The following is a 61,237-nucleotide window of genomic DNA, read 5'->3' on the forward strand; positions in this document are numbered from 1 at the left end:
CTCAGAGGATAAAGGGAAATGTTGTAAGTGCAGTTTAATATAATGCGAGTATGTGAATATTTTCCTCTTAAATCAATGAAAATAGTTGTTTTAAATGTTTGTCAGATATATGACAGGTAATGTTTTATTTAAAAGGTTTTATCTGTCCCTGTGAAAATGGGTTTGGCTGACATCTAAGGCTAGGTTCACACTGCAGGCCTTGATGCTCAATTCAGATTTTTTTGTGAAATCCGATTTTTTTTTTTGCGTTGCTGTTCACATTTCCAAATATATGCGACTTGTATGTGATCTCCTGTGTGAACTGAAGTCATACAACGCAAGTGTCCCGCATGCGCAGTAGAGGACGCAATGATGTCACAGGCCAGCGTGCTCTATGTTTATGGAAGTAAACATGGATGGCAGTACCAGCACGCATCTAGCGGTCTTTTCCAACCATGAAAAGTCAGTCTTTTCAAGCTGGTTAAACATAAATACTGCTCTCCGCATCATCATCTGCCATTGTTGTTTTTCTTGCCGCTTCTGCGTAGCAAGACGCAGAATAGTGACCTTTGTCGGGTATTAATGGCGTTCAGGTTGGATGAATCCGACCTGGCCGTTCAGACACAGGTCGCATTTGAAAAGATTAGATTCGTATCGGATTCAGGACCAATTAACCAAGTGGCCTGGGTGGGATTGGAAAGAATTGGATCTGTGTTGTTCAGATAGCCATGAAAAGATCAGATCCAGGTCGCATATTGGCAAAAAAATTGGATTTGGGTCACTTCAGGCTGCAGTGTGAACGTAGCCAAAGTGTCATGACCATGGCCTAATTGCTCATTTCATCCACCTGCCTAACTCTGCCCTGGTTCAGATTACTACTCACTAATCCACCTGCTTCTGTTTATTTATATAAAACTCAGTCCAAGCTATCAGGGCCAGATTATTGATGTGAGATTATCACCGATGTTATAGTTAATGTTCACGTTCTCGGGGGCCAGTGGTGAGACAGGTTTTTAGCGTTTCATAGTGTTCCTGATCCACATAGCCTGCCCGTTCCCACCTGAACGTTCTGCCTGAACTCTCTGTGGACTCCTGGAACAGTGAACCAGCCTGTTCCTGTTCTGATCGGGCTTCAGACTCCTGGACTTCTGAGCCTTCCGGTTTTGATCGGATTCCCTAACCCAGCTCGGACTCCTGCTTGTTCTCTGGGCATGCAGCATCTTTTTCACTTTGACCGTTATAGAGGTATGTGTCTGAGTGAGTTGTTTTTTTCAACCCAAAGGCGAGGCTATAGTGACAAATGCCTGTAGGCTACCAGTACTGTAATCATTTATTAGCATGTATCATTAAAACCAATAAGAAACTGCCTTAGCCTCTCTACTACCTCTTGGGCAGTACTAATATTGCAAGAATAAGAAAAAAATCACATGAAAATGTAGAAAAAGGCAGAGTAATATTAAAATGTAATCCAATATTCTTAGTTTAAATGCGTGAAAATTAGATCTTGGGGTAAGAAACACAAACCATGCAGGGTTTTTTTTTATGTTCTCTGATCTGTCATTTACAGATCCTCATTATTATGGACCCCAGAACTCTAATTGAGAGTGTTACTATCTAAATAAAACAACATGCCAGAGAGAAAGAAAAACAACAAAGAGACACTGTTGATCACTTTGAACTGCTTTGGGGCTGCATTAGAAAAAAAAAATGTAAGTGGGACTGACAGACGCTCAGCACAGGTCACAGGTTTTTTATTCTCAATTCAACAAAGAGCAGAGACAAGGTGGCACACTGAGAAATTACACCAGGTATCAATACATTTGATGACATTACAATATCTTACTGAAGTGCTTTGATAACATATCCAGTTTAAAAATAAGGAGTGGAAAAAAGGCAATACAGAAAATATAGCTGCAGTTGAAGCTCATCTATAAACATAATGCTACAAAGTTGAAGAATCTTGGTGAGGGACAGTGATGTACAGAAAATTTCCTTTTTAAAACACTATGTTCCCAAAGGCTACAAGGCTGGCAACACCAGAAAAATGTTCAAAGATCTAATCAAAATCTCTAAAGAGAAACCTGCTACTACGGCGCGTAAACACAAAGCTAATCTCAATGCTAAATTTTATGTACAGCTTAACTAAACAGGGGAATTTATGGCACAGTACACTGAAAATTAACGTTTTGTATATGTTATAAAATGGCATCGTCAGACTCATAAATGGCCTTCAGTTGGAAACGATATAGGTGTTATGGGTGAAGGTGGAAGTGCTGGAGAGATTCATTAAAAAACACTTAAAATCTATGAAAGAAAAGAAGGAAAAAAGATATTATGTGAGGAAATATATGCACACTTACATACTTATATGTAACACTTAAAGGATGACAGCATCTGAACTAAAGGAAATATAACATTTCCCTGCAACTGGTGTTTTTTATTTTTATTTTTTACAAATAATGGCAATCACTTACAAAAGCATTGATAAGTTACAGTAAAAAGAAGCAGACAACGAGTAACAAATTAGAAGAAAGGGTAGTGAACAAAATGTGCCTTTGTATGAATTGAACTAAGCATGTCTCTGCATGTCTGAATGTCCACAGAGCTGAAATGAAAGACAACTGAACTCCCAGTACTTTATTTAAATAAAGAAGCAAAATCTTTAAGAACCAAGAGAGGAAGTTCAGTTATCTTTGTTCACTAGCAGCTGTTGCAATGATCAGGATGACCTAAATCTACGCTGACTCAATGTCTGCATGCATGATTTTATTCTATACTTGTTGTTTCTTTTGCCTAGACTTCTAAATATTTACCAACATGTGTTTCTGGATCCTAATCTACCTTCATTTTGTTTCACATAGTTGTATCTTTATGTTCGTGTGTTTTCTTTACACCAGCAACCATTTGGTGAACTCAGTGGCCCTCACCACTCGGCGGTTTAGCTTCGTGCCCCGCCGCCCCTCCGGGCAGCCAGGGGGAGACAGAGTGGGAGGTGGTTTGCTTAGCCATACTGTAGTGGCTGATCACCGTGTAGAAACGACCCCTTGAATTGGCATCTTGAGCGGCATAGTAAGCCTCGAGTGAAGCAGGGATGCACCGCTTGTGCTGTAAGAAAAGGTGGGAAAATTTAAGGGTTAATTGTTTTAATCTTACACTTTTGCATGGAACACAGGGGCGGCTTTACCATTAGGCAAAACTAGACAGTTTCCCAGGGAACCAAGTTCCTGGGGGCCAAATAAAACTCCTTTTACATGTATGATTAATCCAGCTATTACTTATTTGTGCACATTAATTATGCTTTTGATAAAGATCCTTTCACTAAAATGCCCTGTTTGGTGACAACATATAAAAGCCCAAAATCTGCTCTCCAAAGCAAGTACATTTGTAATTAATGCAGCTATTATCTCATTCAAATTTAAATGGAGAACAGATAAGCAGATTATGGCTTACAATGAAAAGGACTGAGGAATCAGCTAAGTAATGATCGGAAAAAAAATCTTTCATTCTTTTTGAGATAGCACGAAATGTCAGCTGAGCACATTGTCAATATGAAAAGAAAAAGGGACAAAAGAAAATATAGAGAGGAAAACGACAAGAAAAGGGACAAGTAGAGAGGGACAAAACGTAGAACAAAACATTTTTGTCTATTCCATTAAAATTTCTGTATCTGTATAGTGGGTCTGTTTTATGAGTTGTCTTCTTAGTTCAGAGGGCCCCCTGCCTGTCTTTGACTAGGGCCCCAAATTTCCTTAATCCGCCCCTGACTGTACATTGTACGTAAGTCAGTATACTCTTGCTGCCTATTATAATATTAGCTGGTTATTTACAAGGTATCGAAGAAAATAGGTTTATTATACAGCCACCAACTCTAAACAGTCAGATAGATGAGGTGTTTATGTATTATGTTATTTTTGCTTCAAACGTTGAGTACTTTAAAGAGAAAGTGCACCAAAGAAAGGGAACTGATAAGAAATGCTGCCTTCACAACCAAGATCTACGAACAACTTTGAACATGAAAAATAGCAATAATAGCTGATCAACTAAATGCCAAAGCAGCTTAAAATATATACTTCCTAGCCACTTCCCTTAACTGAAAATGTCATAATTCAAGGCGTTAGTTGTCGTTTTTCTCAAATAACCAAGACTCAACTTGAAAAGGAGAGTGGACGCTAATATTTTCAACTGCAAATCTTGAAGTTGATAGATTTATATTTCTTTTTTGTCCTGAACTGAATCTGTGAGACGCCAGAGTACATCAAATCCTGGGTACACCATGAATGGCATCAGGGATAACATTTGTTAAGTTGCAGATTTGCTTAATCACTTTTTCTTTTACATATCCTGTCAATATTTATACATAACTAATATGATTGGTATACAGAGGACCTACAACAGGGTAAAGATTAAAAATAAGCACATTTTGAAGACTGCTAGTATCTGGATAAAATGTTGACGACAATAAACCAATGACTTGCACTAATGACTTAGAATGTGCATGAACACATATTTGATCCTCTTATTTATTTTAGGTGTTTATAAAAGGATTAAATTGTCTGGTGGTGGTCCAGTATCCCCAGAATTCACACCAGCAGGAAAGTTAGTCTTAAAGAAAATGGAGGTATATTTTAGAAAGGATCCAGGGAGAGGTTTAACAGTCATAGACTGAGCCAAACCACTTTGCCTCAATGTTGGTCACGATACAGTCAGCATCAGAGATCATTTGAGGCAATAAGATGTCTTCAGGTTATCTAAAGGACAAAATAACATGTATGTAGTTGAGAGTGTGTCTAAACATAACTGGCTCTTACTGTAACTTAATGTTGGGATTTTCTGTTAACTAAATCTCCTTCATGTGCTCCAAAAAAGGTGTTATATATTTATATGTGAGCAATCCAGCTCACCAATAACAATAAGGAATCCTGGATCTAAGAAATAAAAAAGTAGTCCACCTGTTCAATTAAGATTGTTTTGTAATGTGTAGTTGTCATGATTGTGCCCATTGTTGACTTCTGTTTCAGTTTATCTTTAAGTTTTTTAGTTTCACTTTGAGTTATTTTATTCTGTGTTTTCTTGTTCATTGGTTTCTATTTCCAATCTGTGTTATATTTAAGCAGTCTTGTATCTTTTGAGTTACTCTGTGTTGCCCCCTTGTGCAAGTCTCCTTTTCCATAGCTAACTTCTAGTTACTTCTGTCTACACCTGCTCCCTATCACCTAATTAGTCCTCCCATTGTATCTGTTTGCCATATATCCCTAATCTTTATTTTTTATTTTTTAAGTAGGCCTTAAAAAAAGTTTCTAATCATATGTTGGATTTAGAGATTGGAGTGGGTAAAAAAAATCAATCTTTCATTATTTGGAAGACTATAACAGAAGCCTTTCAATTGACAGGGCAATTCTGTTTTTAATTAGGACTTGGTATTGGTTAACTATTCAGTGCAAATGGAGAAGAGCATTGTTTTTGTATCTTTTCTGCAGTAACAAAACAAACAAACAAAAAATCCTTATGCAATTAAGAGTATTTGGTTGAGGAAAAGTAACAATCAAATAAATGAGTGAGAAGAGAAAAACATGTGTGAAAAAGTACGTGTTTGTATTTACCATCTTTGTCTCTGACACATGTACGGTAGTCATACATGTTTAATCTGGATATGGAGGTGTGGTGGATGATCCTCCCACCACCACATCGTGTTAGTATTTTCTTTTCTTGCTTTATATTATATTACAATTTATGTTTAAGTTGGTTATTTTAGACAGGTATTTTCTAATGGGTGCACACTTTAGTTAATGTCTGTCTGAATGGTTTATTTACACTTGTTCTTTTGTTTGAGGTGCTGCTGATGCAAACCAGCTGGAGAAGGAAACCTGCAGCGTACCATTTTTGAAAGACTGACGGAAGAGACTTGCTTCAAGAAGTTTTCAATTAGTTTGTCACTTAAATATTCACTAATTGTTTCTGCTAAGTAAAAGTTAGTTTTGCTTTATTTGTTTCACAGAATGGTTAATTTTGTATTTATTGGTTCTTTTGTTATGTTGTGCTTCCCTCATTTTGTCGACTTGGGTTACTCCATCCCTTTTTAAGCAGCCTTTAGTTCTTTGTTTGCAGGTCAGTTTTTTGTTTGATTTGGATCCTCAGTTGAGTTGGGCCCAGATTCATGTTATTTTGTATTTAAGTTATTTTGTATTGCTTTTGAGCCTTTGTTAACCATTTTTACACAATTAAATGAAAGCACTTTTCAAATTTTGAACACCTTTTGTCCTTATTTAAGTTTGGTCCCTAACAGGAGGTCTATAACCCGATATTTTCCACTTCAAAGCCAGGGTTTGATGAGCAACTCTCAAGGTGACCTCTTCAATGGCAAAGTAACTTTAACATTAAGAGAAGCCAAGAGAGGGGGACGTTGTACATGCATTTATGTGCAGTACTAAACATTTTGGCAATTTGCTTTATGACCTTAGCCACTGAAAAAGAAAAAAAAGTATATGACGGTTATCATGAAACAGCTACAAGGCCTTATCTTTTTTCTTTCTCTCCATAATTAACATAGCTGATAAAATTTTACAGCAGATTTATTTGGCTTTAAGCAAATTATGCTTGATTACACAAACCCACAAGAACATTTGTGATTGATTGATGATTGCCAATAAAATAAGAAGAGCCTCCTGTAATTTTGAATCTGAAAATATAAGTGGGCCAGCAGCTTTTCTCTCTGCTCCCATAAGGGACTTAACTCACCATTTTTTCTTTATTTAGATAGGTGACAAGGAAAAGATGGAGAAGTCAAGTGCACAGAGAATAGAGGGCCTTGTTCAGGGACAATTCTGCAGGCTAAATGTACAGTGTGACAAATTAACATCACGAAAATGACTATTAGGGTAATTTACTCACAAAGGTCGTTTTTGAGTATGTGGTTTTTATTTTACCAGGATGTTTTTATTTTAAAATCTTCCGAGCATATTTTCCAAAGTTTATATCTTGTAGATCAGGGGTCTTCAACGTTTTTTAGGCCAAGAAGCCCCAAACTGATGGCGAGATGGAGCGGGGACCCTTAATTATATATTTGTATGAAATTGTGTTATATCAAACTGGTTCTATTGTCACTCTTTTACAGCTGGGGTCATGTAATGAAAGTAATTTTGTCCTGGGATTATTAAAGTATTTCTGATTCGGATTCCTGGTTGATGGGACAGGTGTTGTGTATGAAACGGTGCCCAGCTTGAAAGAGCTCCTGTGTGTCGCTGAATGTGTGCATTGATGACTGAACAACATCTTCTGCCTCCATTTATCTGTTTACTACAGTGTGTTGAATTCATGTTAATGTATATTTAAAGGCATTTCAATTAGTGGAAAAAATTGCAGGGGGAATATAAAAAGAGTCTAATCAACCAAAACTTTTGTGAGCCCCATGCAGTACCTCAGTGGACCCCTATGGGTCGCGGACCCTGTTGAAGACCTCCTTTGTAGATCATAATGCTCCTCTTCATACTACTTTTTATCTCTACTTAAAGGCGAAGTTCGGTTTTTAACAATTTTAGCCCATTTTCTGTAGTGTCCAGGATGAAATCGAATGATCGACACCAAAATTTTGACAATTGGTCCTGTCTCTGCTATTTGGCTCATGCAGAATCCCCCCCTGGCTGCTTTAGAATGGCTTCCATAGAGCATGTCCGATAATGTCCTTAAAACAACCTTAAACGTTCTTTTTTTAAAATATGCTACTCACCGGGTCGTCAGCGCTGTTCAATGACGTTCCAAAAAAAGTTTCGTGAAGAAAAAACGTTTCCGACGTCGAGGTGCTAACGTCTCTGTTAAACACTTTAAAAAACTCTGAAAATGGAATACGAAAGGTGGATTCTTGATTCTCGACGTCGGAGTACACAGAGTGAAGCGAAAAGACTACAACTGTGTAAACAGGCCCCATTTCCGTTTCCGGTGGCAGGGGAATATTGACTATTCCAACAGAACTCAATGGGATTTACAAAATGCTAAATAAAACACTACAGGAACGTTTTTTCTTTACGAAACTTTTTTTGGAACGTCATTGAACAGCGCTGACGACCTGGTGAGTAGCATATTAAAAAAAAAGAACGTTTAAGGTTGTTTTAAGGACATTATCGGACATGCTCTATGGAAGCCATTCTAAAGCAGCCAGGGGTGGATTCTAAATGAGCCAAAAAGCAGAGAAAGGACCAATTGTCAAAATTTTGGTGTCGATCATTCGATTTCATCCTGGACACTACAGAAAATGGGCTAAAAGTGTTAAAAACCGAACTTCTCCTTTAACAATCATTTTTGCACTCAGACATTTACACTTTTCACTATAGCCTTTTCAAGTTTTACATTAGAAGAGGATTACTAGAACAGAACTGGACAAAACAAATAAAGCAAGTTCTCTCCAGGGTATCAATAAAGTGTTTTTCCTAGTTCAATTATCCCCTGTGAGTTAACAGGAGATCTCTCCTTACCGAATTTATTTTATGGAAGCTTTGTTTTTCTACTAAAATATCTTACTGTATTTTTCTTGATCTGTTAAGAGATTGGTGCCCCATTTCACACTTTGTTTGTGTTTGTTCCTGTAAACACAGAAAGAAAAAGAAGACAGAAAAATACAGTACATTGCCCAGCCAAAAATAAAAGTCACAAACTAAGTGGACAACCTTTAGCTTTGATTACAGCAAGCATTCACTATTGCAGTGTTTTGATAAGCTTCTGCTTAATTCAGATGTATTACTTCCATTCTGTGTTGCATTTATCTTACACCAAGATTAACAATGGAAGAGTCTAATCAAATGCTAAGTTCGAGGTCTGGAGTTGCTGGTGGTCGAGTCATGTATTAATGTAATGTCTCAAGTTCCATAAACCAATCTTTGACAATTTGAACCAGGTGAATCTAGGTATTGCCATCCTAAAATACGCCGGTACCATTAGGGAAGAGAAAACCTATTGACAGCTAGAATAAGGTCAATCAGTATATTCAGTTACTCAGGTGACCTAATTCTTTCTGTATAATGTTGCTTTCCTGTACAGTGTGTATGAGTGCATCAATCCACCTGCCTCTCTCCTGACCCTGTTGTGCACCTCACTCTGCAAGAAGGTTAATCTTGACCCATCAGACAACGTGAACCTCCACCAGTCCTCCAGAGTTCACTCTTTATGCTCCCTATTGATCTATTCTTTTTTACCCTCAGTAAAACTTACTGATTGGTGGGTGAAAGTGGAATTGGATGCTGGAGTTGGCCTTGCAACCTACAGGTTGACTGTTCAAGTTCAAGTTCCTGCTTTCAGTGTTGTTATTTCCTTGGGCAAGACACTTAACCCTCATTGCCTACTGACGGTGGTCAGTGGCCTGGTGGCACCTGTGTATGGAAGTCTTGCTTCTGTCAGTGAGCCCCAGGTAGCTGTGACTACAATGAGGCCTGCCACCTTCAGTGTGTGCATTAATTGATGAATGACTGAATGTAGTCTAAAGTGCTTTGGTCAAGACTCCTTACTTGAAAAAGCTCTATAGAAATACAGGCGATTTATCATTTACCACAGTGGTTTCTGACTGATACACAGCTGTTCAGTCCCAGTCCCTTGATGTTCCCTTAAAATCGTGTGTGTTAAAAACTTCTCAGTTTAGTTCTTAGTTTTAACTGTTACACTTGGTTTTTGGTTTTCTTTAATTCAATTTGACCAAACTTATAAGTATCCGCTAATAACAGCATAAATTCATTCAGAATATGACCACATTTCTTCCTGAAAAACAACGATTCAAATGGGTACTGCGTCTGCAATATAAGGAGAAAGGGCCATTCCACCAGAAGTAAAACTGACCAATATCGCTACAAATGTTTTCCATGATAAGACCAACTTGTACATTTGTTGGTACTCAAAGGTCACTGTGTCTGATATTTCTTGACGTTTTTCAATTTTTTCCCCTAAAAATGTTTAATAGTTGAGGTATTTTATCATACTATAATCCAGTTCAAAAGTATTCAACTACCACATACTTTAAAAAAAAAAGATTTTAATGGAAAAAAAGTTTGATTTTATGATGAAAAATAAAACACAAGCAGCTGATCTTTGACATACTGTCCATTCTGGTTAATTGCTTTATTGCCTGACTTGCGTCCCCCCAAACCACCAGATGTCATATTGACGCTGGTTTTTAGGCTAAATCTGGTCGGTCCGTCATAGTCTTGATTTGGTCCAAAATAGATGTTAAGTATTTGGCTATATCTGGTTGATCAATTTTTTTCCAATTTAGTCCAATAATAGATGCTGAAAAGACTTTGCAAACCCAGTTTTTAAAGTCTTTTCAACAATCTGAAATTTACAGCTTTTTATCTCACTTTTCAACCAAATTTAAACATTTGGACGTAGATCATGTTGTCTTTGCTATGTCTTTTCAACCAATTTTTGCTTGGTGGGTCAGGTTTGGACAAATGTAATGACAAGATATAAACTGAAGTATGGGCCAAATAAATCTCTTACCTTATATATGAATCCATCTGGGCAAGCATGGTCGTAAGTGAAAGCTTTATAAACCACCAGGAACACGATGCAGGCAAGGAAGGCCAAGGCCAGGATGATCAGAATTGTCACCTGGAGGAGAGACAAACACATGGTCATTGTGTCTGTCAGAGTGGAATGGAAGGTTTGGTGTTTATACAGTATGCGGTTCAGTGTCAGGGGTTTGACAGTGAGAAAGATGGAGTATGTACACCACAATGTCTCTGTGTGGTGTCATTATAAATGGTAAGATGTTGCTGACTGAGGTCAATGGCTCCTTGAGGCAAGGTGTTCTGTTTAGTTACATGATTAATTTTCCAGATGGGTCACATATATAAACCAGATGGCTGTTACTACCACAATTACATGGTTCAGGGAGATACAAGACATAAAATATAGGAGGTAAAACTGAAAGAAAGCTTATATCTTTTTAATGATCTTGTTTTGATTTTGCTGGTTTGTTGTTTCATAGTCCAGCACTCCTACATTGCAAAATGTATCTGTATATATGCAGAACTTGAATATTTAATCTCGGGAAATATTAACCTAATCCTTTTAATGTATTTTGTTAAGTTACTTTAGAAACTGCACAAAGTAGTTTTCTAGATGATTGAAATCTCAATATTTCAGAGAGCTACAGTACTGATACCACGTAAAGCATAGAGCAGCTCCGCCCAACGAGTGTCAGACACACTTTTGCACCATGCAGCGAGAGCAGCAAAGCTGCTTCAGCCGCACGTCAGAACTAACTGGTACAATCTAAACTGCAGGCACCAGGATAAAAAAAGCGAACATATTCTGCCGGCAGATTTCTGCATTTTAAGTTAATTGATGCGTCAATAAACTGTTTCAGAGGAGTGATCACAGCGCTCTGTCATCAGCGATGTGTCTGTCTCACGGCCAGCTCCCAGGTTTGATTAATACTTTGTAATAAATACATGAATAAAGCACAAACATACTCAGTTTTGCCCCCGCTCTATTTTTAAATACGCAGTAGAGGTATTTCAACGTAATAGAGGACATGTACCTGTATATAAAACCCGCGCCCTATAGTCCGGTGCGCCTTATGTGTGTGTTAAGTACAATAATGGCACATATAACTGAGACTGCGCCTTTTAGTACGGTGCGCCTTATAGTCATGAAAATACCTTAATTGAACAAGGTGGACAGAAATGATGGAAAATGGAAGTATGAAAAACCAAGAGCATCAATAATCTTCATTATACCTTCATGCTAGAACTGCATTGCTTAAGGTGCATGTGGTGTTGCTCTGCTAGCATAATTCTGATGTTATATTTTAGAGAGAACTTTAGGCAAGGAAAAGCAAATTTATTTGTAGAGCACAATTCAGTACAAAGACAAAGACAAATGCAGGACCTGGTTTAGGTCCTGTATTTGTCAATCAGAGCTTATTTGTTCCGATGTTCTTTGCCTCTAGTGTTGGATGCTGCGCAGCTAAAAAGATTTTTGCCAGTACATTCATGTTTGGATATTTGTTATGACCTGTAACAGCAGCAACCATGGCAAGTTGTTTTTTTTTTACACACCGGAAGCAGCTCATTAACATCGTACAAGCTTAAATAATAAACTTCTTTTGCGAGCACCAGCTGAGTTGAAAAGGAGAGGATGAGGATGCCAAGCAGGAGAAAGGAGAAGAGAAAATCTTGGCAAATTGAGGATTTTCTTTTACCAATCTTTATAGAAAATATGATATCTTTAGGAGATAATTTTGAAGAACTCCTAGCCATCTGGCATTGCAGTATTATTTGCTCTACTGAAACTTGGCTGCAGGATCATATCTCTGACTTTAATGTCTCCCTGCCAGGCTTTGTGACCACACAAGCACCCAGACATAATAACAAAGTTGGAAATTGGTATGCATTTACTGAAGGATAATGTTAAGGTTGAATTATTTAGTCATTGCAACAAAATTGCTATCACTGCCAGTTATTTGCAAAAAATAAAATATTACAATCAACCCTTTTTACAATAGGCGGCCACATTTCTCCAGATCAGACAAATCACCACCCAGCAAGAGTCAAATAACAAAATATGGAAATGCATATATTTCTGAATGATGCGAATGTAGCTGAAGTGTCGAAAGATTAATTTTTTCTGACAGACAAGACAATGCTGCAGTGGGTCATATTAACATGAAAGAGGGAATGTTCCTTTATATTTCCAATTTGACATCCTGATTTAGTGATTTAGAGTGAGCTTTAAATTGGAATTATGCAAATCACATTCAAAGGATAGCTTTAGGGATGTGTGCAGTGCTAGTGTATGGCTGTATCTTTTCACTCAAAGATGAAATGCAACATTTGATTTTAATCGTCAGGCAGCTGAATAATCAAATCTTCCATGTAGGATGAATATTCCTAATGTCTTGTTTTCCATTCCTGACTAGCGCTGAAGCCATTTCGGATTACTGCTCAGCACACAATCTGTCACAGTGAGATGTCAGAGCAATTATACAAGTGAGATCATCAGTCTCCAGCAGCATTATGAGGGTGGACAGGGACACGCATGCTAAGTGACTGTTTACCCCGTGTCAACTGAGGGACACAGCTTTCTCCCTCGGTTGCCTCCGACACTTCTGCTAAATTACATCACAAGGTACCTATATTAAAAGGATGCAGTTAAAGTCACTGCGACCCTTCCTTTGAAACTGCAGCAGACGGGAACTGACTGATTAAGACCCTCTGAATGGGCTTCTTTTGAAATCGATCAATAATGATGGAAATGAAACATTTTATCATGAAGAGGGATTACAGTAAAGCTTCAAAGATAACTGAGGAAGCAGCATGTTTACTGTCTGTGTATAAATATAAACTCCAGCTATAAGTGGCTGGGGGGATTTTTCACTTCAACCAGAGCAGATTTGGCTGAAATTGACTTAATTGTGTTCATGTCAAATGGTAAATTAATGGCTTTATTAAATGATGGGCATACTTAACAAAAGCCGTACGTAGGCGTACATCTGAAGGAAAGAAAAAATTAAAGGAAAAGTCCGGTCATATTAAAAAGGAAACTTCTGAAAGTACTTTAAATATGAAATTAATACCGTTCAATAGTAAAGTGTTTTTAATTAAGAGTAATTTTCATTTGTTTGTCAAAGAACACTGCTGCCACCTGCAGGTTTGTGACGTCATGGTACAGTATCGGCTGTTGAGCAAGTCCCAGTGCTGTATCTGGTGCACAATGTGCTATTATTCATGTAATCTTGAAAACATTCTTTTTCGAAATGTTGGCTACATATTACGTGTTTTATCTCTGGCCAGAAGTTCGATGGCAAATCCTCTCTCTTCAAGTTGGCAATCCAACAATGAACCGTCCGTGGAGGATCAGGAATCAGAAAGGTGAAATAACACATTTTTTCCATTTTTACCCGATGTATTACAACTTCCAACTGCCATGCGCATAGGCATTGTCAGTTTAACTATAGCTCTGGTGAGTTTCAATGGTGAAGTCCTCTCGAAATCTTCAATAATTGTTGTTGATTGCAGATGTGTCTAGAAGCTTCCATTGATTTTGCTTGTACAGTGGGGAGAATGTCGCTAGGCTTACCGCATCCGTGACGTCTCTGCCGGAAGATGTCCGGAGTGAAGTGTTATTATATTTCAGTGTATTCTCATTATGAGTACGTATGAATTTTTTTCATCGTATACGCATGCGCATCTTCTGCCCCATTCAAGAACATAGAATATAAATTACAATTAGCCCTAACCCTGACCCTAACCCTAAGATATAAAACAGCAAGCAACGTAGTTAGAGACATGAATAAGTGACTATTGCACTGTTTTTCCCAGTTTTACGTCCGTCCGCGGATCTGCTTTTTTTTTCTGTCTGCCAGCGCATGCGCACTGATCTGGGTTTTTGAGGAAAAACGTCCAAAACGTACGAAATAGTGTGCATAACTTTTCGTACGATTTCATACGAACTGATAATGAGAATATGTTATATATTTTGGTGATCGCACCAAAAAATGTTATTGTTTTTTTACTGATTAACGCTAAATTCATTAAATCACCGCAAACGTGGGAGGGAGAGGGGCAGTGTCAATGTCACAGGGGTCTCTGGGGCTTGTTGATAAGGCTGGTAGCCGATGGTAAGAAACTCTTCTTGTGGTGTGAGGTTTTGGTCCTGATGTACCGCAGCCTCCTGCCAGAGGGAAGTGACTGAAATAGTTTGTGGCTGGGGTGCGAGGGATCAGCCACAATCTTCCCTGCATGCCTGTCCTGGAGGCATACAGATCCTGAAAAGATGGAAGATTGCACCTTCTCTGCAGATCAGATGACCCGGTGCAGTCTGCCCTTGTCCGTGGCGGTGGCACCAGCATAGCAGGCGATGGAGGAGGTGAGGATGGATTCAGTGATGCTACATGGCTGGTTTAATTTTTTCAGCTGCTGCAGGAAGTACATCCTCTGCAGAGCTTTCTTGGTGAGGGAGTTGATGTTCAGCTCCCACTTTAGGTCCTGTGAGATGATAGTTCCCAGGAACAAAAAGGCTTCCCAGTGTCAATTGTGGAGTCACAGAGGGTGATGGGCATAGCTGGGGCTGAATTCTTCTTGAAATTCACAACCATCTCTGCTGTTTTTAGAGCTTTGAGCTCCAGGTTGTTCTCCCTGCACCAGGTAGCCAGATGGCCATACAGTAGAGTTGTCAAAAGTATCGAAACTCAAAAAAGTATCGATACTGAAATGTTGTATCCGGATACAATACTCGTTTTTAAAAGTATCGATACAGTGCCGTCACCAGTGGCACCTAAGCAGTCATTCATCTAAAGTGCAGAATAGAGGACAATGCACTTTCAGAACACTGTGTGATTGAATAATTCTGTGCTCTTTTCAGTTTCAGACTTTTTTCTGTAACAGGTGCAGCCGCTGAGAATTATTTTTGTTTCTTAACTGGTTTGGCTAGTGTCATTGTTATGTGTGCAAAGCATAAACAAGGAAGGAACACTTAATTTGAGTTTTCTAAGTTTTTTATCAAGCTTGCTTAATATTGTGCACAGCATACAACCTTTATTGTGTTTATTTATTGTATTTTATTTATTAATGAAAATATTTCTGTAGACTTTTGGAGTCTTTGTTTTTATCCTTGTGGTATCGAAAATGGTATCGAGTATCGAATATTTTCCTTAGTATCGGTATCGAGTTGAAAAGTTTAGTATCGTGACAACCCTACCATACAGAGGATATTTTTGTTTATTCTTACAATTTCAAAAAAAAAATATATCATGTATTATTAGATGTATAGTAATATTTTGAGATATAGTATGCATCTATTCTAAGACATTAGCGTTCTGAGTTAATGTATTCATATTAGGACTTATCTAGGTATATTTAGATTGAAAAAGACCGGGATAGGATTTAAAATCTTTTCACTTCTTTGTATTGTGTTTTAGACATAACTGGGAGCTGTGTGAGGTTATCCTGTCTGTTTAGTATTTTTATGTATTATTCCATAACTCTTTCAAAATGAAAATATATTTTTAATTAAAATTCTAAAACAACAAAAATTAAAAAATTTAAACAAACGAGGCTTTGGTTATTTTTTTCCGATTCACTCATTGCTGGCCTTTAGCTATTAGACATTAAAACCATTTTTAGGATGAAAATCGACCATAACACGCTGGGTTAAAGTCATTACTGTAATGAAAGCCACTGCCTCCGGCAGGTGCTTACACAGCGGAGTTTTCATTCCCAGTTCTTTGCCTGAAGGCAACCAATAGTTTTAACTTCCCCTTAAATAACTTCTCAATATAATAATGACTATAAAACAGGACTTAAGGTTTAACATCAATTTAATCTAAACCAGTAAGAATAAGGTTTCTCATGTCATCTATAGGTTTACCCACATGTACTGTACACACTGTACCAAGATATCTGACAAATGTTCTGTGTCACATCTGTGAATTTCCTCTTAAGGTCCAAAATATTTTTTTTCAATAGCTGAGCAACCTGCAAATTTAAATTAGGGCTGAAACAATTAATCGGATTAATCGTGATTAATAGAATATTGAAATAATCATAGATTGAGTAATCGATTAAACATAACAGGAGTACAGAAACTCTAAAACATGCCTTTAGCTGAGACTGACCCCCATATAAACATTTTGCATTTAAGATAAAAAAAACTGGTTTTGTCCATCCATATGCTCTACCAATATTCCTCAAGTGGAACAGTTTTAGTCATATCTGGTTTAAACTCTGTAAAGAATCTTCTATAAGGAAAACTTTTCTGTCCGATTATTATTCGATTAATGTAAAGAAATAATCGACAGATTAATGTAATTAGTTGAAGCACCAATTTATTAATGTCTAGCCTTGCTTGTTGAGGAATATTAAGCCAGTTTTATATCAATTCCTTATTTCATCCAGGATTGGGTTTGCAAAGTCAGCTGATCTGATATATTTTTTTTTTTTTTCAGAGTGTGCATTGACTCTGATTGTCAGCCTCAATTTTTGAGCCTGACAATTTACTGTTAACAGAAGTTTGAAAAAAAAAAAAAAAAAAAATGCACACAAGAGAAGAGTGAAAGTTTATAAACCAAATGTTTGCATACAGAAATATCCACAAGCCTTGATTTAATTTACACTGGCAGGAACCAGGTTTGTCACTACAACAGCTGGTTAGAATAACAATAACAAACAACATATTTAACTTACTGACAGCTACAAACTAATTTGCAGAACATTGCTTTAAAAAATCCAATAACTAAGATTTACATCAGTAAATTCAAGGTGCTGTAACTTTAAAACAAATCATCATTATATCCAATATTTTTTTTCCATGTAAATTAAAACAAAATACCATAAATAGCTCACAGTAGATAGCTGAATGATGAGTGCCACAGTAATAAAGGGGAGAAAGATTCATTTGATTTACTTGAGAATGATTTGCAAAATAACTTAAGTTTATAAATTAGTCATAGTCCTGGATTGGGGAAAAAGTTACCAGTTCTTAATCAATCATACTCAAGTATTCAAAGCACAAAAATATAACAAATTATACAAATGTGAAGAAGACCATCTTATCTTGTTTAACTGTTAAATTAAATTTAAAGATACACAATTATGACTGTTTTTAGCCATTAGAACCAATCTTCACCTTAACAGCACCTTTAACATACAGAAATACACTGCACCACTAATAAACAGTTGCTTAAAATCTTCTATTGATGGTGCTGTGGTCATGTGGAGCACAAATCGATAAAAAAATGACCTTTCTCTATTATTCATAACCTGACTGATCTCAGCTATAACCTAAGGAGGTCAGCAGATAACCAGCACAGCTCAGAGATTACTTCCTCCATGCAAGATATGGCAGTATTCTTCAGTTCCTGTGTTTTATTGTTCCGAATAAAATAAAGGCACAATATGAGGTTGATCTAAAGGGTGAAGACACATTTACATAAACACCCACACACTATGGTAAAAAAACAAACTCAGCTTTACTTTAATCAGTCACTACACGTAAACATATCTTGTCTTCACTAAGGTGTTGCCAAACCTTTATCAACACATACACCACCTGCCTACTGAGCTACTGAGCATACCAGGTAACAGTATGAGTAGTCAAAGATGTAGGTGGAGACACAAAATGTGATCAATAAAAAAAAGGAACCAATTATTCATTAAAAGGGGTGATTTACTTCTTGAGCCCCATCTTCTAGTACCGGGGACAAAGTTTCACTTTAGCCTCTTTCCCCCTGATAATACTGCTTTATCGCATGTTTTTCAAACATGGCTCGACCCGATAACAATCAGCATTTGGCTTCTTCCCATTGGTAAAAAAGCTGGGTCTAACCCCTTGCTTTGGGTTAGCGATGATTATGTCACCAGTGTGACATAAATCACTAAAGTAAACAATGGAGAGCCACATGTAAGGAAGACCCGATGTAGTCAGTGTGCTTTATTGTTTTGCTCTATTATCTGTCCAAATCCCTCTTAACAGTTCAGCGCCATGTTTATCAAATGAAAACAGAGTTGTTTCGGCTTGTTAGATCAGACCCTACTGGAGCGGTGTGTTGACGTCCCTACGTTGCACTCAATGGTGTCACGTAATTTAGCGGGTCGTCCCGGGTCTGGTGTTCCCACAGCAAGCCGATCGGAGCCGAGGCGATTTTAACAAATGTTGCTTGCCGACTCATTAGAACCGTGTAAACATACGTCAGCAAGCTGTCCCCACTATTACTGTAAATTCCCTAAAGCACAATGCATTAAAATAAACCTGTCGAAAGAAAAAAAAAGTTTTTATTCTTACTTTTCTATTAAACAACAGCAGCCGTGTTCATGCTTATAACTGTGATTGAGTCTCCCGAGCGTTACCTTTCTTTTGATACCAAAATAATTCAGTTATAGTTTGTTAGTGCTAATAAAAAAACACTTAAACTTGGGCATGTTATTTTAGCACCAACGTCAGAAGAACCCCTCGGGGCAGATGAGGTTAATATAGAGCATCGGCATAAAAGTAAAGGTTAAACTGAGTGCAGAGTAATTATGTACTCTTTTCTCTAAAACCTATTAAGTGTTTTTCAGGGTTGTGCTAAAAATAATTTCTTCTGATTATTCACCCTCATTAAATATTTCAATAGATTCTTATCCCTAAATAATAACAATTTAAAGTCTGGATTTACAATATGCTGAAGATAAACCCCTGCATCATGATCCAACCTCTAAACCTCTCTGTTGGTGATTTTTTTTTAGGGTTATCAAAACTCTCCCTCTTAACTTTTAAAAATTGACTGAATCTTACTGGACTATTTCAGCCAAAATGAGGTTTAAATTATCTTGCAAGATTGGCTTGACAAAAATAAAATAAAATTATACTACTGTATTTTGGCCATTTTCATGACTGCATCTTACTCTGTTCATGTTTTTCACATTTATTTTCAAGGTTACTCTCATCTATCCTACAATTAACTTATTTAAAAAGACTGCATTCAAATGCTTTATATCAGATGCCATACTGACTTCCTAATGACTGAAATAAACACATAGTTGTTTAGTTTCTATAAAATAAGAAAATGTAAAGTTGATATACCAATAAAAATGTAAAAACATGGAAAAGAAATAAGATCAAGATTATTCTGTCCTCCTGCTTGTTTACCATCAATCAAGGACTTTGATTACATCAAATAGCTCAGCGATGAGTCAAAGGTCCAAAATCATTATCTTCTTCACAGTTTTCCCAAGCATTTCACCTATGATTTGCCTTCCGTTTGTTAACATAGTGATTTGTTAGGAGGCAACACGCCACCCACGCTTCGACTGCTATACGTAGACAGGCCATATGGAGGAGCAGACACCTCCTCATATTCACTCAACAGAAGTGTGTGTGTGCCTGTGTGAAGGGGGAAAAGAAAGGTGGGGGTGTGACAATGAAGAGAAACTTATTCGATAAACCGACCGACAGAGGAGGTAAAGTGAGATAAGAAAGAGTAGGCGAGAAAGACAATAAAGCAGCAAGTGAAAGGCAGACGGAATGGGCATGAGAGATTCAGGAGTAGATGAACAATCTTTCTTCTTTCGGTAGCAGCTGTGAGGTGGAGGACAGACAGAAAGGGAAGCATGGTGATATATCCAGTAAAGGAAGAAAATATTCCCATTTATCTATAGCCTCGTTAAACAGTCCCCTGCACATGTAGAAGAGCTCTTAGAACTTTTCACATTTTCACAGACAGTGGCTTCTGCACTTCTCCACCACAGAACAAAGGGGATCAGATCCCGGGTCTGAGGGGAGGAGCTGGTTGGCCCTTATAGTGTATCGCTACCTGGACCAAGGAGTAAAGTATGTGTGCTTTGACAGTTCATTTAAACATTTTAACACAATTTTACACGATAAGCTTGGTCTGAGGTATTATTGGTCATTCATAATTGCAAAGATGCATGCGTTCCCTTGAAGACCATTATCATAGCGGGAGATTGATTTAGATGCCTGAGAAACAACCTGAGAAATATAGCTGTTTATTATAAATCACTGTAAAAACTACAGTATAAGTCACATCCCTCAGGCATTATTGTACTTTTGTCCTTTTTAACATTGAAAATAACAAAGCAAGTCCTAAAATTTGAACTGTTTCCTTCATTCTATTTCATTTTTCCATATTAATCCAGATCTGGAAAAAGGTTCCAGAAGATGGATCCCTTTTCCCTTTACCAAGCTTGAGTTCTCTCATCGATCCAGTTTTCCTCCTGTGTGTTTAAAGTAGCCCTTCCAGAAAAACTATCTAAGCAAAGAAAGTTTCTGTTTGTTTTCAGTTGTTTCACTGAAACAAAGAAAAGTCTCAAAGCAGACAGTGTTCTGGGATTCGGCTGCCCCTGAGCAAAGTATCTCAGACAGGCTGTAGGGATGTCAAGGAGACTGTGGAGAGGGATTTGGACTCTCGAGGACAGCTTATCCGTTTGACACAAGCATGGCTATAGTAGTCAGGCAGCAAAGTACAAACACTCTACTGTCGAGATGCATCATGTCTCTGCTGAAACCCCACATTCTGCTCCAGAATAAGGTCAGCCAACGTTCGCACAGAAGCAGTATAGAAAGTTATTCAGCAACTTTGATTACCCCACAACAGACAGAAGCTGTTTGTTTTTCATGCAAAATGTTTTTTTCTCAAATAGAACCAGTTATTTTAGGTAAAAACATAAGAATGCAATAAACTCCTTCTGTTATCCTACTGATAAAAAAAAAACTTATTGGATCACTGAACTCAGGGCTTAAGAAGGCCTAACTCTTGGCAGGTGTGAACACATAATCTCCCTCACTCTGACTGTGCATATGCAGAAAGTGTGAACATTTTACACTTTTACATCCTCCATTGCTTTGCGATGACAGCAGAGGGAGTAGCTGGATTTAGTTTTTTTTTAATCTGACCAAGACTTTCTACAGAGTAAGGGTTTTGGATTCCACAGATTATCCTGAATTAAACAGAAAATAATCCTGCTTTAAAGTCCTAATGTCTGTAAAGAGACTATACCACATGTAAGTCATCTACGTATATGAGTCAATTTGATTCATAATAAATATAGATATGTGGTGCATTGTCTAACATAATCCATGTGTTGTGCAGGAAGAGCTACCTTTTTGCACACCAGATTTGCCCTGCTATTCCTAGAGATCTACATAACCTTCATATGATCCCTAATATTTTTTGTACACGGATAATCAAGGATCACATTCAGCAAATTAATGAAAATCAGACCTTAACCGTGAGGACTTCTTAAAGCAATAGCGGTGCACTCAAACCTCTCAGATTGGACCTTTCCCCGACAAGAATGATTTAACCATTCAAACTGTTCCCCCACTGGACTTCAGGATTAACCCCCGCCCTGCTAAAAAAAATAAATGTTCATATGATGTCCTGATATTTCAAATTACACTCAAGATAAAAATCTTAACATTGGTTCATATTTTCAGACTTTAGGAGATATCTAGGATGCAGATTTTGTTTTTAAATGACAAAAAAATAAATGGTTATAAGACAAAAACAATTTCAGAGGGGAAGTTTGATGAAAACTTTATTTAAAATCAAACATGCTGTTTTAATCAAGAGTTAAAGAGTCGACTAGGGTGGATGTTGGGGGTTTAATTTGCTTTTATAGAGACTACAGGAAAACAATTCCCACTCTGACATGCCGTAGCTGACATCAGGGCTACAACAGGGACTATACTCAGTAGCAATAGCTAAGAATTGAGACCAGGGCATTGAAGATCCGGTTTAAATAGTTTTATTTTATTTATTTATTTTTTACACTTTATCCATCACTGACTGCACAGTAGCACGGTGGGTAGCACTGCTGCCGTGCAGCAAGAAGGCTCCAGGTTCGATTCTCGGCCCGGGGTCTTTCTGCATGGAGTTTTACACGCGTGGGTTCTCTCCGGGTATTCCGGCTTCCTCCCACAGTCCAAAAACATGACTGTTAGGTTAACTGGCTTCTCTAAATTCTGCGTAGGTGTGAGTGAATGGTTGTTTGTCCTGTGTGTCTCTGTGTTGCTGTGCAATGGACTGGCCAATGTCCAGGGTGGACCCCACCTCTCGCCCATAGGCAGCTGGAGATAGGCGGCAGCACCCCTCGCAGCCCTGTTAGGGAAAAGAGTGACGGAAAATGGACGGATTTATGGATTGTTCATCACTTTAATCAGACTTGCTGTCTTTAAAGTACTCTCTAAATTGGCTTAACCTTGTCTGGATTGTTTCAAATATTCATTTAGGCATCTTTGATGAAAGCCTTTTTAAAAAGCTGCTCCATGGGGTAAAAGGGGCTTCAAAAAAAACATCCACAGTCTAAACCCTTTTTACATTTGCTCCCCGAAGGAGAGGACAGCTACAGATTAAACCACCCCTTAATCTATAGTAGTAGAGTAGAATTAGAATGAGAGTTTTGTGTTTTTGTTTGTGTGGGGGTGTTGTTTAGCTCACTTTAATCATTACTGAATCTATACTGGTTTAATAAATCATGAATGGAATTCACTTAAAGGTTTTAATTTTTGTTATGATTTTAAACAAATTCTGGGAATAAATATGTGATAAATCCTGCTGAATAAAACACTTATCCTACATATATTTTGATAACTTGTTGAAATAACTGGTGTATAATAGCCTAATTATGAGGAAAACATATTCAGGTTTCTGGTGTTTTGTAGTGAGATGCAGTGAACACTTAGCAGAAGATGGCTGCTAATTATGCTAATTCTTTCCAATTAACCTCAGTCACTATGGAGACTAAACTACAAGGGGTTATGTCAGTGTTTAAGGTCGCATTATTTTCAAGACTCTGCTTGGAGGGAAATGCTCCTGGGGTAAACAGTCATGCAGCAGGTGGGCTAAGAGAATTAGTGTAAATACAAATCAGGAAATGTTAAAGACACAAAAATGCTCTAACAGTTACAGAATGATTAAAGGTCAAACATCTGCAAACCTCAGAGCTCCAGGGGCTCATGAAAATATATTCCTACGAAAAATTAATGAATGAAAGGAAATCAAATGTTCATGTAATGAAATATGCATTAATTCTTATTACACAACACTAATTATGAATCAGTAATTAGTCCCAGAGGAGCCGCTAAACATCATTTTTGACATGTTAATCAGCTTTTAGGTATAAAGGCTGCAACAAAAAGATTAAACGAATCATGCAATCTGCTTCATATTGCAAACACCTGCAAGTTGTGCCCCGAACAGCTGTTTTCATCCCAAAACAAGCTTCATTACTTTAATGACCCTTCAGTCTTTTTCTCTAGAAAACACACTTTAGTGCAGCTATATTGGTTTACAATATGCACTAACATTTCTCTCTTCAGTGAATTAGTGTATAATACATAATAAGGTAAAATTTACACAATGATTAGAAAATTGTTTGCATTCTGAAAACAATTTTTATCTGAAAACTCAATTTTTTTTTCCAGTTAAAACGGGAGTTTTAACATTTCTGCACCATTCCAGACTCTATTTTATCTTTTCATTACTTACTTAAGGCTTTTCAAATCTCACCTTCGATAATCAAACTCAATCAAACTCAGAAAATGTAATTTTTTCTAAATCTATAAGTCAGAACAGCAACTGCATAATTGTGAAATTGTTAGAAACTGTGTCGCTGTCATTTTATCAATTATGATTTTTTTTTCCTATATTAACTTTTAATTTTAAGCTCACTTTAAAAGCAGTTTTTTCTGCAAACCATTACAGAAAACGGAAACTTTTCCAATGAGCCCTGACAGCCCTATAGTCAATGATTTTAAAGCTTTATAGGGGACTCAATTAAATACTTTGAAAATCTTAACTTTTTAAGTTAAGAGCGTAATTGGAGCTCAATACATTATTACTTTTGTAAAAAAATATGTTTATTTTGATAGAATACATTAAGGTCAATCTAATAAAAAGAAACAGTCACTTGCCCTAATATGTTAGCAAAAATAAAAAAAGTGCTTTGATAAGAAATTCATGAAAAAACACTCACAGAGAGAAAAAAACTATTTTTTTTGTCAGAACATTATTGTAAAGCATTAATGCATCAGTTCTGTTACAGGCACCTACATTTTTTACTCTATATCTTAGTTTATTAACTTTTTAACTTTTTTCCTCTTAAATGTAACTCAAACTAATGTACAGTAGCTAGCAGATCAAATTTTTCAAATACCAAAATGACATGTAGTAGTATCTTTGCTGAATGGGTGCATAGGGGGAAACTCCATTTGTTAGGGGAAAACCAAAGTGAAAAGTGCTTAGCTAGAAAAGTGACTAATACACTGGAAAAAACGATCTAGAAATAAGTAAAAATGTCTTAAATTAAGTGTATTTACCCTTAATTTGAGTAAGCGATTGAGGTAGTTTGCCAATGGAATGAGTATTTTTACTCTTAAAATAAGATAATTAGATAATATGCACTTGAAACAAGACAATGCAGTTGTGTTTTCTTATTTTAAGTGTAAATTCTCTTGTTCCATTGTCAAAATGTATCTTTTAACTTCTCAATCCAAGAACAAATGCACTTATTTTAGGAGAAAATGACTTATCTAGATTTCTATTTTTTCCAGTGTAAAAGTAGAAATGACAGACAGAGACAGAGATTTCTGCTAAGAAACAGTAGCTAAAGAAATCAAGGGGGGGAAACTTCAGAAGTTAGGAGGTAGGAGATGGATTGGTTTAAATTATGAGATTTAGAGATCCATCAGAGGCCAAAAATGTAAAGACATCCCATTATCCATAATCAGACAATAAAGTTGACCATTAAAGGGGAATTTCATTTTTTTTACATTTGGCCCTTGATTTTACGTTATTACATCATGTTCTACTCACCCATGTGAGTTTTGTGTCATTGGGAGCCATTCTGAAGATATTCCATTAGGTTATATCCAAGTAACATCTTCCTATGGGCAACGAGTTGAAGGCACAAACTAAACTAAATTCCATTTGGAGAGGGAGATCATCTGTGGTAGCACTATCTTCCAGGCATGTGAGTAAAACTAGCAGCAGTTCAGTGGACAGGATGAAGGAAAGGTAGCCGGCGCGTGCAGATGACATCATACACACTCTGTTTTAAGAAAATATAAATATAAAATATATAACCGCGGATGTCTGGGGGACAGTGATTCGCCCACATGTTATGAATGCTGGCGTACCATAAAGAATAAATTATGAACAGTTTAGTTTGTGCCTTCAACTCGTTGCCCATAGGAAGACGTTACTTTGATATAACAGAATATCTTCGGAACAGCTTCAAATGACACAAAACTCATATGGGTGAGTAAACATGATGTAAAAACGTAAAATCAAGGGGCCAATGTAAAAAAGAAAACAGCGTTCCCCTTTAAGCCGGGCAAACAATTTAGGATTGTTTGTCCTTTTCAGGCCGGTCTTCCTGTCATGCGACAATTTTTTTGGATGTCATGTAGTATAAGGGGATAACAGGGGCCGATCAGCCACTTGCAACCACCTCCCGATCAGGAATCGTGAGAAAAAATCAAACATGTTTGAAATTCAGTCGGCCATCGTACGGTGTTCATGGGCAAATCCTGCTGTTGAAGCAGAGCTACAAGCCGATTTACCAGAACCTCGAGACCCTCACATGTGCAAACGAGGGAGTTCTTCTTCTTCTTCCAGATTGACGAGTCCGACCAGCACCATCTCTCAGCGCCGAGTTCGACGTGTGGATTTTGGACATGCAGTGTGGGCAGGTAGATTATATCAGAGCTACGGGCCGTACAGTCTAAGAACAAACATCGTAAGCAGTGAACTTTTAAACCCTGTGGTTTGGTCGTACAGTTGGAGCTATAGCTGCGTGCAACGATTGGAAATATCTTAATATCGTACGAAATATCGTACGCCCAGCTGAGAGTCAATATATTCATGAAGAAAAGTAAGCTCAGCCTTCCTGCCACCAGTAACCTACTGTACCACCAGGAGCTGTTTAATACACTTGGTCAAATACTCATCAGGAATACTGGCAACCGGTTTGGAGTCTGTTAATGAGACGCCCCAAAGTACAGGTATCATCAAGACCAACAAGAGCAAACTGATGCTGCTCTGGAAATTTATCTGGTTGAATGTTATAAAGTTGAAGTCCATTATTTGACAGTAAGAAACACAATCCGCTGTTAAAAACAGAAAACAGGCCACTCTTCTTTAACTGAGTCATATTTAGCACATAGACATTAGTGATCAGCCAGAGGAGCAAAGCAGGTTCATGACCATAGAGTAAATATGGATGCCTAAAGGGCATCTCAGAAGAATTTTGTTTCACCTCTGAATATCAATAGATTCATTTCAACACTCATAAAGTATACGTTAAGAACGTCATCAAACTGCATAGAGGAAGGTTAGAGAGGAAAGAGAAAAATGATGCAGCACACCTACACAGAGTTATTTCTGCTAGATGGAAAAACTCCAGCTCATGAAATTAAAGATGTATTTGTCCTTCCCCTGTGCTTTGGAAAAGATTCAAAATGCATTATTTAAAAAAAGAAATAGGCTTTACTTTTATCACTTCTTAAGACTATACACTAAGCAGCCAACTGCTCAAGCAACACCCAGCCAGACTACCGAGGCCTTCAATGTCAACAAACACATAAAAGAAAAGAAAATAAGATTCCAGCAAATGTGTACCCATTTTAACAGATGGAAGCCAAAGTGGGTAATATTTAAAACGCATGTTAAGCTTTTCTCCTGAACATGTATATAATTATTGTTTGGAGCTTTTGAGCAAATGTACAGGAGATGGATGAACTATGAGGACAAATGTTAAAGTGAGAGGAAACAACATAGGAGGAAGTGGCAGGTCAGATTGGTCCTCTGCAGTCAGCCTATTTTTCTAATTGCTCAGCTTGTCAGAACAGCAGCAGCAAAGTGGAGCAGAAAAGGGGACACCTTGACCTCACACTTTGTTCCTTTGTTCTATCAGCATGAACAATGAATTACCAAAGCCCTGTTTTTATCTGGTATGTTTCCAATGTAAGATTTAAGACATTTAACACAAATGTTTTTTAATGTTCTAAATCAGTAATGTCTTCCCAATGCATACACTTCTTTTATTTTTCCTTCAAGCTATTCTAGATTAAAGCATAAAAACGAATTTGTTAACATCTGAAATTGCTTTGTATTGTGTAATATCTACAGTGCTTTTCAAATGAACTTTTAATCTATTTCAGTATCTAACTGATTATCTTCCAATACTTTGCTCTATCCATCTTTTCATTACTGCATATCTTGCCACCACCGTGCTTCATCATAGTAATATTTTTATCTTTCTTTTTTTTAATCAGTGTTGTTCTTTTTTATCACTCAGTTATTTTTTTGTATAGGCCACAAAGTTCAGTTCTGGTCCCATGGAACAACAGCCTTTTCTCTCACTTTCTTTTAGCAAGGGTATTCCTTTTTTCACCCCTCCAGGCCAGATTTTAGAATACATCACTAATGATTGTCTTGTTAACAGGTGGGCACCTGAGCTGTGGGTCTGTGCTAGGCATGGCCGGTTTAAAAACTACTGTTTTTTCCATCTTACCGTCTTTTGATCTATAAATCTATTCCACAGAAAAAGTGGTCCGATTTCACAGGTGCATTGTTAGCATCATAACCCCTTCCCCGCGCTCCCCTGTATCTACTAGCTTTACAGGCCGAATGATGTCTAAAAACGTATCTTCTGCACACTGCTGAAGCCTGAAACTCATTAAAGTTCACTATTAGGTAATGCTTCTGCAAACGCAAGAAGACGGAATGTAATGGTCAAGAGTAAGAACATTACTTGCATCTTAATGGGACTGTGCAATTAATCAAAGGTGAAATTGATGCTGTTTTAAAATGAAGAACCTACCTTTAACTGTCAGTCAAAGCATGTACAGTAGGAGATGTTGAATTTGATTTGTTTTAAGTGAACGACTAAAAGTACTGAATACATGCTTAGAATTTCTGTTGCTTGTTGGTACATGTAATGATAAATTAAATATATAAATATATAAATATAAACATTAAAACCATATTAATTTCCAACGTGACACATTAGGCCAATAAAATACCTGTGCAGTGTACCTTGGTTGTCTCATCTATTAAAACACTGGAATTGTTGTCATACTATTAAATAAACTCTGTTAATCATAGCATTAGATTAAAAAAAAAACGTATGAATGGCCACATAAAGGGGCATTTTTGCATGACACAGTGATCTAAAAACAGCCACCTCCAACAATTAAAGTTGACTTTGATTATAGAGATTATGTTGAAGATCAGCCCACGATTCAGCAAGCGTTTCTCTTTTTTTCTCTTTTCTTTTTTACTGCAGTAAAATAACACAATTTATAGCTTCATAGCTTTATAGCTTCAGTCATAATACTGTGTTATTTTTGCTTAAGATTATGAACTAATCAGAATTTAATACCGGCCCATGTTCAGTCTACTACTAGCACATTCATAACAGTTAAAAGTGATGATGGATAAAACTGCAAAGTGTGTGTTTGTGTGGGGGGTTCTATAATTTAACACCTGCTTGAATTGTCCATTTCTGTCTTCCTGATGTGTCTGCTGTCCTCCTTGGTCTTCCTAATGCTGTCTGATCTCCAACGTTCTTTAGCAAAACTTAATGTTGGCATGGAAATGTGTCCATTAAAGCACACAAAAAGTAATCTAACCAGACATCTCATTTTAGAAGAATTAGTATCATTTTAGAAGAACTTTACAACCTGTTTGTTACATTTTATCAGTCAGATTTTCAGATCTTCACCTGAAACTTTTAGTGACGGTTCATTTAGTAAGTGCCATGTTATTCTATTGTTTCTTGTATATGGATTGGATGAGAGGGGGCTGCACAGTGGCGCAGTGGGTACCACTGTTGTTTTGCAGCAAGAAGGTTCCTGGTTCGATTCCTGGTCCTGGCTCATTCTGCAGGGAGTTTGAATGTTCTCCCTGTGCATTTGTGGGTTCTCTACAGATACTCCGGCTTCCTCCAACAGTCCAAAAACATTGCTGTTAGGTTAGTTCTCCCAGTGTGTGAATGGTTGTTTGTCTGTGTTGCCCTGATGAACCGCCCAGGGTGTACCCCGCCATTCACACATTGACAGCTAAAGATGGGCAGCAGTACCACTCGCGGAAGGATGGATGGATGGATGGATGGATGGATGGATGGATGGACTCATACATATGCATTTACACGTGTGTATGCTGATGTAATAGTAGATGCTTCATATTAAATTTGAAATAAGAAGTAAAGCAAAACATCAGCCATCATATAACTCAATCAAACCAAATATCAAATAAAAGCTTCGTTTTAGCTGCTGTTCTCCGCATCCTTGATAGTATTAAGCTCTCTGGTCTCTCAGTCAGCCATAAAGCAGAGGAGACTTTAAGCACTGACATATAACTTAAGACTTTGGATTAGTGTGAATATCTCAAATCAAAGACAATGAAGCCATGACAATAGCGCGTCGGCACAATAACTGCTATCTGAATAGAACTGTCAGTTCAGAAGATGATAGGAGCAGGAAGCAGTATGCTTCCTATCATCAGTTAATTTAGAATAAGGAACTCCTGACGTCCCTGTCCTTCACTAGGAATTATAAGGTTCACTAAAATCCTTTGTTTGAAACAAAGTCTACCTCACAGAGTAAAACATACATTAAAATACATTACATTGTGACATGCAATGTGTGTGACACATGCTAATGTCCTCACTTTTATATGTTTTTGGTTTAATAATGGAGAGCTGCAGTCATTTGCCACATGTGTCAGGACTCCTGTTTTTGTGTTTCTGTGTATGTCTCCTTTCATCCACCAGGAGGCGCCTGGTCCTGGTCCGCCTCCTCACACACCTGCTGATGGTTTCCTCGTTAAACGGAGTGTTCTTAAGCTGCTGACTGCCACTTCTTCGACGCCAGAGTGTTTGCCAGTTTAGGGTACTCTAGCCAAGCTGAGTTTTTGCTGAGTCAAGCTGAGCTTTGTCAACCTGAGTTTAACTTTGTTTTTGTCTTTGCCTCTCGGCAGGAAGTCATCCTGCAAACTGGATTTCTTGGACCTTCACTCCCTGGAAGGATCAACCGAGTTTCTAACTGAGCTGGGATTCAAACAGGAGGTTAACTTTTTTTGTTTAAGTTGCTATCCTGATGGCTATATTCCCAATTTGACAAGCTTCATAGAAGCTTGTCAAAGATAGAAATGAAGATAGACCTGCTGCATTTCAAAGATAGAAATGCAGCAGGTCAGGTGTTTAGCCAAATGGGTTAAAAGAATAGGATTTAAAACATGTTTTATTTTATGTAAACTGTTTTCTTAAACAAAAATAAAACAATCCATTCCATCCACAGCAGAGTTCTTGAACATCCCACAAAGTTCAGCCTCTGCTTGAACAACGTGAATCACAGTAATCCCACTGCTGTTGTTTTCTTTTAGTCAGTTAAGAGTATGTGTGCATCAGTGTGGGTGTTTGAAAACCGATGAAGGCTTTAAACACTCCCCATAATCAGTGCACCCTTAGTCATCCACAGAAAGCATGAGCGGTACATGGAACTGGAGAATGTGTACCGTGTCCAACCTACAGCGGTAATTACCTTCAACGTGATGAACAGTACAGGCCGTGTGCGGAGGCTGCAGCAAAGCTTTTATCTGAAGGCAAAAATGAAAGTAATAATGGGATAATTGTTTTGGAAGACGGCTATCTCAGCTCCTTGCAAAGCCCCACTACCTTCTGCCGGTGAGCCGAGTGTCTGATTTGGTTCTAACGTGAGCGTTGGGATATAAATATAAGTGGAAATATGTAAAGTCTTGTTGTATGGTTTTGTGTATAAGAGATAAAGTGTGAATACGATTAACCTTTTTAATCAAGCTCCATTACTGCCTCTTTTAATCCCTGCCCTACAGCACCAACTTAATGCCTTTTCTCTGCCACTGATAAATATTTGTATAGGATCCCTTAAAGGGAAAATCTGCATGCCTGGAAAAAATAGCAAAAGTTGGCAGGGGAATTTTAGTAAAACACCAAATCGTCCTCTATTCAATGTTTTGATGGAGAGCATTTTGTTTTTCCATGTGTTTCCTCAGCATCAGAGGCGAAAACAAGAACATTATCAGAATGTTTTTAAGTTGCATCACAGATGGAAAACAACAACAAAAACAAAAGATTCAGGTCATGTTTGGTTTATAATCCATTCGAAAATCCTAATAGATTAAATGCTTCCCTGTTATCTGATTTTGATGTTGCTGTTAAAGTAATAATTTGTGTTGCCCTGGATGGTAACACTCTCTAACAGCTTCAGCCATCGAATTCACAAGTAATTAGCTTTTTTTTTTGGCATTGCTATGAACATTTTGCAGAACACTAAATTCAGCTTCATGACAGCGAACTCGTCTCCTTCCCGGTAGCTGGGTATTCTCTTGCTTCTTTTCATGTAATTGGTTTAAGAGATAAACGGGGCACCTTCAGGCATCTGGAAATCGCCCAAAGGATAAATCAGGCTCGTCTAGGTTTATTATTCTCTCCCTGATATCTTCCCTGATTTTATCCGATTTTCCCATGATGATGTCACGTGAGGTATCAGTGTGGTTTAGCTGTTGACTTTAAATGCATCAACACTTGACGCAAAATTTACTTTGAAAGCCAACACTTAAAAAGCCAAGACATCTTTACTTATCTTCCTTCAAAGTAATGTTTTGTTAGTAATTTCTGTTAAAAACAAGGGTTATGTTTCCTATTGAACAGTGCAACCTGCTTTTCACTGTATAAAACTTGTTCAGCAGTTGTTGACTTTCAGGGCATTACAATTTTCCGCCGTATTGCAAGGATTTCTTAACCTGACTCCGCCAGATGGATTTGCTGGATTTGCTCTGCATATCCATCTGGAAACCTTCCGTTGAAGTAATTTTGGGAAGGGGCGAAAATACTGGTTAGCTGATTGGCCTAAGTTGGTGATAGACGGGCCAAATAAACCAATCAGATCAACGAAGCATATGACGTACTAACAGAGCGACGACGAAAACACAACCACAAGCCAGGCACAAGCCAATCGATAGATCAAACTCTTGCTGAAACCAGTCGGGAGAAGAGCAAAAACATCTTTTCCTCTGAGAAGAGCCTCCAGAGCAGTGTTTTGCTCTTCTTTCAGTGAAGAAATATTCTGTAATTCCGATAAAACTTGCTCGATAGCCACGCTAACGCTAGTTTCATCGGCTGAAGCTGCCATGTTCTTTAGACTGAACTGTCGCGCTTCTCGTTGCGTCACACCTCAACTCGCCTCAAAGCCAACGCTGATTGGACGTTCGTTTGGTGAACGGGTCCAAATTTTCTTTAATGGAGAGTCTCCAGACTGATTTGCGAGTGAAACCTTGAAAGCTTGCGAGATCAGGATGGTCTCACGAACCTAAGGAGTTCTCGACGTTCCGCTTGATCTGAATGGCAAGAAATTCAGAAACTCTGAATTAATGTCGTCGCTTATTAATAAGGTGGGACATTTCTTTTCCTCCAACTGACTGTAGCTCCTACCTACTGGTAGTAAGAAGGGAGACAGAGAAAATGAGAGGAAAGCAGGGGAAAGAGACAGACGATGAGAGACGAATCAAGGAGACTGTCCTCTATTATGAATCAAGAGAAGGAAGGTGGGTGAAGGGAGCCTGCATTGACACTTTAAGCAATGGCAGAACTTCCTATAAAAGAAAGACTTTCTATCAAATCAGGGAAACTGAAGAAAATTGATATATTGAAATAAGAAACCAGCTGGTGGACTTCCATACTACATTTGGACATTAACTTCAGCAGGTTTATTTATTCTCAAGGCTGCCATTGATAACTGTTATATAGCATATGGCTGATCTACAAAAAATTGAGATGTCAGGTATAAGTAAAGCTGTATTGCAAAAGTTCCTTCATGGAAATATTTGAAATACAGAGATATAGCAAACTGTCCTGCCAGCAGAGATATGTAAGGAACGATGGGGGAGCTGGGTAAATGGCATGGGGACTAGGCGGTAAGGGAGGGCAGATTAAGAAGCATTTCACAATCTGCGCTCTTCATCCATCAACACAATCTGCAATGCTTTGACGAGAGAGAAGATGTGCATGCAAGCATTTTGACTGGAAATGTTTGCTTGGCACAGAAGGGTGCACAACACTCTTTGCCCTGTGCCTGTGGTTGTTTCTGTGTCTGCAGAATCAGCTCCGTCTGTCAAGTGAAACAAACGGTTTAGCACAGCAAAACAAAACTGAGAGACATCGTACAAAATCAAAAGGATTGTTATATTTTTCTGCCAAACAAAAACGGATCTGGTGCGACAAGCCGGAGAAGACGGCTTAATCCATCGCGGCATTTAGGCCAAATCTAACAAGGATGATGTTTCTATCAGGAGACTATGGGGCAATCTAGAACCAGAGTTCCACCATGTCATTACTCATAAAGATATTTAAAATTTCTGGGAATCCCCTCTATTTCAGGTCAGTCAAATTATGCTTATTAAGCCTTAAAATATTCTATATCAGTTAGTGAACCGAAGCTTGTTTGTGGTTGAAAAAAAACCATTAAAAAGACTAAAGGAGACAGCTACAACTTTAACTCCTCCTGGGCTCATTGCTGTTGTTCCAACCTTTAGCTGTACTTTAGGTTGCAAACTCTCTGAAAAAAAGGGACACCTCATGTACGTGCCAGCTGAACCAATTGCATTTACACCTCCTGGCATGGTGATTTTTTTTTAGCCTCCCTTTGACTCAAATCTGCATTGAATTAGGTGCATATTTGCATTGTGCTTTATATTCACTATCAAGGACTTTTTGCTCCCAAGTATTTTCCCATTCCTCCCTATATATCTGCAGGAGGAACATCGCTATGTGAAGGTGCACTGCCTGCAAAAGCAGCGTCGGCATTTAAATGACTCCGTTCGTCCCCCATACTGCTCTGTTGTCTCCATAGGTAACACTTCGCTAACACTCGGCCAACGGGATGAGGGTATTCTGGATCGTTACATGCATGTTGTCAGCTCATTGGTCACAATGCAGGACAGGGCCTGGAAACAAGTTTACCTCAAGTTCTGTATCTAACATGCCCTTGTTGTTCATTTTCCATTAGATTTTTACTGATTATTTTTTTACTCTCACAGTAATATTGGAAAAAGTGTGTTCCTTTTTCATTAAAAACGAGACAGGTACTTCTATTTCTAAATACGGAATGATTCCGTTTTTCAAGGTGACGGTTGGCAACCCACACTGTAAGTGTGCTGGCATTATAAAACCTACCTCCCCAGAAGGAAAGCTGCAACCTCATTTGACTTTGTTACAATTTGCTTATTTTTTAGTCTGCTTAAAGAAATTTAGGGCTGAGGCAAAGTCATTTTTTAAGAGTTAATATGGTGTTACTAGGATCTAGCAACACCCAGCTCCATCTTGTGCGACTGTAACCAACTATTCCTTCTGGAGAGGAATCCTTTCTTGTCGACGTCATCATTGTAACTAGAAATAAATATTTATATATTTTGGACTTGTCAAAATGCACACACAATTATATATCATATTTATTCTGTAAAATTTATACTTTTATTCTGTACTACTCTATTTCAGGTCCATTCTTCTCTATAAGGGAGGTAAGGAGGTAAATGGGTAATACAATACAATATTTATATCATTAGCTCCGCCAAGGAGGTTATGCTTCTAATGATTGTTAGCAGGATTAGTTAAAAAGTTATGAATGGATTTTAATGAAATTTTGGCAAGAGGTGCGACTCATGCCAAGGAACAATTCTTTAGAAAATTGAGAATTATCCACATCATCTGCCAGTTTTGGCTATAGACGGATGTCTGTGCTCTCTGTTTTAGGTCTAGTATCACTGTGTAATGCATCTCTTAATAAAATAATGATTTTATGTCTCCATTACTTTAGATTAGTTGTTTTCATGATAATGTTATTAGCCCTACGGCAAATAACAGTAAGAGAGATACAGGTACATATAAAGTTTTTAAATGGTAAAAAAGACTTTCCAAAGACCCATGTGAAGGTTTCATATTTTTGGCAGCTTTCTCAGTTATTTTCATACATTTATTTATATGAAAAATTGTGTTTTTTTAAAAACATGCTATATTATTTTATTATTTAAATAATGTCATACCTAAACAAATGTGCAGCATTTTAAAGGAGCTGCGTTTTTCCTGAAAACAGCGTGTTGTTACTCTAGGGAAACACTTTTTCTCTGTTCTCTCTCTGCTTCTTAAGGGCTCTTTAAGGTAAGGGTTTTATCTTTCATTTACACATTTGCACATTTCTGCTCTCATGCTGGGATCCCTTCTCTGCTCTCCATAAAGGTAGTCCTGGAGGGAGGTTTTCTTTGCTGCCATGACAACATGAGATCGCTTTGGTTTCCCATGACGACAGAACGAACCGAATAGGCAGTGTTTTGGTTGATGCAGATGATTTTGAAGCAATAATTGGATGATTTACATGCTCACACCATCACACACTTTTTTCTACATATATGTAAACCTTAGATGAGATTATGATTTGGAAAAGTGAAATTAAGACAATAAATGTATTTTTGTACATTACGTCCAGAAATCAAAGCTTGTTTTCTTGATATAAGAGATTCACATACTTGATTGCTGCACCAGAAGCTAATTCACATCAACATGCTAGTTCAGTCATTCCATTCACAATCTCCCTGGTAAGTAGCCTCTGCACTGCTGGGCTTAACCTCTTTTATTGCTTTGACCTAAGCATAAGCAGAACACTAAGCATAACAGGGCTGAGTCAACTTAACCCAAATATATGCAACCACCAAACACAAAGTACCCAAAATGCTTGCCCTACTAAAGACTATAACTCCATCTTGGACTAACTCACCATTGTCTCAAATCACCACATCACCTATTTATATCATCACAAACAACCTGTGATGTTAATATAATCAAATTAATAATAGATCCGAATAAAACAGCTTCATTCTGCCATGACTTTTCAAAATGAACAAAATCAGACTGACTGAGGGAAACAACATTTCAGTATCTAGCAATTGTGCTTTAGCTTTTTTAGCTAAAATATCTATAAAAATGTTGATTAAAAAATCTCAAATGAATCATTTATAAGTTATTTAAAGCCCCTGTCACACCTTGACTTAGAAAGCATCAGGCAAATATTGTCACGGTTTTGGTTATATTGTGCTTTACTTTGCTCTATGTTCCCTAGTTTTATTGGTTTATTCCTTTTTTTGTTGTAATTTCTAGATTTTTGTTAGTTCTCATGTTTTTCTGTTGCCCTCTTGTGTGTGTGTGTTCCTTTCCCCTTGGCTCCCTCGTTGTCTCCTCTCACACCTGTTCCTTGTCTGCTCGTTAGCCCTCCCTTTGTCTCTGTCAGCTATATATGCTCTCCCTCTGCTCTCACTCTTTGTTGGTTCCGCTGTTGTTGCTGGTCCTGTCATCGCTGCAATCGTCTCCCCTCGTCTCTCCCTGGCTCCTTCTACGCGTTTTCCCTTGATGTCTCCATGTCTGTTACATTTCAGTTAGATTTTTGGACTGCCTTTGTTAACCATTTTTTCATTAAATCTACAAGTATTCACCTCTGCCTCTCTGCCTCTGCATTTGGGTCCTCCAAACCTCAACCAAGACAAGACAAATATGAGTCAGTTTTGTATAAGTTATGAGCACGCTGAAGTACACTGGCACATGTCGACATACGGCAAGTACGTATGTCGAATTGACGCATGCCAGCGTATGCTAATAGGTGGGTCATAATTTACAGATAAAGGTACGTTAAGTGTAAGTTACTCATGAGTCGTGGTGTCCGGCTTATTCAAAACCTATCAGTAAATTGTGCATAACTTATCCTTAACTTATTAATAACTTATCTACAACGTATATTAACGTATTTGAGGGGTTCCAGACGACAGCTGTTCGTGTTTCAAATTTACAGCTACTGTAAAACATCGTATTGGCAGCGTTTTGGAATAAAAGTGTGTGCACATGTGGAAACCATCACTACTTCTCCAGACTTCATCCCCTTCATAGGGTGAGTGAGAAGCTGTGTGTGATGGATCTTCCCTGCCAAGAAACTTCCTAGCAGACATGAAGCTGAATCTGCTGTGCCTGCAAACCCTCTTTTTTTTTTTTTGGCGGGTGGTAAACAGCAGCTAGGTTAATACAGCGATCCATGAAATCTGTTTATGCAGGCCGGGCACCTCCAGGCGCATTACTGCCCCCCTCAGGACACTAAGGGAAGGCATTACGTGTGGGATTTCATGGGCATTACGCTGCTGTATGTTATGCATAAGTTAGGCTGTCGTTGGGGATAAGCTCTGAACATGTTATGAATACACTATGTTTACGCCCAAAATTGAAAAAATACATAGAAAGTTCAGCGCTGGCTAAATCGGCAAGGTGTGACAGGGGCTTAAGTTATTGAAGTACAACTTAGTTCAGAGAGCAAGAAGAAAACAACATACTGAAAAGTTAGTTGTTAGACCTCCAATGAGAAAACAACACACTATAGTTGTATTGTAAATCATCCAGAGAAGAACAATGAGATATTCATTACCTTGAGTCTCTCAGAAACCCCATCGGTAAAGCTGATAGTAAACTCCTCCACCTTCGGAACCTTCAGCCGCTTCTTCTCAGTCTGGTACTCTGTCCGAGTTTTCACCACCACCTAAATAATAATAAAAAAAAAGGTTAAAGTAAAACTCAAGGATTGACATTTTCTCACATTTCTTATACAGTGAAGCCTATTCATACCCAGAAATACCATCAAAACACCAAAAACATGAAACCCCCAAAAGCACCCAATAGCATCTCTAAAGTAAATATAGCTTTCTATAACCCAGGTACTATTCAGTGTGTGTCCTTGGTTTAAATTCTCGTTCTGCATAAAGTTTCCATGCTCTCCCAGTGGTTCTCTCTGGATACCTTGGCCTCCATCCTCAGACAGAAAAAGAAATTATGTCTGGTAGTTTAATAAAGCCTCTTTATGCCCTTAGATCAGGCATGCCCAAAGTCGGTCCTCGAGGGCCGCTGTCCTGCAGGTTTTAGAGGTTTCCTTGCTTCAGCACAGCTGATTTACATTGATAGCTGATTAACAGGCTTTTGCTGAATTGCAATCATCAGAATCAGCTGTGCTAAAGCAGAGAAACCTCTAAAACCTGCAGGACAGCGGCCCTCGAGGACCGACTTTGGGCATGCCTACCTTAGATGTTAGTGTGCACGAATCATTGCTACATCAATGAGTTAATTTGTTACCCTGTAATGCTTTGGCAATACTAAGGTGTGCACCGCCTCAACAGCTGGATGGAGGCAGTAACCTTGCAAGGCAAGTTTATTTCTAAAGCACATTTCAGTGGCAAACATTCCCCAAAGTGCTAATGATTAATAATCTGACATCCCAGCTTAAAGAGGCACCATCTTCCACCTCAAAATCCATCTGTGATGACGCACTGAAACAAAACACAAACAAATACGCCCCACAGTTGTTATCATGTTTTAATATAAGTCAAAAACCAGAGCATATATATCAAGTGAAATTCTGAAACAACATTTTAACTGTTCTCAATCCTCGTACAATACTCCATAGCAAGGTTTAGGATAAAGGATGGTTAATGCTGCACAGGAAAACTGGAAGGAGAAAAACAAGGCCAATGTCTTGCTGTCCTTGTGGTTGATTTTGCTGCTGCTAAGCAGCCCACTGTCACTTTGAGACAAAGCCAGAAAGTGCTGTGCACACAAACCGATTCTGCTATCTGAATAACAAAGCTTTGGTTTGGCTCCACAGAGCTCTTATCTGAAAGCTGAAAGCTGCAGTAGGTGAATATGGTGCATTACATCGGACTCCTGAGGCATCGAAGCCCCGCGGTTCTCAGTGTAGCTGTACAAGACGTTTTGCTTGTCATTTAGGTATAACTAATGTCCCAATTTTTACTACAACTTTCTCGTTCTTGGAGTCATTGCACAATAAAATGGCGACAGCCTCCAGGTTTAAAGCACAACTGGGTTTGTTTTGTTTCATTACATTTTCCCTCATCTCCACGTCTCACTCTTTTGTTTCTTATTTCGCAGTGAAGTGGCTATCAATCAACTGTAACTCATTTTCATACGCCTTTAGCCACCAGCAGCTCCATCTCTGATTAGAGGCGTTCCAGAATGCTTCAGAAGCCAACACTTTTTTAACAAAAGCCTTTTTACAGAGCAAGATGTCAAAAAAACAAACATTTAAAAATACTTTTAATATGTCCTGTGCTCATCCCAGAGCATACATGTTGTTTTCCTCATTCTTTCACCAATCAGACATGTCTGACAACATTTTTAATGCTGAATTTAAAAATAAAGAGTTAGATCAGGTCATTTCAGACTCAAGCATCTAGCCTTGAAGGTGAGTTTACCTTTTGCAAAGCATAATCTGAGATTAAGTTATGTTAATATTGGCTTATTTCCATAATTTTTCTTTTTGTTTTGTTTTTTTCACATGATCTAAATGGCATTTATTATATTATGTTCTGGGGTTTGTAATGTTGATTAAACTGGAATATTACAAAGAAATATCAAAACAAAGATAAGGAGTTGCTCTGCTGATTGGCTGTTCCCTCAATATACTTTCAAATTAAATTAATAAAATGCTGCTGGTTTATCGCACCACTATTCAGTGAAAATAATAATAAGACAGCCAGACAAGATCTATATAGGTGGGGGTTATCTTAAGTTCAACTCATGCTTTTAATGCAGAAAAACACTCTTTGATTTGATTTAAAAGCTATAAGAAATCCTTTGGAAGATGCACCATAAAAACACTTTTAGATAAGTTTAAGCATTTTCCTGCAGTTTATTAGTTTAACTGTCATTGTTTTTGCTTCAAATATATATTTTTATAGATTACCATCTGTTTTGCTTGGTTCAGTTTTATTTCTAGGATTAGCCCATTAATTCTATTTGTTAGTGGGAGCCTCTCAGGAGTCAGGAGAAATAATCAGTAGCACTCATTCAAAATGGCCCTTCCTAGTCAAAAGCCAGCCGAATCCCCTCCAACTTCCAGCCACTGGCCTTCACATGGGCGTGCATATTTTTTTACTCTGATTCCATCCTTTCACTGAATTAAAGGGTCTGACTAGGAGATAATGCTTCTCTTTAGATCTTAATGTCCACAAATAATGACAGAAAAATATTTTAGATATTTAAAAAGGAATTGTAGGGAACCGGCCAAGGGCCCATCAAGGAGAGTGGGGGAATTTTGAATGGCTACTACTGTAATCTTGCTGTGCGGTGTCTTCAGCGCGATCAGGTCTGCTCAGTAAAACTTACATACCCCTCCGATCATTAATTGGGGGGAATCCACCATGTTGGCTTGTCATGGTCTGATATTCTGCAGTGTGTGGTATCAACTGAGCCAAGCCCGTTTAAACGAGAAACTGGAATTTAGAACTTTTAGTTTTTAGTTTGATGCTACGTCTAAACAATTCAGAGTGTCAGCAGTGGGTGGTTAGGTTGCCTGAGGACCCAGATGCAGAGACGAGTGAAGCAGAGATGAGTTCTGAGAGGTTTAACTGCAGACCATAGGTAACAGAGGCAGAAATCCAACTAAAAAGTTTAACAAACCAAAAACCATGGAGACATCAGGGGAAAAACGAGCCTGAGGAGCCAACCGGGAGATGAGCTGAGTAGATGAGTACAGCACTGAGAAGGAACCAGCACTGAGTGACTGCAGAGGTGGAGTATTGCATGTTCTCCTTTTGCATGACGGGGTTCTCTCCAGGTACTCCGGCTTCCTTCCACAGTACAAAAACATGACTGTTCGGTTAATTGGCTACTCTTAATTCTCCTTAGGTGAGAGTGTGTGTGAATGGTTAGAAAGCTCTCCAAAGGGTTGTGAACACAGCCCAAAAAATCATTGGCTGCCCTCTCCCCTCACTGGAGGACTTGCACAGCGACCGCTGTCTAAAAAAGGCACAACACATAACAAAGGACACTTCTCATCCCGGACATTTTCTGTTTACACTGTTGCCTTCAGGCAATCAGAACAAGATCCAACCGTCTTAGAGACAGTTTTTACCCAACAGCAATAACAAAACTAAATGCAACCAAAAATAACCATTAATCATCATGGATGATGTGTGTGAGAATGTACTATTCTTATTTATTAGTTGTTTAGCGTCAGTTATTGTTATTTATTTCTTATATTGTGTGTAAATGGTGGGACAGTGATTTTAGTTTTTAAGCATATGCACTGATCAATGGCACTTTTTTAAATTCCGTTGTTCTTGTGACAATGACAATAAAGATAAATTGAATTGAATTGAATTGAATTGTCTCTGTGTTGCCCTACGATAGACTGGCGACCTGTCCAGGGTGGACCCCGCCTCTCATCCTTAGACAGCTGGAGATAGGCACCAGCACCCCTCGTGACCCTGAGTACTGTAGGATAAAGCGTGACAGAAAATCAATGGATGGCACTGGCAGTTTTTACCACCTAAAAATGCCTTTTATATTGACTTCCAGCTGCTAAGAATGGAAGCAGGAAATCCCCAAGTTATTGGTGAGTTCAGAGAGCGATCAATGGGAATTTCTATTGTGACATGCAGGGGCCTGCTGGTCAAGGGAACTACAGAATATCCTAAGGTAAGATCATAATCCTGGTTGACTGACTGCATGAATGACATTTAAAGGTGTAAATTCAGCAGCATTAAATTGGATTGTGCGTTATGTGCTGCACTGGTCTAGCTGGAAAAAACACACTGTATAACCACACTGTTCTATCACTTATTTCTTACAGCCATCTGTGGGGTCTCTTAAATTGGGAAAATCCCTCAACAGTTCTAAAATCTTGCCTTTGAACCAGACATAACCTTGTAATCCAAACATCATTAAACATTACTCCAAGAACTTTTCATCAATACATTGCATATCTATCCCCATCAAGCTTTCTAATTTTAAGAAATTCCAACTTCTTCCAATAAAATGCATTAAATCTAAAATAAAAGCTGCCTTCTAGGAGGTTTGATTTAAAACTATGCATGTTTAATTCTGGAGCAATATTAACGTTTCTTAAGGGGATTATCTTAGATCAATCCAGACCAGTTCATAGAACTACTGTATTTTATCAGCCCTCTTTTCTACCCGAAGGACTTACAGACTGTCCAACATCAAGAAACGGTGGATTAATGATTCACCTCCAGCAACACCTCAACCTTGGAGAATCCTTTTAATAAGATTTCGTGAGGAATGTTTACTTAAATACCAATATGACCTTGGAATGTTTGAATGTCTGAAATGAGGTTGCTTTTCAATCAGATGATGCAATTTACAGCAAAAATGTTTGAAAATATTAATGCTGTTTAAAACAACGTGTTCTTTTTTTACAGTGTATGTTCAACCATGAACATTAACATATTCCTTGTTCATTGGGAGTGTTGGCCCAGTGCGCTTGTGCTCTGAGAAGGTTGCGAGTATCCGGTTCGATCCCCACAGCCTGCACTCCGGGTCCCTGAGTAAAGACCCTTAACTCCACACTGCTCCCCGGGTGCCGAACAATGGCAGCCCACTGCTCCTCAAGGGGATGGGTTAAATGCAGAAGCAAGTTTCTCCAATGTGAGATCAATAAAAGTTAAATTATTTAAAGTAACTGACAGTCTGGACAAAGAGAGACTTAATTGCAGCAGATAAAAAATATTTGCATCCCTTTTGAAGGAGCTGCAGATATTCACAGCTTCAGTTGCTGAACCTGACATTCATTTCTAACCTGGAGAGCACTGATAACGTGGATCACTCAGGTTTAGTTCTACAAATTATTAATCTGGGACTGCTCCCATCTAATCTGTTCATTCAGCAGAATCTTAGTAAATGATTGGGTGAAGTGACAACTACAGCCTGCATATCAAAGTTTGGTTCTACCCAGTCACCCTAAGGAAAAAAATAGTAGCAGACGCCACGAGAAACCACAGCAACTTACATTTGTTCACTTGCACTGTTCCTTTTTCAAGATGAATTAGGTAAAAAATAAAAAAAGATGTAATAGCAGTTATGCATATCTCCTCTCGCGCTGCCATGTTTGTTTTGGTTTGGCTGTTCGACCATTCTTAAAAAGTCCTGCCTTAAAGGTACACTATGCAACCGGTGTTGATTTTCCAGCGAGGCTCCCCCCAGAGGGCGAAAGTAAAAGTGCACTGTCGTAAATATGCTCAGCTGTTCTCCTGGTTTCTCCGTCAAGCCAGGCGCGGTTGTTTTGAGCTTAGCAGACAGGCAAACGCAACGAATCACCATGTCTACTGCGGTAAGTGACTATTTTGTTCCAATTTTCGAGTTTGAAAATTTACCATGTTTCCGACATGGGCTTTCGCTGTTTTCTCGCTGGTTCCGCCATAATAACTGCACAAATATCGCCACTGCGCTAGCAACGAGCATGCCTTTTACTGGGGGGGTGTAGCAGTTCTCGCCGTAAAGCAAGACCGACTCTCGCGATGCACGAGACGTCTGAGCCTGTGGGTGCGGGCCGAGGGCTCCTGCAATTGCAAGTACGGTATTTCCCCTACAGACCACCAGGGAGGCCGAGATAACCTTTGTTCGACCTGAAATGACTCATTTAATCATCCAAAACGTTATGGAACACATTAATTAACTGAAAAATGTTGCATAGTATGCCTTTAAACCATAATACTGCAGTGTAATTAACTTTAATAATAATATGATTTTAATAATGCATTTTCGTTGTTTTTGAGTTCACCACTACCACAACAATTCAGTTTACAGGTTTGTTGCCTTTATGGAAAATTTTAGTCCAGACTGACATCTTTCCTTGGCTCTACCTTGGGCGTATAGTGGCTCTACCCTTCTCATACCTCATCAAAATTAGTTGGGTTATCAAGAGCCATTTTCTATATTTATACTGCTATATGTTTACTGTAGGACCACCTTTCCTCATTCCGCTTCATTCTATTTTTATTCTGCAGTATTTAAGCTTCGCTCATAATTTTATGATCTCTCTGCTTTCTCTCATCATAGTAGCTGCATCTGCTCTGCTCCTTTGTGACTGTGAAATATCAACTTTGCTGCTTCTATCAACACCTTTGTTTATAAATGTTGGAGCTCGGCCTGTTTTTCACTGTAGTCCTGTTTCTCTGACTATGACTAACTGGATGTGCTCTCTTTCATCCTCTGACATAGGAACTGGCTTGGAGCTTGCCTGCCTGTCTGTGTGTTTCCACGTTGATAGTTACCTTTTTTATCTCTACTTCTTTCTGTATATTTGCTTCTGTCTCCTTGAAACCCAGTCGGCCTCAGCAGAAGGCCGCTCACACTGAGCCTGGTTCTGCTGGAGGGGTTTTCCTGTTAAAAGGGTGTTTTTTCTATACATTGTCCCTGCAGTGTCAATGAAGTGTCAATGACAAAATGCAAGCTCATCCAGGGGGAGCATGCCTTGCAAGTCAATGGCTGGATACAATCAGCTGATTTTCCTTGAGAGAAATGTTTATTCAATCTGACTGTATTGTTTCAGTAAATAAGCAAAATTACTCCAATCCAAAGTGACAAATAAGAATCATTTTGGTTAATTTTACAGTATTTTCTTAAGAAAACTTTTTGCTTTCTGCAATTGTGTACTTCAGTTTTGATCTTCCTTGCAGAAAATCTTTCAGAACTACATGTCTTTCCAAGTGTGTTATTCCTTAAAAATGCTGCAGCAATGATTGCAGTTTTATCTGTAATCCCTGGAGTGAAAACTGTTGGAGCGTAGGTCTTTGGCAGAGTTCAACGTAGAAGGCAGGCGCAAGACAATCTTATTTCTTTTCATGGCGTCTAGGATACATTTGTTTCCTTATGAATAAAGACCTAAACAGTGTGTTTTATAAGAACAAGGAGAATAAGAAAGAAGAGAGGATGTCTCTGCAAGTGCTGCAAAACAACTTCCAAGAGGATCAAGGATTTTTTTTATCAAAGATTATTAATGTTTAATCAGCTGCTCTTTTCTGTGTTGTCAAACCAGACACTGCTTCTGTCGCCTGACATTAGATAGACTTGAGATCGCAAATATTAACAAGTGATGCTTTAGAGCCAGAATGAAGGGGGTGGGCTTAATTCAGAATAGCTCTATACATTTGGCTCTATTTGCTGCAGCCATATGTATTTGCCAGTTAGAGTTAGAGATAACAGACACGCCTGGGAAAATACTGTATTTGCTGCCACAAAAAAATAACTAATTAAATCAGGCCTTAAAAGCATCCCTCCTAACCTCTCACTCAAGGTTTTCTTATACATAGTGCATTCAACACATAATATAGGGTAAATATTCCTCAATCTATTTAATAAAAGCAACACAATCTCACATTGAAAGCTAGAAAATCTTCTATGATGAAGGAAAAAAAATATATTGAATATTTGTTCTTTCAGTGGCAGCCCTAATTGCGTTCAAATAAATGTAAATAGAATTTTTGGCAAGCATTTCAGGTATCTATACTTTGTGATTTAAAAAAAATGTATTTCGTAATTCAAAAGCAGCATGTTTTCTGTTTCCCTGCAGTATAAATAGAGTTCAATCTAATTAAGTACATAAAAAATTGGGAAAACAAGAAAATTTGACATTTGTGTAGAGCAGGTATTTGTAGATCTTAAAAAAATTGAGTGAATGGCGATAACTAATTTAAAGTAGATAAGATTTACAGTTGGAGAAATAGCTAAAACTAATTAAAGGAGTTTGACAAAAGAAGAAGCCATTTTTTTCTTGCCCTCATACTCCTGCAGGAGGATTTTAAATCTGACGGATACAAATATACACAGCTCTCTGGTCCTTTCAGTGTGAGATTATGCCGCTTCATTAAAAGATTCATTTTACACCTTTTCATACAACCGGCAACATCAATAAATGAAGGTTGTCTACATTTTTAAACCTGACTAACAGCAGTGCCCTTTTAGAGAAAGGAAAGCTTCCTGCTGCACTGTTGGTTTCTCAGGGTGAGCGCTGCTGAGTATTTTCTTTATTAGGTAAATAAAAGCAGCAGTTAGTTTTCTCTTACTATCAGAGCTCTTAATCAGACTCAATGTGCAATCCTAAATGAAAGCAGAACACAAAACTGCACAGAACGGTAGCTTAGGGAGCAATCCAGCTCCCAAAATCTGGAATACTAACTGATAATAAAAATGTATTTTACAGCTACAGCTTAAGGCCTGGTTATCCTCCCGCAGCAGTGTGTCACAGTGAGCTTGTCGCAGATATTTTCGATTTATGCCCAATATTGAAGCGTGGTCTGCTCTATGTTATTCCACGTCACAACACAAGAGGGACAATCAGGAACTAGCTTTGGGTCTAGATACGGCCGAGGCGGTGAGGAAGTGGGGGCAAATTTGTCAACAACGTAGGGAGATGATGGCGAAAAAAAACGGGGATCCAGGTGGAAAAAGGGTCCCAGCATTCTGGCAAAACTCGCACTTCGAGTCTTTTTCCGCAATGGCGGTCAGGCAAACAAAACAAGCCGGTAAGGAACCAAACAGGAAACACGCATAGTGTAAAGCGGATGCAGATTTGACCAATCAGAGGCCTCCTGTCTGCGGTCACCTACAATTTTGGAGAGGTGCAGCAGAGTGTCTGCGGCTGGGCGGAGGCACATTTGCATTCACTGCGACACACATGCAGACGACCTGGTTTCTGAGTATAAATCAGCCTTTAGTCCTCCACAATGTGTTTGTAAGATTGTTTAAAGCCAGGCAGGAGATATGGGGTTCAGGTCTAATTTAAACCAAAAATTATAGATATAAAGGACTGCAAGGATAACCTCAGTTTAGAGTTTAGAAAGTAAATATATATACTTTACTGATATATTTGAGTAGTGCTTTGAAATCAGCAACACTGAGAATTTTATTCCAAGGGTTTCATTTAAGAACATATGCTACACAACCACTAATGAGCATTTTTTCTTTGGATAAACTTTACGTGCATAGGTGCACTCTCACAAACAACTACAGCTGCTTGGTTCCAGGTACTTAGAGATTCACTTCCATACAGAAAGCACATATTCTGATCTTCAGGTAACAAATGAATGCATGTCAGATTAAATAATACTACTTCAGCGATAGTATCTAGGTGTTACGTTATTGTATGTCTCGTACCATGTCCGTTGGTTGTGCTGTTCTTTTTACATCTCTTTGCAGGTGATGAAGCACACTGAAAATGTTTTATCGTTATCTCCCTTTTATCTCCTCTTTCTTTCATCTTTTCTCCTTTTTTCAGTTTTTCCTTTCCTGCTCTACCTACATTGCAGTGTCCATATAATCTGTAAAACTCCCTGCTTAATTATAATAAAACAATTTATATGCATAAATGAAGCAGAACACTATGGCGATAGCTGTACTGCTTCACCTGTGAAAGTAAAATCTGTTGGGCTCTTTTTGGCATCGAGACAATTATTCTGATTTCCACATCGCCAGACAGGACAAAAACAAGAAGAAGAAGAATGTGAATTTAGGATGGGTCAGGGTTATAAACTGAATTACTTATGGAAAACAATTAGGAAATGTTCCCTATTAGCTTTACGGAGAGCTAAAAAAAAAGTTTCTTATTATTTCATGGTTAAACTGCTGAATCTGCTGCTCTGGGTCTCTCACAGTCTCGGTGTTACCTTTAGCAACTTTGGTTCATAAAAATCAAAAAGCTTTCAAAACTGCACAAAACCTGCTGAGCAGCACACAGTCTCTTTAGCAAGTTCAGCTGGTTGGCACTTAACAACAAAAGACTTGGATTTATTTTTCCTCTCTAATAAAAATCAAGTATGACATGGGTGGATATGGGATTTATGTAAATCAAGTTGCCACGGACAAATTCAAATAAAAGTCAGAAAAAAGTATGAAGCAGCTTGGTTTTCAGTGTTGGCTCTGCTACTAGTGTTAAAGACAACCCTTAGTGCAGCTTTAACCTCTTAACGCCTATTGGTGCCTATATGCAACAAACCCTGTACTACGTACACAGCCAAAATAGCATAGAGATTCCCCCCCAACTGGTTCCTAATATGTTATCATTGTGTCATGCACACAGTTACTGTGTTTCTGCCAGTGTTGGGCACCTTACTTTGAAAAAGTAATTAGATATAGTTACTAGTTACTTCTCCCAAAAAGTAACTGAGTTAGTAACTGAGTTACTCCACAATAAAAGTAACTAGTTACTAGTAAAAGTAACTATTGCGTTACTTTTGCGAGTGTATGAAATCAATAACTGGGGATGTCTAATTCTGAAATCCTGTGTTTGGGTTGTTATAGATACTGCAACATGTATCTAAATCTATCTATCTATCCATCCATCCATCCATCCATCCATCCATCCATCCATCCATCCATCCATCCATCCATCCATCCATCCATCCATCCATCCATCCATCCATCCATCCATCCATCCATCCATCCATCCATCCATCCATCCATCTTTCTCCATATAGGCTAATGATCGTTCACGCTCTCCATAGTTCTCCTGTGGCGCGAGCACAGGGCGGCTGTTACGCGCCTTTAGCGAGCATGCGCGTTTCCTGTCGCTTGCGCGGTGAATCGTGCCGCCTGCGCTGTGCGGAGATGCAGGGGAAACCGTATCTGATGGGGAAACGCAGCTCGATGTAACACCGGTATTTCCATCTGGAAAACGCGGTTTTGCCGCTGGAGTCCTCCTCACTCTCCATCCTCCCCTCTCTTATGACGCGTGCACGAGTCCTATCATGAAAAAAGGTTAATTGTGCGACCTGAGTAATGTGCAGTAACAGGATGTCGGCAATTGTAACTGCATTATAGTTACAGTAAGAGTAATCATTTTGATTACTCGTTACTAAAAAAAGGTAGCGGCGTTAGCAACGCCTTTACTTTCAACGCCGTTACTCCCATCACTGGTTTCTGCTCAGGTATCCCAGATTATTCCAGCAAGTTCCCCTAATGGCATGCACCCGCTACTGCTTTTATTATTGTCCTTGTTTCACCTGTGGGTGGCCCTATTTAAGCCAGCCTTCTCCTTTGCTCTGGTGCAAGATTCTCGAAAACATTTTGTGTTATTAGACCTTTCGAATTTCGGATCCCCCACATGGAAGTCAGAGACTCAAACCACTTATATCTGGAAAAATCTAAACTTTTAGCTTTTGCAGGATGTGAGAAAACAACATAAGGCAATTATCTTTTTTATATAGTCTTGACAAGATTTAAAGCTGCTGTCACCCCTGTCCTGATAACAAAAACACCATCAAACATCATCATATACAGCTGACTGACAGGAGGCAGCACTGGGGCAGGGGGGGGTCTTTGTGTGGCTTGTTGGAGATATAGACAGTTTCAAGTATTTTATCAAAACACTGTCATACAACTGTCTTTACAAAAACTATGTTTTATGCTGTAACTTGGTATATCTACAGCAGAAACAAGAATATGGCTCAAGAAAAAGATATGAAGGTAGTGACTGTGGGAGGAATTTGGCTGGTATGCCTTCCTACCTCCGCCATCACCCTCTCTTCTTCATATAATTACAGATTTAATTAGTTCTTGACCTGAACTGAGCCCATGCTCTCTCTGCCAGAAGCACAATTTCTAATAATCAAGGCTGCTGACAAATAAAACTCAGAGGCAAACAACCTTTCCTTCTCTTACAGCATCTCCTGTAAGAACAAACTGGTCCCTTTGCATCCGAATGCAGCGCTTAATTAATGTGAGCTGAAAGATGGCAATAAATGTCTGCATCATTGGTCAGCGACTTTATTCAGAGACAGGAAGAAACCTCAATCTTTGCAAGAAAAAAAAATGCAGAAACATGCTTGTTTCCCTGCTGGTACAGTATATATGCTGTGGTTATGATGGCTGCTTTGGTTGCAATATCACTGTTCTTGAATCTGCTGGGACAGATTTAATCAGCGGGAAATGAGTGAAAGCTTGACTTATGTCCGTTCACAAGCTGGTTGCTGCAGACATGATCGACATGCCGCTCACACACACGCTTGCATAAATCCACATGTCTACACTTACAACACACACTGCTGGAATGCAAGCCATAAAATGGAAGGGTGCATGTATATGTGTGTAAGTACATTGAAGGACAAGTCATTTAACAGGTTTATGTAATGGAAAGAGACTGCGCCTCCCAAAGCAGAATAAATGGGGGTTCAGACTTTGCTGTGATTTTCTAAATGCAGTAATAGCAGTCAGGCGCTTGTGTTCAGATTATAAACTATCAAGAACCCTTCTTCAGATTCCCAGTAAGTGGGAAAAAATGACAGCTTTTAATGTCAAATTGCTTTATAGCTAACTTCTCTGCAAAGACAGTGCCAAAGAAATAGATTTTTTTATTATCTAGATAATGCATCTCTTTTTTTCTCCATTCTTTTTTTTATTTACAGCATAAATAAAAGTTTATTATGTGCAATTGGGGATCAGGCAACTAAACCAAGTGCATAATGTGCATTTTTATTTACATGGCCAACCTTCATTATAACACATCAGTACTTTTTAAGAGGTACTTTTTAAACAACCCCTTTCAGAGAAATAAAAAACATACATGAAAATGTATTCACTCTTTATTGTTGTGAGAAATATGCTAAAATTTAAACAAAACTTCAATAAAAGGTTAATTTTTAACAGCAAAACTTTAATAATGTGCAGTCTATGAGACTCTAAACATTGTTTATAGTAGGTTGATGTAGTTGTGTTCCTCCACTTTTCACTCTATTGCTACAGTACTCTGCATTTCATTGTACTTTAAACTGCATCCGGATATTATAGAATCATCTATTCATATAGATGTCAGCCGATATATTTGTCAATGTACACATTTTTTATCTTTCATTTAATCGTTTCACATTCTAGCTGCTAAGCTTTGATTTCAGCTTCTTGTTAGGAACGTGTTCCTCTCTCTAACAGTAGTTCATGTCTTTTTTTTTTATTAGCCAGTTTCCTCTTATGTTGACCTACAAGACAAAATTGCCTTTAAAGGTCACAACTGTTAAGTTTGCAAAAACAAGATTTACATAAAATCAGGTTTGTGTTCTTCATTTTCTGGCTGAAAAAGGTATATACTATATGCTAAGAAACAAGCCCTCTGAGACTAATGTAGCTTGTTTTTTTCTGCAGGAGTCGATTTAGATTGTTTGGTAAAGGCTGAAATTTGGCCTACAATATGTTGAAAGTATGTAGATGTTGTTAAAGGCCTTTAAAGAAGACTTAAATGTCTTTTTCTAACAAGCTTATTAATGTGTGATAGTTCTGCTGCTCCCCAACCACAGTGCAAGAAACCATCTAAATCCAGATAGAAATGTAGTCAATTTCTGCACAGAAAACATTCAATTATCTCCCTGTTCTCATCCACAAGCAGAAAACTCCAACTGCCCATTGAAAGCAGATGCATCAAAGCAATGAATGAGCTCACCCCCATCAAATCCAGCTCTGGAAAACTACCATTGTGGCCCAGGTCCACGATGCTATCAGTAAAAAATACTAAACTGATGTTTAACCGTTTTTTGGGTGAAGACCCGCCCTCTCCACTTTCAAATAAAAAATGCACATGCACAACCTTTTACCCGCTCCTAAGAGGGAACGCCTTTAAACGCTTGCAAGAGCATGCACCATTTCTCCTCGTGCACGCTCTGTTTTAAAGTTGCTGTCTGCATCACTCATACAAGCTTTACTATCCAAAAAAAGATTTGCAATTTTTCCACTATGTTAGACTCACCACTGGTTAGTAAAAATGGGGACGAGCATGTAGAACGGCCTTGCATAAACATATCACCAGGATGATTGACAATAAGGAGGACCAGTTATTTTGATGATCCACCCGGAAAAAGAACATCCTCCACTATACCTTTGAATAAATTAAATAGTTCATTAACCCTGGGAATAAATTCAGGTGATGAAGACGATCGGTGCAAACTCTAAACTCCTAAAATGCTCCAACTTGGAACAAAAAACGGTTCTTTAATAAATTGACGACTAAAACAAGAGTAGAAAAGCATTTCATGCATAAAGCCTCCAAATGTGCTGGAAGTGATAATGAGCTTGCCTATTGCCTTGTTCCATTCATTTCCATAATGTGCAATCAGCAGAGCTTTCTGTCCCAACCCCGCAGATAGATGCACCAATCGGCTTTGATCCACCGTCATGGTGACTGGATTAACGAGCGGCAGCGGAGCTACTAGGGGATGTCAGGATGATAAATGACAGCCTGTCTGGCACCAAATCTGTCTCCTAATCTCAGCTGGAAAACAAAGGACACGGCAGCGAGACAGCTGAGATGAATGAATGTGTGAATGAATCAAACATTGCAGTCGCATGTGTGTCTGTGTGTGTGCTTTAGAGGAGGGGGTTATTCTACATGGGGAGGGGGTTAAGGAAGGATGGTAAGGTTCAACAACATCGACTTAAATGGCTTCAGAAAGAGACAGACAGATGTGCATCCAGCAAAGCTCTTTTGACAAACACAGAAATAGGGTCAGATTAAGTGGTTAGAGGTCCCACGCAGAATAGAAGGTCCGCTTATAACTAAACCCACCAGCCCACCATCAATAACCTTGATTTTATTTACAGTATTTAATGTCTTTTATCTCTCTACCTATTTTTGTCATTGAGGTTGGTCATATCATGGAAAATATTTTTAATTAAATGCATCAAACTAAAGCAAATGACATTTTTATTTTTGCAATATGAACTGATTAATAACAGCATGCACACAGTGTAGTTCTCTTTAAGTTAATTAGAAATTAAATAAGACTAAAAGGTAGGGATACTGCAACATGATTGAAGATATGGGCTTATAATAAACAACAATATTTTTTGTCAGATATAATTTATTCTAATTTGTCTGTTTTGTTTTTGTGTGCTTGCTGCATAAGTTTGCTATGTTTATGTCCAGTTAGCTGCATCAGTGCTTAATTTTTATAACAAACATGGTGGATACAGCTGGAAGTTCTGCAAAGTTATTAAAGGCCTTATAGATCATAGGTATGGGATTTCCGCTGCACAATTAAGTTTTTTTTTTTTTCATTTTATATAAAACATGTTATGCAGAGGTAGACATATGTAAATACATTTCTAGATTATAAATGCACTGATATGAAAATCTGGGCCAATACCCAATATTTACTGATACCATATATCATATTTTTTCTACCCTTTGGACACCATCAAAGTGCAGACATCACTACTCTGCTTCAGGTTAACACCAACAATCCTGAGCCCACAATCACTATCACATGACCAACCCCCCCTCCTCCCATTTCTAACATCGGCCCAATATTGGGCCAACATGGCTAGAAAAGACCAACATTACTAAAATATACTGTACATCAGAAACAGAAAAATGAATAACAGTTACAGTTAATAAACACAAACCATAGCTACAATAAGTACCAGTTTCTGTTTTTACTTTTTAAACAGCATATCATAAAAACAGATTATTTTCTTCTGTTCTAGATGTGAGACATATTCGTATATTCACAGGTTAACCTAGGCATAGATGAAAATCTCAATAATAAGGCCTTTTTTATTAATGAATACATAAAAAGGGATTCATTTATATCTATAACTTGTGCAATGTATAATGTGCAATTTACCATTTGATACCCTGTGCAATAACTATATATATAAATATAAATACCCCATGCAATAACCCACTACAATGCTCTTACTAACAGTTAGGGGTGTAAATCACAACCATCATTCGATTCAGTATCAATTTCCTGACCCAACGACTGGATTATTTTCGATACTCAAGAATAGACCACGATACGATTCGATTAATTGGTTAATTTTTTATTTTTTTTTACCATACAGCCTAGAAAATGTTTCAAAATTTAAAGTAAATCAATGAAAGCTGTAATATTGTTATGCATTTTATATGGTAAACAACAGCAATTACCAGATGTAGCAAAGTTGTACTATGAAGACCTCATTTACAGAGAAATAATAATGCCTCAGTGTTTATGCGTGTGTGTGTGTGCAAGCGGAAAGAGGGTAGCGGCTAAAGAAAGCGTGGTAGGAGGGCGAAATAGGTTTAACGCCACCGCAGCACGGGAGTCAGAATTACGTCCAGGAGCAAATGGATAAAAATAGACCGGAGGAAAAAGAAAAACATGAATCGATACTCTTGCGGACTTGTCGGATCAATCCAACGATACAAAACATTTATTATTTACACCCATTCTATATGTCCATGCACCTTTACATTTCTCCACTGTGAGATCAATTAATTTGCATTTTGTTTATCATTCAGAACATGGAACTTTATAAAGGTATTTATTCTTCAAAGTTTAAATCTTTTTACCAGTAGATTTTAAAGTTAATTAACAAAATGTTGGGTTGGAGAAACGGGTTTGCCTAGCTGATCACTAAAATGTTGTCTAAAAGAGAATTAACTATTGAACTTTTTTTGTCACGCTAATGACGAACATCAAGAACCAATTCCTCTATGGAAGAACCTGAAGAACAGTTTTATGTTTTCTATGTCCTCCATTTGAATGTCAGATTTTAAAGAAAATAAAAAAAAAGGTGTATAACAAGAAAATAAAAAAGCCTTTAGCATCTCTACTATAAACAAGAATACAATTTTCGATCATTTTTCCCCTTTTGTGTGTAACTTGCAGTCATCCTTAGAGATTTCATATCTCTGTTGGCGGCACTAAGCCTTCACAAAGACTTGTGTACCACAGGTACGCCCAGCTTGCCAGATGCATTATTTTTTAGCCTGTTTAACAAATAAACTTTATTTTCAATAAAATATTGTTTAATCTTTGGTTAAATAATTCAGTTATATTACAAACATTAGTTTCCAGTCGTTCTGATACCAGAATTGCACAATGATTTCCTAACGGCTCTAAATGAGTGTTGGCCTCTTTGTTGAACGCTCCGAAGAACTCTCATTATTTATCAACCAACATGAAAACTGATCAAAGTTGATCAGATTAAAAACTGATTATTGATATAATCTTAATATTTCTTTATCATTATTTTGACTTAAAACTATGAAGGATCTAGTACAGCATGGTCACAATATCTGTGTGCTAACATTACATTTTAGCTTTATTTCTTTACAGCTGCTGATTTATGGAGGACCAACTCTGCCATATTTAAAAATAAATACAGAAATATATAAATGCTCAAGAAATAAATATACAATTAATTGCCCCCCAAAAGTACCATTAACAAATAAATGTAGGTAGAAATTATGTGAGACATAAATGTATGAATCTCTTATAATTAGCTTCTTTATTTATTTGCCTTCGTAATAATTACCTTATTCATTTATTGTCCGTTATGGTCTTCAAATTTATTTATTTATTACTTATTTAAGTATTTATTTATGTGCATATTATAATATTGTTGTTAATCTGTTTTATTCTTCCTTTTATTTTTTTACCCTATTTAGTTCTGACTGTTGTTTTTTAATTTCTGTAAGCATTTCTGCCTCATTATGCAAATGAGGAGGGGTGTGTCTTATTGAGTTAACTTCTGCCCATTGGTTAACGGCCCATCGTCTTAATTCACAGAGTATTAGGTTAAAGGTACTCTTTTCTGTTGCTGTTGTTCAATAAAAGTACGTTTTAAGATTATTTGAGGCGAGAACATTATACTTTTAAGCATCCATATATGGCCCATTTACCGATTTTATGCATCATTTTTTTTTTAAATGTCCCGAAGTTGACATTCTAGTGAATTGAGAAACGGCCACTGACTTCAGACTCTCCTCTCAGACTCTCCTCTCTTCTCCTAGATTCTCAACCGATGCAGTAAAATGCTAACCAACCAATGAGCAGAAGTTAACTCTCTAAGACACACCCCTCCTCATTTACATAATGAGGCAGAAATGCTTACAGAAATGTAAAAACGACAAAAATACAAAGGAAAAATGAAACAGACAAAAATATCATATCATGCACATAAATAAATACTTAAAAAAATAAATAAATAAGGTTGAAGATTATTATGAACAATAAATAAATAAGGTAACTATTACAAAGGCGAATAAATAAAGAAGCAAATTAAAAGAGATTCATACATTTATGTCTCACTGTATAACCTAATTTCTACCTACATTTATTTGTTTATTGTATTTTTCGGGACAATTCATTGTTTACTTATTTGTTTATTGAGCATTAATTTATTTATGTATTTATTTTTAAATATGGCAGAGTTGGTCCTCCATACTGCTTTTGTAAAATGGGCATTTTAATCCTGTCTAAGGCTCCTAAGCATTTAGTTAGTAGAGCCAATGGCATAAAGACACAACAATAGGCCCTTAGCAATACAAAGTACAACACGTATCCTTTATTGCGGTTTAAAACATTTTATATGAGTGTATTTTTTACCAACCATCTAATGAAATACACACAGTTATTAACAACGTAATTAAAAGTAGCATGTCTGCTTTGCTATTGGTGTCGTGTTTAAACGGCTCACCATCATGTTGAAATCTGCCATGTGTTGGGGTATAAATAAGGTCCGGTCAGTCAGCTTAGTATCAGGTGGGTTTAAAATTAATTTTTCGCACCATTACATCTGCAAAGAGATTTCCTAGTTCACAATAGCGTAGGGGGCCAACCAGGTGTCAGTGACGGGGCCCCTAAGAGGTCAGGGGCCCCTAAGCAACTGCAGTCTCTGCTTACTGATAGATACGCCATTGAGTAGAGCCATCAGTGTCTGGCACACAAACAGAGATGAAACCTGCAGAGTTGGTGGGATGTGTCTCACCTTTTCAGGGTCTTGGCTCTGCAGGCTGCCAACATCCAGAGGAGTGATGAGGGGCACATTTTGGAAGCCGTCCTCAATACTCACAGCTTTGGCCCCTTTGTCCTGAAGATTGCTCCCCAGTTTCACCATCTTCAGCCTCCTGGTAATATTCCTTTATTTCCCTCTAGATCTGCTCCTGGAAACAGAAGCCAATTAGAAACAGAAATAATGTACACCTCATGCTCTGCGGGAAAAATAAAAAATAAAAATAAGTTTAGAAGTCATAGATTTATTGTCAAATTGTGGATTTATTTTATTTTTTTTTTATTTTTTTTACAAGCTGGATGATTCTGAATTTTAAATTATGCTGAAAAAACATGGATATAATTCAAGGATATCCTGGAAAAGTCTTCTAAAAGCGTCTTACTTTCAGCTGTTGGTCCCGGTCCGCCCGCTGGCTCTGCGCTGCGGCAGGGAGAGGATGGAGCAGTGGGAGCAGGTGATGCTGGAGGCTGATGCTGATGCTGGAGGCTGCGGGGAAAGCAAAGCTGCGCCGCCGATGACAAGCTGGACGTTTGGCTGCAGGTTTTCAGTCAAGCAAAGCAGCCCAACCCCCTAATCCGAGCACAGCCTCTCCTTTCCTGTAGAGCTACACCCAACCGCTGGAGCTGCTGGCCGCTAGAGGGATGTTTAGCCTCTTTAATCCCCTGATTTCGTTTGTTTGGTTTAAGTGGAAGCTGAATTAGTGTTGCATTTAAAGGCGCCTCGTGAATTGCAGCTTTTTTAATCGGTAAAGTGGAACCGTTTTATATTTAATGGGAAAATGTACAATATTATAGAGCCAGTTCATTACAATCCAGCTAACCTTTAAAAATAACATAAATACAAATATTATAGCATTTTAAATTTTAATTTTCACATTATAAAACTCTGACATGGGGATTCAAGTTGTTCATTATTTAAACAATGCTAGCTGAAATAAATTTCAATAGTAAATATGTTTAGAAATATGTATCCTATAAATGTGAAACCATTTTTCTCTTATAGCACCCAAAAGCAATCTATATTAGATCTGAATTAGTGTTGCATTTGAGGCGCCTCGGAAATTGCAGCTCTTATAGTGGTAAAGTGGAACCGTTTTATATTTAAGGGAAAAATGTACAGTATTATAGAGCCAGTACATTACAGTCCAGCTAACCCTAACAAATAACACAAATACAAATATTATAGCCTTTTAAAATCTATTTTTTTACATTTAAAATCTCTGACATGGGGATTCAAGTTGTTCATAATGCTAGCTGAAATAAATTTCAATTGTAAATATGTTTAGAAATATGTATCCTATAAATATGAAAAAAAAAAATTTCTTACAGCACCCAAACGCAATCTATATTAGAGCTGAATAAGTGTAGCGTTTTAGGTGCCTCGTAATTGCAGCTTTTATTGTGGTAAAGTGGAACCCTTTTATATTTAATGGAAAAATTTACAACATTGTAGAGTCAGTTCCGTTTAATCTAGCAAACCTTTACAAGTAACATAAATACAAATATTACAGCCTTTATATAAATGTGAAACATTTTTTTTCCTTACAGCACCCAAACGCAATTTATATTACGGCTCTATTTTTTGTCCTATGTCGCCATCTGGCGATCGTTTTATTGTATTGCAGATTTTTCTGATTACAAGAGTGACAGCGGATCATCTGTTGATTAGATTGTTTTAAGTTATTAATTCCCCCTTTGGACTTCCTGCTGATTTTGACATATAACTGCCACACGCTTTGCTTTATTTTAATGGGATCATATGAGATAGACCCACGCAAAGTGGGTCAAATAGTAGAAAAGTTTTCAGCTTTTTTGTATTACAGCTTGAATTCTGAAAAGTATGGCATGCATTTTACCCCTGGCACCCCTAATTACATTCAAGTGATATTCTCTCTATTTCTAATGTATCCCCAGTATAAATAAATCTGACCCGCGCAGGCTTCAAAGGATTTCTTGAATAAACAGCATCATAATAACCAAGAAACACAGCTGAAAGATCAGAGATGAAGTTAAGCATAAAGGACATTATCACAGTTTTACATCCCATAGAGTATGATTAGAAATACAACCAAACAGACAGGAATGGAACAATTGATAAGAAAGAGAAGCAGCCAATATAACTTAAGATAAGTTTATGTAGGTTTTAAAATATATGACACCACTCCTATGATGAAACATGGTTGAAGCTGCATCATGCTGTGGGAATGCATTTCTTCATTCGGGAAAACATTGGCCGGAATAATTGGGAAAATGGATAGAAATGTATGAAGTACCATCATGGAAAAAAAACTATCTGTGAGAGGTTGACAGAGACATAAAAAGTGGCGCTGGCTTTTTTTTTCCCTTTCCAATAGGAGAACGAATGTTATGATAAAACCAGAACTGAAAGGGAATGACATAAGCTGGAGTATCTATCATAACATCCTCAGGGAGAACATGCAATCTGCAGAAAGACCCCGGGAATCGAACCGGAAACCTTCCTGCAGGGCAGCACTGAGCAGCCCCATTTTCATGTTGTACATTTCAATGTTTTTAGAAGGTTTTTGACTAGTGTAAGATTGATAGAAGAAGGGAAGAAGATAGGAAGACTGATGAAAAGAAGATTGAATGAGAGAGGAGGGAAAATAGGAACCCTGATGAAAAGAACAGTTGAAGTAACGATGGAAAATTCTACTTAGAAGAGTAAAACAGAGAGCAGGTAGACGTCAGAACAGGGCTGGAAAGAAAAGGACCTCAGTAACCAGCCAGACACACCTGGATTAATCAGCTTGTCCAGTGATGAAAGACTGGAAACAAAGGAGCTGCTGAAGTTCAGAAAGTAGTGGAGCTTTGCATAGAGCCCATTAGTGGGAGAAATGAATTTGCCTCTTTGAGATGGAATAGAATAGAAAAATTGAATGGGGAAATTCTGGTAAATTAGCAGGTCTGTTGACAGAAATAATCATACATCGTTTAGCTGCAGGATCCCAATTGTTTGATCCATGTTAACGCAGATGTTTAACTCTCAAAGGTATGCAGATGTGAACAGAATGAGTATTTGCTACTTCTTTAAAGAACTGGAGGGACTCTGTCTCCACAGATGGCCTCAGGCATAGGCTTAATGTATGAGAAATGGTTGTATTTACTTTTCTGGATTCTCTTTTCTTCATGTCAATCTGCCCTTAGGGAACGGCAGAGCTCTTTAGGCCCCACAAAATTGGAAAACCCTGGTAACCAACCAGGACCCTCCACTCCCGCCCCTTTCCCCAAACCCAGATACAGCTTTCTATCTTAGGAGATAACAGCGTGGAGAGGCATCACTGGCTTTTACACTTGATTTTTGTTGTTTAAATATTAATAAATATGTAAAAATAAATGAAACCATTACTGTTACCTAAATTAAATCTTAATGAGACAAACACAACTTGGTTACAGTAAAAAGGCAGAATCTAAACTCCTAAAACGTAGCATAAATAATCAGACCACAACACAAACGTTCATCACAGTTAAGATTTATTTCATTCAACATTTCACATTACAAATATTTAAAAATTATGCATACTGTTATAAATAGTTGGCTGCAAACAATTAAATAACAGATTTTTCTTTTTCGTTTCACTAGCACTTCTACAGACCAACTGCTATAAATATGGACATATTTGTATTACATAACTTAATTAGAAAGGAAAATACAAAAATAGGAACTTATAAAGTGAAATGACAATAAAAATTAAGGTGATATCTTAAGTAAAAAAATGCTATTAATAAATACAACAACCTTCCCATACACAGTTAGAAACTATTGAAATCTTGCCATTAAGTAACATCATTAACAGACAAATATTTAAATATTTATTTTCCTTCAGAAAATGTGAACCATATATTGTGGAGCACAATATAGCAATTAGTAAAAACTAGACACTTTAACATATTAAAAGCTTCACCTCAAAAATATAACAAAAATCTGATCAAAATTATAAAAATCAATTATACATTCCAATTAAAAATATACCAATAAACATTGACCTAATAATTACAATGCAATCAATCACAGTAGCTTAAAATAAACCAGAAAATAAGCAAAATGAGCACAAAAACCTTTTAAATGTTTTAAAAATAACTTCAATTATTTATATTAGTACAAATAGTTTGATTTCTTTTTCT

At 37.8% G+C, this 61,237-nt stretch overlaps 1 protein-coding gene and 1 long non-coding RNA gene across 2 annotated transcripts; one reads left to right on the top strand and one right to left on the bottom strand.

Annotated features, from left to right (window-relative positions):
- Positions 1-1,065: 1,065 nt before the first annotated feature.
- On the top strand, positions 1,066-30,272 carry LOC119787978. Its single transcript, XR_005281403.1, has 3 exons — positions 1,066-1,224; positions 20,187-20,268; positions 30,237-30,272. It is a non-coding gene; the product is annotated as an uncharacterized LOC119787978 (long non-coding RNA).
- nsg2 (neuronal vesicle trafficking associated 2) lies at positions 1,714-57,800 on the bottom strand. Its single transcript, XM_038292084.1, has 5 exons — positions 57,478-57,800; positions 57,072-57,246; positions 37,954-38,064; positions 10,456-10,566; positions 1,714-3,084 (listed from the first exon to the last, which is right to left on the bottom strand). The coding sequence occupies exons 2-5, from the start codon at positions 57,198-57,200 to the stop codon at positions 2,893-2,895; spliced, it is 543 nt and encodes a 180-aa protein (XP_038148012.1). The 5' UTR covers positions 57,201-57,246; positions 57,478-57,800; the 3' UTR covers positions 1,714-2,892.
- Positions 57,801-61,237: the final 3,437 nt, after the last annotated feature.

Source organism: Cyprinodon tularosa, unplaced genomic scaffold (genome assembly GCF_016077235.1).
Source record: "Cyprinodon tularosa strain WSP-4 unplaced genomic scaffold, ASM1607723v1 ctg307, whole genome shotgun sequence".
Taxonomy (NCBI): domain Eukaryota; kingdom Metazoa; phylum Chordata; class Actinopteri; order Cyprinodontiformes; family Cyprinodontidae; genus Cyprinodon; species Cyprinodon tularosa.

Excerpts from the sequence above, each read along its gene's own strand:
- nsg2 (XM_038292084.1), bottom strand. The coding sequence starts at position 57,200 with ATGGTGAAACTGGGGAGCAATCTTCAGGACAAAGGGGCCAAAGCTGTG. Across the intron at positions 38,065-57,071 it reads AGAGCCAAGACCCTGAAAAG|GTGGTGGTGAAAACTCGGAC; the intron begins GTGAGACACATC and ends ATTATTATTTAG. Across the intron at positions 10,567-37,953 it reads GGGTTTCTGAGAGACTCAAG|GTGACAATTCTGATCATCCT; the intron begins GTAATGAATATC and ends TCTCTCCTCCAG.